Raw genomic sequence first — 72,089 nt, 5'->3', positions numbered from 1 at the left:
GCTTTAAACCAAGAGAGAATAAGTTTGTGACTAAGTTTACAACATCCTTTTGGAGGATATCCCATGAGGATTGATAGAATAAAACTGGATAACTATCAGGTCCCGGTGCTTTGAGAGCACCAATGTTGAAGACTACCTCTTTGATTTCTTCCATTGTGATTGGTCTAAGCATATCGGAGTTTTCTGGGGTGGAAATGGTGGAGGGAAAAAGAGATTGAATGTGTGTGATATTAACATGATTCGTCTCAGTGAGAAAGGATTTAAAGTGACCGACAAATTGCTCACCAATAAGTTTAGGGGACTGGGTCTAAGACCCATCACTCTGTTTGATCCACTCAATTCTGTTTATTTTTCTGTGATGGAGTGTTTTGATATGGAAGTATTTTGTATTCCTATCACCTTCTTTTATATCTTGATCTCTCAATTTTTGTTTCCAAATATTTTCCTCACTCTCAAGGAGATGGTTGAGTTTTAAGCAAGTTTCACGTTCGAGAGAGAGATTTAAGCTTGTGGGATTTAGTTTTTGGATATGAAAAAGTTAGATTTTGAGATCATGTATCTGGTTAAAAATGTAACCAAAAACTGTTTTATTCTAGAACTTGAGAGCCTTTTTGGTTGAGATAAGATTCTTGGAGATAGGAAGAGGATGGTTGGCTTGTGCCTGAGTAGAACGTGGATGGTGCTAGGTTGATTGTATGAGTGATTGGTAGTCATTGTGTTTGGTCCACATAGACTGGAAGTGGAACTGTTTGGGGGTGTGAGCCGTTAATGGAGTGGTGTCAAGTAGAATGGGGCAGTAGTCAGAAGAAATTGCAGGTTTATGTTGGAGAATCGAATCAGGGAAAAGGAGGATCCAGCCATCATTTACTAGTACTCTGTCTAGTCTCTTCTGAATATTGTCGGGGTAGGCTCTTTTGTTTGACCAGGTGAAGGGGTAACCTTTATAGCCTAAGTCAATTAGACCCAGATAATTGATAATAGTGTGAGCTAGTTCCCCATCATTGAAGTCATGATTTTCCTCCGAGATGTTCTTCCGATGAAAGAGTAACGTTTAGGTCTCCAATGATGATGATTGGGTGATTTAAATTGGATAGTTTTCTTATAGGATTCCAGCTAATATCTCTAGAAGGTTTGTACGGGCTGCCATAGAAGTAGCAGCCCACCCAAGCACCCAAGCAGTTGGATGGCCTCTATTTACAAGAGTGGTGATAGAGTTGTCGGTAGAGTCAGTGATGGATATATTTACACCGGATTTCCAAAGCAGGCAAAGCCCACCGGCTAGGTTAATACAGCAACTGTAAGAGAACAAGAATCATATATGATTATAATTCCTACATAGGGTGACTCTCCAACCTCTAATTCCATGGATTTGACACCAAACTTTATTGCAAATCGGAGTATACGACTCTGATCTTATACCACCTCATAATTGTTTTCTTAATTCAAAAAAGAGTCGAGCCTTCAAGGTCAATCCTTAACAGGAGCATCCCCTGAACACACTCCAAGAACCAATTCCCTTTCCAATTGCCACCTTATTTTTTTTACTACTTTCATGAACTTCCCTTCTCGCTCATAAACAACCTTTCTCTTTTATCTAAATTTTCTACCCAGACTTCCCAGATTTTACAATGTAGTTTCGTCTTGCTGAAGCTCCAAAATACTTAAAAGACTTTCCAAAATTTCCCCTCCAATTGCCTTCCAACGTTCAAGATCAAGGAGACTAGATTTTATCCTAACAGAAAAGACTACTAAGGTTATAATTTTTTTATAGTTATTGTTAACATTTTATGTCAGTTGAACAATTCTAAACCAACCAAAGAGAATGTATTTAGTGATTGACAACCAACTGCCCTCTCGAGGTATGCTAGTATTAAATCTTCCTTCATCTCATTTAATGTTATATCAGAATCTATTATTTTTGTTAAAACTTGTAAATGTTATCACTATCAGGAATTATTGCATACATGACTCCAGTATTTCTTCGAGCAATTCAGCAAATGAGAAGGGATAACTATAACGATTTAGCAATATGCTGCTGTCATCTAAAAAAGTAACATAAACCTAGAACATGCAGTTTATACATAGAACATCAAACTGACAAACAATATAATTGTAGTGAATATGCTTTTGCCTATATTTATCTATCGGAGCCCAACAGAACATCAAATAATCCACAGCAACTTTTCCATAAAGTCGGTCATACTGTGGGCGGAACCACAGTTACCTCTTTCTGCTGATCAATTCGATAACAAAACACAATATCAGATCATTCAATAGTTTATATAAACAATACTAATAGCAGTTCATTCTAAATAATATACCTGATTATCTGAGCTTACTGTAACATGAAACTCTTTCGGATCTCCATTTCCATTACTAGTCTCAACACTCCTGACATTCAATTGCGGCAATATTTTCTCGTCTATATCCTTCAGCTGCGAACTTGAATCCCATTTTCTCAGCTGGGTTGACTTCAACAGCTTGAATTGCGTAACTTACAACTTCTTTCACTGGATTCAAAACCACCTTTTCAGTCACCGAAACAACTTCACCAACTGGTTCAATAGCCTCCACAGTCTCAACAACAATAACCGGCGTCTCCATCCCATCCTTTGATTCGCTCAATTCCTCCATCTTTGATTCTTCAAATTCAACTTTCTTCTCAACAACTTCATTAGAAATATTCCCATTTAATCTCTCCTCTTCCTTCATAATAAAACTCGAACCCAGTATTTGTAGGAACCGTTATGGTTTAATGTAATGATCGACTACGAACCGCGAAAACCCATGTGCAGCGGAATAAAGGGTGTTCATGGTTTGGTTTAGAAACATACTTTTAGATCAGCTTCTTATCTCTGAGAATCCAAACTCTACGAATCAGCAACCTCTTGATCTTATGATGTATTCCTATCTTAGAATGGACGCTGTGTGGGCAATGATCTACCAGTCCCCTTCTTTCTCTCTTAGCCTCTCTTACTCACAACATTATAACCGAATTTGGAACTTGTCTTTATTAAGAAAAAACTTAGTCAAATCGGCCAAAAAAAAAGGGTTTCTTTTTATAGGCTACAACATGGACCAATAGGAGAAATTAGGATTAGGTATCCTTATGGGCTTGGGCTTCCCATGTTCGCCCAGAACACACGGCCAAAGTCCGTCAACAAATGACTTATTCCACTAAAGGCTATTGTTGCACTACCGCCCTAATCCCAAATTACGTATATTACGTTTATGGGCTCCATATTATATGCTCATTGATTTTCCCGTGTTTAAAATATCGAATACCCATTGATTAAGTCAAGTTATTGACAACTACATTAATCAACTTCTTATGTCCTTGAGTAGTACCACTCAACCTCATTGTCATGTCGGATTAAACCCACCTATATGGTTTACATGACAATTATAACAACCCCAATTTTTAAACAACATAAATTACATTATTTGATTTAAAATAATTATTATATTATGAAGTCTAGCTTATTATAGAATTTGTTTAGCTATTGTTGATTTTTAAAAATTTCATGTTTTTACTTGAATTGTTTGTTAGAACTTGTGTGGATATTTTATAATCATTTTGGGCTTGAAAACATTGTTAAAATGTACCCATTCATATAGGTATGGACCTTGGGTGTTTTTAGACCCATTGGAGGCCCATAGGTTAACTTAAACAGACTTAAAACATAGAATAATAAAGACACGCGAATTTTCTCTGTAAAAATATGATTATTCAAAAACAAAACCCTAGCCTCCAATAAAAAGAAGAGGAAGAGGAAAAAAAGAGAAAAAAGGAATGCAAAGTATTGGGCTCACCGCACTATTGATATTCATAGTTGTTTACATCTTGTAGACTTAATAAGGTGAGTTATATTTCTTTCTTTTATTGTTTCCATAGAAATAGGATATGTTGTTTGTTATGTGTGATCATATGGATTGTATATTGGGAGGATAAAGCCATTAATAAATTGTATAAAGTTTTGTGAAGAAGATGAACGGTTAACAGTAAACACCATTCTAGAAAAGTTGTCTGCGCAGTCTTTTAATTCTGTTCAGATGGAGATTTTTCCGTACTTGGATGTCTCTCAAATTTGATCCTTAGTTACCTAATACATTTAACTCTGATAAATATAAATTTTCGACAGATCCAACGGTTGGATTTCTATCGAGGCGCGCATAAGCGTGACAGGTCGTAGTATTTCTACACCAGAAAAACTGCAGTGTGCAGTCTTTTGTTTCTGCTTAGATGGAGTCCTTTCCATACTCGGATTTGTATGAAATTTAATCCATAGTTTCCTGACACATTATAGTCTGACATATTACAATTTTAGACAGATCCAACGGTTGGATTTCTGTCGAGGTGCGCATAAGCGTGTCAGGTCGTAGTGTTTCTACAACAGAAAAACTGCAGTGTGCAGTCTTTTGTAGATCTGTTTTGGACATTAGTGTGTGTGGACTTGAATTTGGGCTAATGAACTATTTGTTTACGATATTGTATATATGAGTGTGGTTAGATAAATTGTATTTGTCTGATTATAAGTCTGTTTGCATTCAATGATATTTAAGTGCTTGATTTGCCTTGACGCGCGAAAATGACTCTCTGCATGTGTGGTCTATTTTGACATGAGTAATACTAGTATAATTATAAGTGATAATAATGTTTTAATGTGTCGCCCACATCTTTGGAACTCTCCACGCCTCAGGATTTGGTAATAAGATATTATGACTTGTGATGTCATGTGATAGATGTGTATTGATTGAATGTGCCATAAATGACCCAATAGTTTGGACTGCCCTAGAGAGGAACTAAGGTATTCGCCTTGCGGGTTGGTCGTATTCCTTGAATGTACGGAAATGTAGGTTTGGGTATTCCTTGAATGCGGCGGGAATGACCTAAGGTATTCATTGAATGTGCCATGAATGACCTGTTAGTATTATGATGGGTATTCCTTGAATGTGGCGGGAATGACCCAAGGTATTCATTGAATGTGTCATGAATGACCTGATATTTTGTTATGCCCAAAGGAGGTTTTGTGATCATGTGTATGGAAAGCCCAGAGATGGCTGTGACTCACAAGTTACGAGTTCATAAGATGAAGGTATGTTTCCTGGAGGCGATATCCCGCTTGGGACATATGTCTTGTAGTGGTACTCGGTGTGAGTGAGGCACACGGATATGTGTGATTTAGCAAATGTGTATAGTGCAAATCGTGGAGTAGGAACTAAAGGTTGGGCTGTGTCTTTTAATAAATGAGTCAACAAGATAATTAATAAGTAAAGTAAAAATATTGATTTTTATGTGTAACTGAGTTATTGTATATGAATATTTATATATTATGATGTATATGATTTCTTATGAGAAATATATACATGGTTTGTATAAGTTGATACTCACAAGGGATGAATGCACTCTTTGGGTGTGATATTTCCCCGTTCTCATAAGTAGACGAGTGGTTTTTAAGTAAAAGTCTATGAATTGTGTGATGTTATGGATGTAAAGTGTGATTGTGAATAATATTAGTAAATGATTGTGATTTCTATGTGACTGTGAAATAACTATAACTTGATATGTTATTACGAAAATATTAATGACTTGTGATAGTCTGAGATCTATGGTTATGCACGCAGAAACTTTATGACGTAATGATGTCATATGAATGACTACCCTTGATATAGGTATTATGATAAGTGGTATTTCGAATATATCTGGGACCGAACCAGTCATATCAATTAGACTTAAATGTCTTAAATGAGGTTTGGTTATGAATGGAAATTGATCGGCCGAGATAAATCAGTTTATTGTGATGTCTAACTGTTTTTGGGGAGGGTAGGATCTATTAATCTTTTTCTGCGGGGACGTAAATATCCTACCCTAAGGCGGCGTGTTGGCTTTAAAGGTAAGGTATACCAAACTCATATTTAATTAGGTTATCATATGTGCATTTAATAAATGGAATGTAAGTGGTATTTATGTTGTGAGTTATTTTGGAAAGTGGGAATGATGAGTACTGTTATATGAGATTCTTAGAATTTGTATATTGGGGGTGAAATCTTACTTGGGAAGAAACTACACGCCGTTTTGGAAAACGGAACTATATTGTCTTCTAAGTTGAAATGGTTGGTAATGTTATATTTATTAATTTGAAAGACTATTATATATATTTTGTTGTTAGTCTACTCATCTGAAGCAAATTCAATTTTGTGACTCATGTTTGCTTTGTTTTGCAACGTGGGTGTGTTCTTGGGAACATAGATGGTGGAGTCAAGATGGATAAGGACGACGTGGTTTGGAGTTGCTCTTGGAGTCTTACGGTTTAATTTTTTTCGAAGGGTACGGTTTTGTTTTGAGACAAATGTAATAGAGTTGGTTAGTTTCTTTGTAGTTTAATAATGTGATTTAAAGATTGTTCCTTTTAGGTTTCTTTTTGATTTCAGTTTTGTATATATCGTGTTTGCTAATAGGGTTTTGGGTTTTGTTTCACCCGGGTTTCAGATAATTTATAATTGTTTTAAAATTTCGGAACAATATTTAAAACAATTATATTCAATTATTTCGAAACAATATTTAAAACAAAATTCAAAAACCCCCGAAAGTGAAACAAAACCCCAAAACCCTGTTATCAAACACGATATATATACAAAACTGAAATCAAAAGAAAACTAAAAGGGACAATCCTTAAATCACATTATTAAACTACAAAGAAACTAACCAACTCTATTACATCTATCTCAAACCAAACTGGTGCCCTTTCTAAAAATCTTAGACCGTAAGACTCCAAGAGCAACTCCAAATCACGGTCCTTATCCATTTGACTCCACCATCTATGTTCTCAAGAACACACCCACGCTTGCAAAACAAAGCAAACATGGGTCAAAAATTGAATTTCTTTGCGGTATGAGTAGACTAACAACAAAATATATATAATAGTCTTTCAAATTAATAAATATAACATTACCAACCATTTCAACTTAGAAGACAATATAGTTCCGTTTTTCAAAACGGCGTGTAGTTTCTTCCCAAGTAAGATTTCACCCCCAATATACAAATTCTAAGAATCTCATATAACAGTACTCATCATTCTTACTTTCCAAAATAACTCACAACATAAATACCACTTATATTTCATTTATTAAATGCACATATGATAACCTAATTAAATATGAGTTTGGTATACTTTACATTTAAGCCAATGCGTCGTCTTAGGGTAGGATATTTACGTCCCTACAGAAAAGATTAATAGATCACACCCTCCTGCAAAACAGAGTTAGACATCACAATAAAATGATTTATCTCAGTAAGTCAAATTTACATTCATAACCAAACCTCATTTAAGACATTTAAGTCTAATTGGTATAACCTGGTTCGTCCCGCATATTAGGGGAATACCATTTATCATAATACTTATATCAAGGGTAGTAATTCATATGACATCATTACATCATAAAGTTTCTGCGCGCATAACCATAGATCTCATACTATCACAAGTCATTAATAGTTTCGTAATAACATATCAAGTTATATATAGTCAATTCACAGTCACATAGAACTCACAATCATTTACTAATATTATTCACCGTCACACTTCATATCCATAACATCACACAATTCATATACTTTTACTTTAGTATCACTCGTCTACTTATGAGAACGAGGAAAAGTCACAACCAAGGAGTACATTCATCCCATGTGAGTATCAACTTATACAAACTATGTATATATTTCTCATAAGAAATCATATACATCACATACAATAACTCCATCACACGTAAAATCAATACTTTTTTCTTTGCTTATTAATTATCTTGTTGACTCCTTTATTCAAAGACACAACCCAACCTTTAGTTCCTACTCCACAATTTGCACTACACACTTTTGCCAAATCACACATATCCATGTGCCTCACTCACACTGAGTACCACTACAAGACATATGTCCCAAGCGGGATATCGCCTCCAGGAAACATACTTTCATCTTGTAAACTCGTAACTTGTGAGTCACAGCTATCTATGGGATTTCCATACACATAATCACAAAGCCTCCTTTGGGTATAACAAAATATCAGGTCATTCATGGCACATTCAATGAATACCTTGGGTCATTCCTGCCATATTCAAGGAATACCCATCATAACACTAACGGGCCATTGATGGCACATTCAATGAATGCCCTGAGTCATTCTCACCACATTCAAGGAATACCCAAACCTACATTCCCATACATTCAAGGAATATGACCAACCCGTAAGGCGAATACCTTAGTTCCTCTCTAGGGTAGTCCAAACTATTGGGTCATTCATGGCACATTCAATGAATACCCATCTATCACATGACTTCACAAGTCATAATATCTCATTACCAAATCCTGAGGTGTGGAGAGTTCTAAAGATGTGGGCGACACATTAAAACATTATTATCACTTATAATTATACTAGTATTACTCATATCAAAACAGACCACACATGCGGAGAGTCATTTTCGCGCGTCAAGGCAAATCAAGCACTTAAATATCATTGAATGTAAACAAACTTATAATCAAACAAATACAATTTACATAACCACACACTCATATATACAATATTGTAAACAAATAGTTTATTAGCCCAAATTCAAGTCCACAAACACTAATGTCCAAAACAGATCTACATATACTAAAGTCTATATTCATATACAACTTATATCTCACACATATATATTTATGTAGTCTCAAAACAACAGTTATTTCTAACACAATCACATAGTTATCACACAAACTAATATATATATATTATAGATATAGTGACTGCACCTGTACATAAGGCTGTCTACGTATCCAATCTTTTAATATTAGAATCAAGCCTTACGTAGCTCTTAACCAATTCTCCAAATATTTTAATAATTACGATAAAATAAAATATATAGATATATTTTCATTCCACACCAATTTTTTCTCAATAGTATGAATATATCGAAAGTATAATAACCACTGACCATCTAATGCCATCATGTAACCACCCAACTATATCCGTTTTAAATTTTAGCTAATTCTAACAACCTTGTTAATCTGTGCCTTGATAGACAACCCACCATTGGATCTGCCTAAAATTTGTGTATGTCATTTAACTGGATATCAAGAATCTATGGATTAAATTTGAGGTTAATCCGATAATAGGTTGACCTCCATCTAAGCAGAAACAAAGGACTGCGCCCATCAGTTTTCTGCTGTAGTTTCTACTACGACTAGTCCCACTAATGGAAGCCTCGACAAATATCAAGCAATTGGATAAATCTAAAAATCTAATATGGAAGACTAAAATGTGTAAGGAAACTATACATTAAATTTCATACAAATCCGAGTATGGAAAGGTCACCATCTAAGAAGAAACAAAAGACTGCACACTGCAGTTTTTCTTGTGTAGAAACACTATGACCTGTCACGGTTATGCGTACCTCGACAAAACTCCAACCGTTGGATCTGTCTAAAATTTTAATATGTCAGACTACGATGTGTCAGGAAACTATGGATTAAACTTTATACAAATCCAAGTATGGAAAGATCACCATATAAGCAGAAACAAAAGACTGCACACTGCAATTTGTCTGGTGTAGAAACACTACGATCTGTCACGCTTATGCGCGCCTCGACAGAAATCCAACCGTTGGATCTGTCTAAAATTTTAATATATCAGATTTAAATGTATCAGGTAACTAAGGATCAAATTTTAGAGATATCCGAGTACGAAAAGATTTCCATCTGAACAGAATTAAAAGACTGCGTAGACAACTTTTCTGGAATGGTGTTTACTGTTAACTGTTCATCTTCTTCACAAAACTCTATATAGCTTATTAATGGCTTTATCCTCCCAATATACAATCCATATGACCACACATAACAAACAACATATCCTATTTCTATGGAAACAATAAAAGAAAGAAATATAACTCACCTTATTAAGTCTACAAGATGTAAACAACTATGAATATCAATAGTGCGGTGAGCCCAATACTTTGCATTCCTTTTTTTCTTTTCTTCCTCTTCCCCTCCTTTTTATTGGAGGCTAGAGTTTTGTTTTTGAATAATCATATTTTTACAGAGAAAATTTGCAGGTCTTCTTTATTCCATGTTTTAAGTCTGTTTAAGTTAACCTTTTTTTTTTTTTTTTTTTTGCACGCATGTTTAAGTTAACCTATGGGCCTCCAATGGGTCTAAAAACACCCAAGGTCCATACCTATATGAATGAGTACATTTTAACAATGTTTTCAAACCCAAAATAATTATAAAATACCCACACAAGTTCTAACAAACAATTCAAGTAAAAACATGAAAATTTTAAAAATCAACAATAGCAGAATAAGCTAGACTTCATAATATAATAGTTATTTTCAATCAAATAATGTAATTTATGTTGTTTAAAAATTGGGGTTGTTATAATATACACACTTTAAAGGAATCTTGTCCTGAGATTCTAGAAAAGAATGTAGATTAACCAAACAAACATATGCCAAGCAATAATTCTTCTAAGTTAACTGATCATATCTCAATGACTGAATTTTATGTGATAATCTAAAACATGTCAGCAAGGTTAATTACACTTCATTTACAGCTTGCACCAAAGGGTCATGATAAACAAATATTAGAAATTAGATATAAGTGTATACCCAAGTATACACACCTTAAAAAGAATACACATATACAATAATGTATAACCTTACATGTGGACATACGTAAATTAAAACCACGTATTGAGAAACACTCCTTTATACGAAAATGCGGAAGACCAAAATCCAAAACGGGAACAAACAAACTTGAAAACAACAAGAAAACTTAACACCACAAAAACACTCCTACTATCCATTACCACAATCCGAGGATCATCTAGACCTTCTCATTCTAGGCTAACCTAGGCTCTGATACCAAAATATCACAGCCCGAATTTATAAACAATTACCAGGTGAATATTTGAAATATAAATATCTCAAACATCACTCGGTTCAATTGTCTAAAAACTCAGGCTATGATGGGGTGGATACAACACATGTCAAAACCTAAAACCCACATCATACAAGAATCAACTTAAATTAAAATAATCCCAACACTTTTCCACCATCACTTTATTAAGCTATCTCCCGTCCAAACAAAACATCAAATAGACTCTCTGAATAATAATCCTCACTACCATGTTCTCATGTCATGCTAAAAAATATAAACTACGTTATTACATCCTTTCAATAAGAAACAGACCTAAAAAAGAACTAACGGACTGCTCCAGGCAAGAATCCAAATCACATGCCGCGGTTCCACTGCCTTCCACCTATGTTCCCAAGAACACACCCACGTTGCCAAAACAAAACAAACATGGGTCAGCAAAATGGAATTTGCTGGTATGAGTAGACTAACCACATATAAACATTTCCAGTCTTTACTTATCAAACTATCACTTTATATATATCCTAACTTAATCATTCTCCGCTTGGAAGATAGGTAGTTCCGTCATTATAATAACTTGTTTTAATAACTAAGTCATTGAATTCAAACTTACCGATATCCACTGCTGTATAAGGGTAGGACCGCGTTCTTGCACAAAATGTTATTAAGTCCTACCCTCCTGCAAAATAAAGTTAGAACTTCTATATAACATATGTAGATATCCTATATGTATTCAAAAGTAAACCCAAGCACACTCGCATAATCAAATTAATTTCTCTTATCAATTAATCAATTACTTTTCTTATACACATATTTCACAACCTATGTGCCTTAGGTCATTCCCGTCACATTCAAGGAATACCTAACTCTACATTCCCGTACACTCAAGGAATACAACTAACCCGCAAGGCAAATACCTTAGTTCCTCTCTAGGGCAGTCCAAACAATCTGGTCATTCATGCACATTCAATGAATACCCGGGTCATTCATGGCACAATCAATGAATACCCAATATAACGCTAACAGGTCATTTATAGCACATTCAATAAATGCCCACCTAACATATGACATCATCAATCATAAAACTCAAATCTAAAACTTGAGGCATGGAGAGTTCTAAAAGGGTGCGGTAAATTTGTTTACGCATTATTGAACTTTATTGCCTATATTATTTCAGAGAACGGAGGAGTATCTTGTTTCATGTATTTTTGGTTTACGTGTTATTAATTATATGAATGTCTAAGTGTCATAGCGCCGTATATAAAACTGAAATATCACATAGTAGTTAACACACGTATATATAAAAAGGTCTTAGCTTAAAGCCAAGCATGCAAACAGCCCTAGACTTATCCTAATAGACCGAATCTTAGTCAAGTCAAAGGTTAAAAGTCAAATTTGGGTCAACTGGTCAAAGTCAACCCTGGTCAACAGTCAAAGTCAACCTGCCAATGGTTAACAGCAGTCAACCAGACCTAAACTCCTCTAACCCAAAAGCCCAGAGACAAGGCCCAAAGTCTAAACTTAAGCCCAAAAAAGAAATTGGGGTTGTTTTCAATCAAATAATGTAATTTATGTTGTTTAAAAATTGGGGTTGTTATAACAATCCTTATGAGCTCCTCAAGGGGATATCATCAACCCGACTTAGCTTCTTGCGGGTCACGGATTCCTTCTATAATCAATACCACACCTTACATACAATGTCATTACTCAATCCATCGAGTTTGTTGATTCACAAATGAATCTCACTCATTGATGATTTAAAACAATGTATAATGCACGTAAGTGCCCGTTATTATATCCAGATTAAGAGGACAAACATCCATAATAACAGAGGTGTTTGTTCTCTTATATAGTCAGTATAAAGAGAAACAACCTCACTTGGTCCTATTCAATACACACAAAGTGTACTAGTGTAATCATGTAGTAAAGATAGACTAATACCAGATTATACTAAAACTATATATACCAATGGTTTGTCCAAATCCATCTAGGTTGTAAACGTTTACTTATACTTTATAAGTTACTAATTATATGATCTTCTGTGTGTCACCACACACCATATCATCTACAACATAAAGTATTAGACACATGCATATAACTAATAACATATATAATATGCATAACATTTGCCCGTATGATTCTCATTCAAAATATAAATAATTATAGTTAATACAAAAGTAATGTTTTTTGTATATAACCCTATCAGTATCAATAATTTTTGTTTGGCCAAAGTGTTGCTCCTTTACTTCCAAACAAGTAGAATGAAGTTTTTTTTATACCTTAAAAACTTTTATTCTCAAGTGCATTTATAAGAATTTTTAGTTGGACTTCATATCGAAATGTCTACTTGCATTGCATTCCAGTATTCAACCTTTTCTTTGCTATTCTCTACTCAAATTGGCATTGTTTAATGGTTATATTGAAGCAAAAGTTCAAACAGGGACAAGAAGCTATATACCACTAATTGTCTACATACTAAAGACTAGAGGTAAACACCTCCATAAACATGGCAAACACAATGTTAAACATATTCCACAAAACTAACAAATTCATTTCAGATCATCTATTACTACACAATAGATCATAAATAACAAATACATCACAAGAAATATATTTGATTATTCTTTATGGTAAAAATAACAAATGATTACACAATCTCTTTCCTATGACCACTATTACAAGATTCAATACTAATCTCAAAATACCAAACAAAGAATTAAGAAAGACAAAAGAAAACATACACCAGATTAGATCAATGTACTACATACTCTCCCAGCAGCAAGCATCAGAGAATACTCTTCCAAAACCAAAATCGACATAAAAAACAAAAGAACACCGGATTAGAACTTCAATTTCCCCATCAAGAAAGAGCTACTCAATTTCCCCCTTGGCAACATCTTGTAGTTATCCAATAAAAATTCTCAATTTACCAACAAAAAGCCTCAAACCACTTTATACACGCTGCACCATTTGGGTAACAGAAAGAAACGAAAAGAATGATGAAAGTGAAAACCAAAAAATGAGTAGGAAAGCCACCTATGACCATGTAGAAGAAGAGGTTGCCCTGCTAGTTTCCTTCAACATTCCAAAGCCTTGAAAGACATGATTCCAATATTGCCCATGGGTGGAACTAGATCAACATTGAAATGCATACTCGTGAGACCATAAATGGATATAGAGGAGTGCGTGTGGGGTGGTAGCATCCCCTGAGATTAGAAAAGCTCAACTACCACATAACTAATTGCTTAGAAAAATCTTGCACTCCCTAATTTTTTTTTAGCAAACTTAGCTTCCACTACGTCAACCCCAAAATTTTCACAACCATAGTAAGAATATAATCAACAAAACAAATAGTATAAAAAAAAAACCTAATAAAAAATATTCTAATAAACCAACTTTTTTTTACTTTTCTTTTTGCCCTTACAAAATTATCATTTATTATTTATTTTGAGTCCAAAATCATTAAAGATGGACAAATGTGTTTTGAATGTTTGATGGGTTGATAAGACTAAAACAAATAGCCAAAGGCCCAAAGCTCAATCGGTCAGTTTGTATAATTCTAATCACCCATAACAAACTCGTATGTTCTCCCTCCTTTCTTCCACTCTCAATTCTTAAATAAACGGTCAAACCTCAACAAAAAAAAAACAAAAAACACAAATTCATAAATGACTTGCGGCAGCTTGTTGCATGTTTGTCCTAATTATTTGTAATACTCATTATTATTATCAATAAAATTTCCACTTAAAAAAACAAAAACAAAAACAAAAACAAAACAAGGTAATTTTTTATTTTCAATGTTAATATTTTCAATGTTAATCTTTTGTAAGTCTATATAACATTATAACAACATAATGTTAACATTATAACATTATAATGTTATATCATTATATAAGTCTATATAATATTATATAAACTTATAACATGATAAGAAGTTAACAATTTATTAAATTGTTGTAGACTTGTGAACTAGATTATGTAGATATATATAGACATAGTAGTATCAATTAATAGCTTAAATGCTAAGTAGTTAACTTCATCAGTTCATATTAAATTCTTAATAGTCAACGCACTATAGTTTTGTGAATTGAAATAAATGTATAATTTTGTTGATCTTTATTGTTTACACATTCTGACAATTTTTTTTTGGTGGGGTGGGGTGTGCACATAATCTCGCACCCTTTGGCTTAGAATCCTGGCTCTGATCCCTGCGTGAGACTAAAGTAAAGAGAATCAAGATTCGCAAATTGTCTTGCCTATCTACTATTTCCATTTCCTTTTAATTCTTGAGGACCATCAAGATTGATCTCCATTTCTTCCAACAGACCAATCAACTTACTTATCCACATTGTAACCCACAAATTGATTACCACGTTCTTCAATAAACCGATTGAATTCTGCTCCAACTCCTTGTTGAAAGTTCGGAAGTTTATCAAGATCACCCATTGCAACCACCAAAATCCTATTATCACCACAAAAAACTAAAAAGTTTATCTTCCATGGTGTCTTTCCTTTAGCTGGTCCCGTGTCTGCCCAAACACCAATTATATTCATGTTTTCAGAGATCACAAATTCTTGAATCGGAACAATCGAAAGAGAGAGTGAAGTAGCCAGTTTCCCTCACCAAATTTGAGAGTTTGGCTATTTTCGACAGCTTTTACAATTGTAACTTTTTTGGATGGTGAAGAAACGGATGACATTATGACACGTGTCGTTTTTAAGAGAAGAGAGAGTGAGTGGGATTTCTCGAGATGTGTTAAGAGATGGAGAGAGAAAGATAGAGATGTGAGGTTGAGATAAGAAGAATGTGGGGTGAGAAATGATCGACTGGACCCTCCTTTTATGCACGTTTGTGGACTGTTCCATCTTTGAGCCGTTTTTGGGCTGTTCGATTGTTGAGGTGTAACAGGGAGGTGAGAGAATGGTGAGGTGATCCCATGCAACTCCTCGAGGGAGTGTTTAGTTTCGGGTTGCGTGTCATGTACGCAGTGTTTTCGACCGTCCGATTTTATTTTAAACTGTGAGATTGAATGGAATGGGGGTGTGTGTAATTGATACAATGCACCCGGTAGCAACGGCAGAGGAAGTGTCGCGTCATCCATCCGCGTCTATACAGGTGGACCAATCAAGCCATACCATTCGATTATTGCAACTCTTTATCTACCAAAATTGCCATCCGCGTCTATTCAGCTGGACCAATCAAACGACACCATTTGACTATTGCAACTCTTGTTTACCAAAATTGCCATTATTCTGCATATAAAAAATTGTGACAGATGCGTGTATCCTAGCCGTCGATCAGATTGAAGATCAAATCTATATGAAATTCGTTTTGTATGTGCTGAAATAAAAAAACGAGCTCACTTTTTGTCTCTAACCTTTTTCTCCTTCATCTCATTTCCCTTCGTTTACAATAATTTCATTCGTTAGCTATGCTCTATTCGTAATTGTTGTCGATTTGGCAGTGATAATTTAAATGTGGTTTCTAGGCTGGAAATGATGCTTTGTGGTACACAATCAGTATGCCAATAAATTAGACATAGCTAGTCTACACTCTACACTAGCCTTATAAAAACTGAAAAGCTGTATAACAAAGTTTCCTTTATTATGATGTTCTTACTGGTCCCAGAACCTCACAAACTGATTTGTATTTTGTAAAACAATATATGATGATAGTTACAACTTACAATACCTGAAAAATGGATATGGGACGTCATTACTTGCAAAAGTAGTGACATGGTAGTGTCAATGCTAGTGAATCTTTTAATCATTGATGAATTCCATATTTTGAAGGATAATAAGGCCCTGTAATAGAGGCATTAGTTGCAGGGACCCTCCCTTAGGTAATTTTTTTAGTGATTCTCTATTTTTTGTCTGTCATCATTAATATATTCCTGTTTACTTGAAATATATAAGTGTTTGTGTTTACGATAGTTTGTAGATGCCCTATTCTCTACATAAGATTAACTATCATAGGAAAACAATGTAGACTAGCTGTGATTAGTTTTACATGAATTGTGTGAGAATTTTTAAAGTGGCAAAGGCTTCAAACGCTTTGTGATTTGCTCTCTCTTGATTTTTCAATTATTTCATTTATGTCTTTAGTTACTTCACTACATAATATATGGTGATAACCAATGTCCTAAACCACAATCACGTTGGATATCCTTAACTCCTAATGTCTTACTTTTCTAATTATTTGTATATTCCATTTTACACTTCTTCTCCACGAGGATGTCGTGTAGTAAACCTCGGGTGATATTTTTTTAAGAAGGCTTTGATTGTCACAAAAATGCAATTATCTAGTTTTCCTACTCGATCAGTTCATGAAAAATCTGTGTGGAGGCCTTCATTTGTCTCAACTTTGATGCCATTATTTTGGAATTGGAGTGATAGTGTATTGGCCAGTATGCGAGTAAGTTTTCTACTAAGCACCTTGAGAGTTGAGATTCCTTAGGTATTGTTCTTAGATTTTTGTTTGGGATGTTAATGGAATGTAACTAGCATCCTTTGAGTCCAAACAGAGTATGATACGCGTTTTGGGTCTTTCAGCCACTTTACCCAATTGTAAGGACGTTCGTGTGGTTTTTTGATTTTACTTGTACTTACCAATCTGTGTTTTTTTATGTTTCCACTATACCACTAACTCCTACTTTTACTTAGCCTTGTGGATATCAATTCTACCTTTGTAGTCATTCTTACTGGTGTTGGTTATTGTGTTGGTGAATGACACTTCGTGAAACGCTTATAGCTGGTTGTTGGCTCATTAAAACAGGGATATCATGCCCTGTTTTTTGTTCATTCACGCATGGATACAAGAAAAACTGCAAAACCACTGGTAAGTTTCATTCTCGAGAGGAGCCAAGCCTCCATCAACACTGTTGCATCCTTTTTTGCAATGTTTAAATATATCTTTCTGCATGCTTGTGCACTTTCTCAACGCTTGAATGACATATATTGGACCGGTTAAATTGTTAATTATATTTCTAACTCACATTAACATGGGTATCCCACACGGGACCGATATGAGTAAGACAAGGGGATACAGCCAAATAATTTAAAAAAAAAATGCAACTACTTCTTAGTTACACAACTAATTATTGGTCTCAAGACCTTACAAAGCGTCCCCTAACAAATAAATAATTATGAAAGTGGCATATCCTAGTTCTAACTATGTTAGTAGGTATAGAAAACTTATTCCAAAAAATAAACTTATTGTTAAATAAATAAGAAAATCAAATTGACATAATAAATATATCATGAACAAACTTTTAGTTTAACGAATGAACTTAATTTACCAAAAAAGAATCTGTCTTAAGTTGTTAAGAACAGAGAGAGTATGTCTCAAATTGTTAAGAATCTGTCTTAAGTTGTTAGGAACATACAACTTAATTGTACTTACTCTTTACCAATTACCAAACCATACAAACCTTTTGTCTCAGATTTTAGTTAAACGAGCCAAGATAGATACACTATGTCCTTAAGACAGATTTTTCCCCTCACTTGCTTCAAGGTTGATAGGAAACCGCCTCTCAAAATAGAACTAATTTTTTCTACATAGAAAGCTTCAAGACTTCAATCCCATAGAGTCAAATAATACAACATAATATTTGACTAATAACAGAGGGAGAAGAAAAATATCATAAAATGTGTGATATGGTGTATCTTTCTCTCCAAATTTATCCACGATTTATAGGTGAGAAGTGTCTTTTCGAAATAGCACATTGACTCTTTGAAAAAGTTAGGCATCTCTTTGAAAAGTCACATGTTTCGAAATGACGCACCATTTTGGCATAAAACACTATTTCGAACCAGTGCCTATTTCGAAAGTTCTCACCTTTTTGACATAAAACATTGTTTCGAACCAATGCCTATTTCGAAAAGTCGCACCTTTTCGGTATAATGCACTGTTTCGAACCAGTGCACTCTTTTGAAAAGATTTTTCTCTTTTTACAAACTGTTTCAAGTTAAACCAATTTCATCTCAAGTGGGGTAACTTGGGCGACAAATTACTCATTCATATCTCAATGAATTTGTGCAAATCCATTTTTCTAATAGTAGGTATAGAAGAAACCCTAGTTTTAAATCGAATGTTCAATACTTTAATGTGTCAGTGTGTTCAAAATGTGTGTCTTTGTGTCTATTTCCGACACGGATTTATTTTTCAAATATGAAGTGTCCATGTTATTTAGTTATATTTCCATTATTGTAATAAGTTAAGGTGTGGATTCAAAATTGCTTGGTCCATAAATAGTATATGAGATGGAATAGTCCATGATGAATCCGATTTAAACACCTATAGATTTGCATAGATATGTTCATCATCTGACTAAGGTTACATTAGTGAAGGGCCTTAGTATCAGTGTATGATCATTATTAGTGTGCATTATGGTAGGAAAAAATAAAAATCACTCACGGGACGGTTGTTCTATAATTCAATATTTATTTGGCATTAAGATGGTCAATCAAAAGTGTTGGGTCCCTCACCTCATGAAGTATTGGAAACTGGTTTCGTTTTGGAAACCAATTGGAGTTGCCTATTGGACTTGGGTTTCTAATTATTTTAGGAAACCAAATTGAAACTTGGGAGTCTATAAATACTCTCATATGTTAGTATAACATAGAAGTGAGAGAAAACCAATTTTTAAAGCAACCAAAATTGATAGAAAACCTTTGCAAAGAGATAAAGCTTGTAAGGAAAGAGATTTGTATAAGAGAGATCTAGTAAGTGTTGGAGAGACTTGTGAGGAGTGATTGTAATCTTCTTTCCCAATCTTATTTGCTCTAGTGGATTAGGCATGCATCATTGGCCGAACCATATTACATCTTGCGTTTCATTGTGGTGTGTTTTACTTTACATTGCTATTGCTTATCCGTGATAGTTAATTTCATAGCTTAAGTTTGTGGTTGTTGGTTATAGTGAAAGCTTAGATTTTTCGATTAGAGTTAGAGTGTCCATATTCAAGCTATCTTAGTGGGGATCGATTAGTATCATTTTCCCAACAAGTGGTATCGTGAGCCAGGTTGGATCAATCACAAAGGTAGTTCTTTGAATCTTTTCGAAAGGTGTTTGATAAAATTCCTAAGAGGAGGTTTGAGTAAAAATAGTTTGTTGAGATGGATCATTCTATAAATACTCACATGACCAGTCTAAATAGAAGTAACTACACTATTTGGGAAAGCCAAGATGGAAGACTTGTTTTATTGCAAGAACTTGACACAATCCATCGAGAATGGAGGAGTAAAATCGGATGCGATTCAGAGCCGATTCGAGCAAGCTTGATAAAAAGTGATTGGGTACATTCGATGGTGGATTGATGATAGTGTCTTTCACCATGTATCCCAAAGAGACTACCGCTTTTAGCTTGTGGAGGAAATTGGAAGACCTCTATGAGAGGAAGTCTCATGGGCAACAAAGTGTTACTCATTAAGAAGTTTGCTAACTTGAAGTACAAAGAAACTTCTTCAATGTCCGAGCATCTTAATAAAGTATTTAATACTATCAATCGGGTTACATTTTATGAAGATTGATATGGGTGACGGTTGAGGCTTTGTTACTATTGAACTCTACCCGATAGTTAGGGAGACTTTGGCGTTTCTCTTGGCGGGAGCCGCTAAGGATGGAATCGTTTCAATAGAGATGGTTACCAGTGCATTGTTAAATGAGGAGACAAGAAGGGGTTCGCAGAGTAGCTCCTCTCACTCAGAGATCTTTGTCACTGAAAAGCGGGGGAGAGGCAGGGGTAGAAAACCACCTAATTCTAGAGGTGATGACATAAGCAAATCTAGGGGTGAATCTAGAACTTCTAAGTTAGAGAGACAATGTTACGTACTATTGTGCCATCAAAGGTCACTTCAAATATGAGTGTAGAACACTGAATAGAGAACACTGAAGAGAGATAATAAGAACAACTGTGTACATGAAGACATGGTGAAGAGGAATAGAAGCACAAGCAGAGATAATACTGCATTAGTAGATGATCTAGTGGGAATTATGTCAGATTGTAGTTAGTGTTGTGTTAGTACCTCATGCCAGGATACAGAGTGGGTGATAGATACCCGAGCGTCCTATCACGTCACACTGCACAGGAGTTTCTTCACTACTTACACTATTATGAGTTTGGTGAGGTGAAGATGGGTAACAATGGAGTCTCAAGATTATAGGAATTGGTGTTGTTCATGTAGAAACCAATGTTGGCTACACCTTGACACTCAAGGATGTAAGACATGTCCCCGACATCAAATTTAAGCCTAATTTCCTCTAGGAAGTTAGATGATGATGGCTTCTAGAGCTCGCTTTGGTAATGGGGTATGGAAACTAAGCAAATGTTCTTTTGTGGTAGCCAAAGGAAGAAGCTAGAGTTGTTTGCTTTACAAAGCATAGGCCGGTTGTGTTGAAAGCAGAAGTTAAATGCGGTACAAGAATAAGCTTCCACCGAACTATGACATAAAAAGATTGTATCATATGGGAGAGAAAGGCATGGAAGTTCTTGCCAAGCAAAAGGTGTTGTCAAACATCAAAAGTACGCATTTAAATAGATGTACTCATTATTTAGTTGGAAAACAACATATAGTATCTTTCCAAAGATCTCTTCTCACCGAAAAGGAGAATAGGGTCCTTGAGCTAGTACACTCAGATTTATGTGGTCCCATGAAAGTGAAGTCCCTGGTGGAGCTTTTGTACTTCTTGACTTTCATTGATGATCGTCAAGAAAGATATAAGCATATAGTTTGAAGACCAAAGATGAGGTTTTGAAGTGTTCAAGATTTTCCATAGCATGGTGGAAAGAGAGACCGAAAACCATTGAAGTGTATCCGCACGCACAATGGGAGAGAGTATATTGGGCCATTTGAAGAGTATTGTAAGGGTAATGGATTCGCCATGAGCAGATAGCACCCAAGACATCGCAACACAATAGTATAGCCGAAATGATGAACCGTAATTATTATAGAGGATGAGATACATGTTGTCTCATTCCAAGTTACCGAGAAGTTCTTGGATAGAAGCAATGCGCATTAAATCGTACATGTGATCAACCTATCGCCAAGTCTCTCAATAGTGATTATCCGAGAGAGAGTGTGGTCGTAGATGTTGATTATGGATACTTGAGGGTATTTAGGTGCATAACATTTGTTCATATTCCCAAGGATGAGAGATCCAAGCTTGATAACAAAGCCAAGGTGCATTTTTGGGTTATGAGGATGAGAAGTTTGGTTACAAACTTTATGATCCGATCAATAAGAAGGTAATTCAAGTCTCAGATGTCATGTTCTTGGAAGATCAGAAAATAGAGGATTTTGATAATGGTGAGAAGCTAGAAGCTTTCGTTGATGATCTTATTGATTTAGAACCGAAGTTCCTACTATGGAACGAGTTGCAGAAGGCATTGAGAATGGAGAGAATTATGGGTTTGAGGCTCATGATGATGATTCTATTACTTATGATGGGATTGACCCTATTGAGATAGAAGATGCAGATAAACTGCATGAGCCACCACCGAAAGAAGAAGAAGCATCATCCCGAGCCACAAGAAGATGAGGTGAGGAGATCCGAGAAAGAAAAACAAGCTTCAACCAGGTACCCACCACATACGTATGTTTTACTATCTGATGGTGAAGAACATATGTATTATCAAGAGGCTCTTGAAGGTACAGACAAAGAGAAGTGGTTGAAGGCCATGCAAGATGAGATGTGTTCTTTGCATAAGAATCACACTTATGACTTAGTTGAGAAACCGAAAGGAATGAAAGTTCTCAAGAACAAGTGAGTGTTCAAAGTCAAGCATGAGGAGACTAACCCCACATCCTGTAGGAACCGTTATTTCAGAATGCAAATTTCTACAAACCGCAAAACACCCACGCGCAGCGGAATAAGAGGTGTCACGGTTTTTGGATAGAAAGTTCATACTTTTTAGAATCGGCTAAGATGTAATCTCTGAGAATCCAAGCTATGAATCCGAATCAACAATCAACCCCTTGATCTTCTGTTGTATTCCTTTCGAATAGATTGGACGTTGTGTGGGCAACGATCTACCAACCCCCTTCTTTCTCTCAAAGCTAGATCCAATTTTGGATCTATCTTTCCTTGCCTCTTTTTCTAATCCAGTGGATAGTGATTTTCGGCCAGGAGAGAGAAGGGTTCTATTTATAGGCTACAAGGGGACCATGAGGAGAAATTAGGGTTGGGCCTCCTCCGGGCTTGGGCTTCCCATGTTCGCCGAAGAACATACTCCATCCAAGTCCGCCAACAAATGGCTTTATTCCACTAAAGACCATTGTTGCACTACCCACTAATCCCAAATTACGTGTCAACGTTTATGGGCACCATATTATATGCTCGTTGATCTCCCATGTTTAAGATATCGAATGCCCATTAATTAAGTCAAGTTCTCGACAACTACATTAATCAACTTCTTATGTCCTTGAGTAGTACCACTCAATCTCATTGTCATGTCGAATAAATCCACCCATGTGGTTTTTACATGACAATATTTTGAGCTCCTCAAGGGGACATCATCAACCCGACTTCCTGCGAGTCACAAATTCCTTCTATAATCAACAGCACACCTTACATACAATGTCATTACCCAATTCATCGAGTTTGTTGATTCACAAATGAATCTCACTCATTGATGATCTAAAGCAATATACAATGCACGTAGGTGCCCGTTATTATATCCGGATTAAGAGGACAAACATCCATAATAACAGAGGTATTTGTTCTCTTATTATACAGTCATTATAAGGAGAAACAACCTCATTTGGTCATGTTCAATGCACACAAAGTGTACTAGTGTAATCATATAGTCAAGATAGACTAATACCAGATTATACTACAACCGTACCAATGGTTTGTCCAAATCCATTTAGGTTGTGAACGATTACTTATACTTTATAAGGTACTGATGATATGATCTTCAATTCTGTGTGTTCACACTATATCATCTACAACATAAAGTATTAGACACATGCATATAACTAATAACATATATAATATGCATAACATTTGCCCATATAATTCTCATTCAAAATATAAAGAATTAGAGTTAATACAAAAGTAATGCTTTTTAGTATATAACCCTATCACATCCAAGGCACAAGGATCGCCTTGTTGTGAAGGGATTCAGTCAAAGAAAATGTATTGACTTTGATGAAATTTTCTCTCCGGTTGTTAAGATGATTTCTATCAAGGTGGTATTGGGTTTGGCCGCAAGTATGAACCTAGAGGTTGAGCAACTAGATGTCAAGACATCGTTTCTTCATGGTGATCTTGAGAAAGATGCCTACATGGACCAGTCATAAGGTTTTAAGGTCAAACGTAAGGAGCACCTGGTATGCAAGCTGAGAAAGAGTTTGTATGGGTTGAAATAGGCACCGAGACAGTAGTACATAAAGTTTGAGTCCTTTATGGTTAAGCATGGTTACAAGAAGTCTGCTTCCGATCATTGTGTATTTGTTCAAAAGTTTCCAGATAAGGATTTCATAGTGCTCTCATTGTATGTGGATGATATGTTGATAGTTGGCCAAAACATTAACAAGATATCAAAGCTAAAGAAATACTTAAGTGAGTCCTTTGAGTTGAAAGATTTGGGTCAAGCAAAGCAGATACTTGGTATGCGGATCACTCGTGACAGAAAGAGTGAGAAATTATGGCTTTCTCAAGAAAGTTATATTAAGAAGGTGCTGAAGAGATTCAACATAAATCAAGTGAAGCCAGTGAGTTGTCCGCATGGTGGTCAATTCTGCATGACCAAAGGTAAGTGTTCGAAGAGTGAGCATGAGAAGAAAGAAATGCAAAAGATTCTTTATGCATCCGGAAAGATGCGTTTGATGTATGCAATGGTGTGTACAAGACCGGATATATATTATTTTCGCAGTGGGTGTTGTAAACCGATTTTTCAAATCCGTAAAGAGCATTGGGAAGGTGTTAAGTGGATATTGAGATATCTCAAGGGCACTTCCAAAGCATGTTTGTATTTTGGTGGAAGTAAAAGCTTACTTGAATGCTACACAGATGCAGACATGGCAGGTGATGTTGACTCGATGAAGTCTACTTCCGGTTATCTGTTTACATTTGCAAGGCGAGCAGTTTCTTGGCAATCGAAGTTGCAAAACTGTGTTGCCCTCTCCACTACATAAGATGAGTATATTGCAATCACTGATCGAGTGTTGCAAATAGATGTTATGGATGAAGATGTTCTTCAATGAACTAGGACTAAAGTAGAAACAGTTTGTAGTTCTGTGTGACAGTCAGAGCGCCATCCATTTGAGCAAGAATCCGAGTTTTGATTCTAGATCCAAGCACATGTATGTGCGTTATCATTGAATTAGAGAAGTTCTCGAAGAGAAGTAATTGTGCATAGAAAAGATTCATACCGATAAGAATGGGTCGGTTATGATGACCAAGGTTTTGCCCAAAGGCAAGTTTGATGCTTGTCAGGTTACCGCCGAATGGCACACTCCTCCCAATCGATTTGGGAATGCGTGGAAGTATCCCCCTCATGGTTCGGGAGGAGGAGATTGTTAGGTCCCTCATCTCGTGAAATATTGAAAACTGGTAAACGGGCTTTTGGAAAGTAATTGAGTTGTCTATTGGACTTGCGTTTCTAATTCTTTTAGGAAAGCAAATTTGAACTGGGAGTCTATAAATACTCTCATATGCTAGTATAACACAAAAGTGAGAGAAAACCAATTTTGAGAGCAACCAAAATTGAGGAAAACTCTTGCAAAGAGATGTTTGTAAGAAGAGAGATTTGTAGAAGAGAGATCTAGTAAGTGTTAGAGAGACTTGTGAAGAGTGATTCTAATCTTCCTTCTCAATCTTATAAAGGATTTGTTGTTGTGGGTTAGGTATCATTGGCCGAACCACGCTACATCTTGCGTTTCATTGTGGTATGTTTTATTTTACATTGTTATTACCTATATGTGATAGTTAATTCCATAGCTTAGGTTTGTGTTTGTTGGTTGTAGTGAAAGCTTAGATTTTTCGATTGGAGTTAGAGTGTCCATATTCAAGCTATCTTAGTGGAACCGGGATTGGTATTGGTATAAACCCCAACAGCTTTGTGGTACACAATCAAGATGCCAATAAATTAGACATAGCTAGTCTACACTCTACACTAGCCTTATAAAAACTGAAAAAGTCAGATAACAAAGTTTCCTTTATTATGATGTTCTTACTGGTCCCAGAACCTCACAAACTGATTTGTATTTTGTAAAACAATATATGATGATAGTTACAACTTACAATACCTGAAAAATGGATATGGGACGTCATTACTTGCAAAAGTAGTGACATGGTAGTGTCAATGCTAGTGAATCTTTTAATCATTGATGAATTCCATATTTTGAAGGATAATAAGGCCCTGTAATAGAGGCATTAGTTGCAGGGACCCTCCCTTAGGTAATTTTTTTTAGTGATTCTCTATTTTTTGTCTGTCATCATTAATATATTCCTGTTTACTTGAAATATATAAGGGGCCATTTGTTTTTGCTTCTTATAAGACTTTGAGGTCTTATAACCTCTTATAAGATGTGGCCCAGTGATTTTGGACATTTTTTTTGTTTGTTTTTTGCCTCTTATAAGAGGCATTCTACTAGAAATGTCTTATAAGAGGCTCCAATTCTTTAAGTACCAAAATTAGATCTACTTCAATTCTATAAGTCTTACAGCTTGAAAAATGACTCAAACACCCTCGTCCATATACCCCTAGCCTCATTTCTCTCTTCTTCCTTTTTCATTATCTTATTTTTCAAATAACTCTATTACCCTAGCCACCACCGGTTACCACCACCACCACCACCAAACTATTAAAACCACCACCACCACTGCCGCCACTACCACCACCACCATCACCACAACCACTACCACCATCATTACCTCCACCACCACCACCACCACTGTGCTATTAAAACCACCACCACCACCACTACCACCGTACTATTAAGACCAATATCATCACCTCCACTACCACCACCACCACCACCACCACCGTGCTATTAAGACATCCACCACTTTTACTACCACTACCATTACCGTGCTATTAAAACCAATATCATCACCTCCACTACCACCGCTGCCGCCAATTAAGGTAGTTTTCTAAAATCGATATTCTAATTATCAAAATTGATTTGAAACTGAAAATCAAACTATACGTTTGTTTCAAATTAATATATTCAAGTTAAATGTGATGTAAAGTAGGGTTATATTTGTCAAATAACCATTTATAAGATGTCATGTATTTGTTTTTTCTATTTTTACAAGTGCTTATAAGAGGAACTTAAAATAAAAACAAACCACTTTATAAGACCATCTTATAAGACCCTCTTATAACACATGGTCTTATAAGACCCTCTTATAACTTAACCCAAAAAAACAAATAGCCCCTAAGTGTTTGTGTTTACGATAGTTTGTAGATGCCCTATTCTCTAGATAAGATTAACTATCATAGGAAAACAATGTAGACTAGCTGTGATTAGTTTTACATGAATTGTGTGAGAATTTTTAAAGTGGCAAAGGCTTCAAACGCTTTGTGATTTGCTCTCTCTTGATTTTTCAATTATTTCATTTATGTCTTTAGTTACTTCACTACATAATATATGGTGATAACCAATGTCCTAAACCACAATCACGTTGGATATCCTTAACTCCTAATGTCTTACTTTTCTAATTATTTGTATATTCCATTTTACACTTCTTCTCCACGAGGATGTCGTGTAGTAAACCTCGGGTGATATTTTTTTAAGAAGGCTTTGATTGTCACAAAAATGCAATTATCTAGTTTTCCTACTCGATCAGTTCATGAAAAAATCTGTGTGGAGGCCTTCATTTGTCTCAACTTTGATGCCATTATTTTGGAATTGGAGTGATAGTGTATTGGCCAGTATGCGAGTAAGTTTTCTACTAAGCACCTTGAGAGTTGAGATTCCTTAGGTATTGTTCTTAGATTTTTGTTTGGGATGTTAATGGAATGTAACTAGCATCCTTTGAGTCCAAACAGAGTATGATACGCGTTTTGGGTCTTTCAGCCACTTTACCCAATTGTAAGGACGTTCGTGTGGTTTTTTGATTTTACTTGTACTTACCAATCTGTGTTTTTTTATGTTTCCACTATACCACTAACTCCTACTTTTACTTAGCCTTGTGGATATCAATTCTACCTTTGTAGTCATTCTTACTGGTGTTGGTTATTGTGTTGGTGAATGACACTTCGTGAAACGCTTATAGCTGGTTGTTGGCTCATTAAAACAGGGATATCATGCCCTGTTTTTTGTTCATTCACGCATGGATACAAGAAAAACTGCAAAACCACTGGTAAGTTTCATTCTCGAGAGGAGCCAAGCCTCCATCAACACTGTTGCATCCTTTTTTGCAATGTTTAAATATATCTTTCTGCATGCTTGTGCACTTTCTCAACGCTTGAATGACATATATTGGACCGGTTAAATTGTTAATTATATTTCTAACTCACATTAACATGGGTATCCCACACGGGACCGATATGAGTAAGACAAGGGGATACAGCCAAATAATTAAAAAAAAAAAATGCAACTACTTCTTAGTTACACAACTAATTATTGGTCTCAAGACCTTACAAAGCGTCCCCTAACAAATAAATAATTATGAAAGTGGCATATCCTGGTTCTAACTATGTTAGTAGGTATAGAAAACTTATTCCAAAAAATAAACTTATTGTTAAATAAATAAGAAAATCAAATTGATATAATAAATATATCATGAACAAACTTTTAGTTTAACGAATGAACTTAATTTACCAAAAAAGAATCTGTCTTAAGTTGTTAAGAACAGAGAGAGTATGTCTCAAATTGTTAAGAATCTGCCTTAAGTTGTTAGGAACATACAACTTAATTGTACTTACTCTTTACCAATTACCAAACCATACAAACCTTTTGTCTTGTACTTCTTAGTTAAATCCGAGCCTAGTATAGATACACTATGTCCTTAAGACAGATTTTTCCCCTCACGGTGCTTGAAGGTTGATGGAAACCTGCTCTCAAAATAGAACGAATTTTCTTCTATAGAAAGCTAGCACTTCAATTCTATAGAGTCAGCGAATACAACATAATATTTGACTAATAACAGAGGGAGAAGAAAAATATCATAAAATGTGTGATATGGTGTATCTTTCTCTCCAAATTTATCCACGATTTATAGGTGAGAAGTGTCTTTTCGAAATAGCACATTGACTCTTTGAAAAAGTTAGGCATCTCTTTGAAAAGTCACATGTTTCGAAATGACGCACCATTTTGGCATAAAACACTATTTCGAACCAGTGCCTATTTCGAAAGTTCTCACCTTTTCGACATAAAACACTGTTTCGAACCAATGCCTATTTCGAAAGGTCGCACCTTTTCGGTATAATGCACTGTTTCGAACCAGTGCACACTTTCGAAAAGATTTTTCTCTTTTTACAAACTGTTTCAAGTTAAATCAATTTCATCTCAAGTGGGGTAACTTGGGCCACAAATTACTCATTCATATCTCAATGAATTTGTGCAAATCCATTTTTCTAATAGTAGGTATAGAAGAAACCCTAGTTTTAAATCGAATGTTCAATACTTTAATGTGTCAGTGTGTTCAAAATGTGTGTCTTTGTGTCTATTTCCGACACGGATTTATTTTTCAAATATGAAGTGTCCATGTTATTTAGTTATATTTCCATTATTGTAATAAGTTAAGGTGTGGATTCAAAATTGCTTGGTCCATAAATAGTATATGAGATGGAATAGTCCATGATGAATCCGATTTAAACACCTATAGATTTGCATAGATATGTTCATCATCTGACTAAGGTTACATTAGTGAAGGGCCTTAGTATCAGTGTATGATCATTATTAGTGTGCATTATGGTAGGAAAAATAAAAATCACTCACAGACGGTTGTCTATAATTCAATATTTATTTGGCATTAAGATGGTCAATCAAAAGTGTTGGGTCCCTCACCTCATGAAGTATTGGAAACTGGTTTCGTTTTGGAAACCAATTGGAGTTGCCTATTGGACTTGGGTTTCTAATTATTTTAGGAAACCAAATTGAAACTTGGGAGTCTATAAATACTCTCATATGTTAGTATAACATAGAAGTGAGAGAAAACCAATTTTTAAAGCAACCAAAATTGATAGAAAACCTTTGCAAAGAGATAAAGCTTGTAAGGAAAGAGATTTGTATAAGAGAGATCTAGTAAGTGTTGGAGAGACTTGTGAGGAGTGATTGTAATCTTCTTTCCCAATCTTATTTGCTCTAGTGGATTAGGCATGCATCATTGGCCGAACCATATTACATCTTGCGTTTCATTGTGGTATGTTTTACTTTACATTGCTATTGCTTATCCGTGATAGTTAATTTCATAGCTTAGGTTTGTGGTTGTTGGTTATAGTGAAAGCTTAGATTTTTCGATTAGAGTTAGAGTGTCCATATTCAAGCTATCTTAGTGGGGATCGATTAGTATCATTTTCCCAACAAGTGGTATCAGAGCCAGGTTGGATCAATCACAAAGGTAGTTGCTTCGAATCTTGCTCGAAAGGTGTTTGATAAAATTCCTAAGAGGAGGTTTGAGTAAAAATAGTTTGTTGAGATGGATCATTCTATAAATACTCACATGACTAGTCTAAATAGAAGTAACTACACTATTTGGGAAAGCCAAGATGGAAGACTTGTTTTATTGCAAGAACTTGACACAATCCATTGAGAATGGAGGAGTAAAATCGGATGCAGTATCTGTAGCCGATTGGAGCAAGCTTGATAAAAAAGTGATTGGGTACATTCGACAGTGGATTGATGATAGTGTCTTTCACCATGTATCCCAAGAGACTACCGCTTTTAGCTTGTGGAGGAAATTGGAAGACCTCTATGAGAGGAAGTCTGCGGGCAACAAAGTGTTACTCATTAAGAAGTTTGCTAACTTGAAGTACAAAGAAACTTCTTCAATGTCCGAGCATCTTAATAAAGTACAGAATACTATCAATCAGTTACATTTTATGAAGATTGATATGGGTGACGAAGTTGAGGCTTTGTTACTATTGAACTCTCTACCCGATAGTTGGGAGACTTTGGCAGTTTCTCTTGGCGGAGCCGCTAAGGATGGAATCGTTTCAATAGAGATGGTTACCAGTGCATTGTTAAATGAGGAGACAAGAAGGGGTTCGCAGAGTAGCTCCTCTCACTCAGAGATCTTTGTCACTGAAAAGCGGGGGAGAGGCAGGGGTAGAAAACCACCTAATTCTAGAGGTGATGACATAAGCAAATCTAGGGGTGAATCTAGAACTTCTAAGTTAGAGAGACAATGTTACGTACTATTGTGCCATCAAAGGTCACTTCAAATATGAGTGTAGAACACTGAAGAGAGATAATAAGAACAACTGTGTACATGAAGACATGGTGAAGAGGAATAGAAGCACAAGCAGAGATAATACTGCATTAGTAGATGATCTAGTGGGAATTATGTCAGATTGTAGTTAGTGTTGTGTTAGTACCTCATGTCAGGATACAGAGTGGGTGATAGATACCCGAGCGTCCTATCACGTCACACTGCACAGGAGTTTCTTCACTACTTACACTATTATGAGTTTGGTGAGGTGAAGATGGGTAACAATGGAGTCTCGAAGATTATAGGAATTGGTGTTGTTCATGTAGAAACCAATGTTGGCTACACCTTGACACTCAAGGATGTAAGACATGTCCCTGACATTCAGCTAAGCCTAATTTCCTCTAGGAAGTTAGATGATGATGGCTTCTAGAGCTCGTTTGGTAATGGGGTATGGAAACTAAGCAAATGTTCTTTTGTGGTAGCCAAAGGGAAGAAGCTAGAGTTGTTTGCTTTACAAAGCATAGGCCAGTTTGTGTTGAGCAGAGTTAAATGCGGTACAAGAATAAGCTTCCACTGAACTATGACATAAAAGATTGTATCATATGGGAGAGAAAGGCATGGAAGTTTTTGCCAAGCAAAAGGTGTTGTCAAACATCAAAAGTACGCATTTAAATAGATGTACTCATTATTTAGTTGGAAAACAACATATAGTATCTTTCCAAAGATTCTCTTCTCACTGAAAGGAGAATAGGGTCCTTGAGCTAGTACACTCAGATTTATGTGGTCCCATGAAAGTGAAGTCCCTAAGGGGAGCTTTGTACTTCTTGACTTTCATTGATGATGCGTCAAGAAAGATATAAGCATATAGTTTGAAGACCAAAGATGAGGTTTTTGAAGTGTTCAAGATTTTCCATAGCATGGTGGAAAGAGAGACCGGAAAACCATTGAAGTGTATCCGTACAGACAATGGGAGAGAGTATATTGGGCCATTTGAAGAGTATTGTAAGGGTAATGGGATTCGTCATGAGCAGACAGTACCCAAGACACTGCAACACAATAGTATAGCCGAAATGATGAACTGTACCATTATAGAGAGGATGAGATACATGTTGTCTCATTCCAAGTTACCGAGAAGTTGCTGGATAGAAGCAATGCGCACAACCGTACATGTGATCAACCTATCGCCTTCGAAGTCTCTGAATAGTGATTATCCAGAGAGAGTGTGGTCAGGCAGAGATGTTGATTATGGATACTTGAGGGTATTTAGGTGCATAACATTTGTTCATATTCCCAAGGATGAGAGATCCAAGCTTGATAACAAAGCCAAGCAGTGCATTTTTTGGGTTATGAGGATGAGAAGTTTGGTTACAAACTTTATGATCTGATCAATAAGAAGGTAATTCGAAGTCGAGATGTCATGTTCTTGGAAGATCAGAAAATAGAGGATTTTGATAATGGTGAGAAGCTAGAAGCTTTCGTTGATGATCTTATTGATTTAGAACCAGAAGTTCCTACTATGGAACGAGTTGCAGAAGGCATTGAGAATGGAGAGAATTATGGGTTTGAGGCTCACGATGATGATTCTATTACTTATGATGGGATTGACCCTATTGAGATAGAAGATGCAGATAAACTGCATGAGCCACCACCTGAGCAAGAAGAAGTGCATCATCCTGAGCCACAAGAAGATGAGGTGAGGAGATCCGAGAAAGAAAAACAAGCTTTAACCAGGTACCCACCACATACGTATGTTTTACTATCTGATGGTGAAGAACATATGTATTATCAAGAGGCTCTTGAAGGTACAGACAAAGAGAAGTGGTTGAAGGCCATGCAAGATGAGATGTGTTCTTTGCATAAGAATCACACTTATGACTTAGTTGAGAAACCAAAAGGAATGAAAGTTCTCAAGAACAAGTGAGTGTTCAAAGTCAAGCATGAGGAGACTAACCCCACATCCTGTAGGAACCGTTATTTCAGAATGCAAATTTCTACAAACCGCAAAACACCCACGCGCAGCGGAATAAGAGGTGTCACGGTTTTTGGATAGAAAGTTCATACTTTTTAGAATCGGCTAAGATGTAATCTCTGAGAATCCAAGCTATGAATCCGAATCAACAATCAACCCCTTGATCTTCTGTTGTATTCCTTTCGAATAGATTGGACGTTGTGTGGGCAACGATCTACCAACCCCCTTCTTTCTCTCAAAGCTAGATCCAATTTTGGATCTATCTTTCCTTGCCTCTTTTTCTAATCCAGTGGATAGTGATTTTCGGCCAGGAGAGAGAAGGGTTCTATTTATAGGCTACAACAGGGACCATGAGGAGAAATTAGGGTTGGGCCTCCTGACGGGCTTGGGCTTCCCATGTTCGCCCAGAACACACGACCCAAGTCCGTCAACAAATGGCTTATTCCACTAAAGACCATTGTTGCACTACCGCCCTAATCCCAAATTACGTGTCAACGTTTATGGGCACCATATTATATGCTCGTTGATCTCCCCGTGTTTAAGATATCGAATGCCCATTAATTAAGTCAAGTTACTGACAACTACATTAATCAACTTCTTATGTCCTTGAGTAGTACCACTCAATCTCATTGTCATGTCGGAATAAATCCACCTACAGGGTTTACATGACAATATTTTTGAGCTCCTCAAGGGGACATCATCAACCCGACTTCCTGCGAATCACAAATTCCTTCTATAATCAACAGCACACCTTACATACAATGTCATTACCCAATTCATCGAGTTTGTTGATTCACAAATGAATCTCACTCATTGATGATCTAAAGCAATATACAATGCACGTAAGTGCCCGTTATTATATCCGGATTAAGAGGACAAACATCCATAATAACAGAAGTGTTTGTTCTCTTATTATACAGTCATTATAAGGAGAAACAACCTCATTTGGTCATGTTCAATGCACACAAAGTGTACTAGTGTAATCATATAGTCAAGATAGACTAATACTAGATTATACTACAACCGTACCAATGGTTTGTCCAAATCCATTTAGGTTGTGAACGATTACTTATACTTTATAAGGTACTGATGATATGATCTTCAATTCTGTGTGTTCACACTATATCATCTACAACATAAAGTATTAGACACATGCATATAACTAATAACATATATAATATGCATAACATTTGCCCATATAATTCTCATTCAAAATATAAAGAATTAGAGTTAATACAAAAGTAATGCTTTTAGTATATAACCCTATCACATCCAAGGCACAAGGATCGCCTTGTTGTGAAGGGATTCAGTCAAAGAAAATGTATTGACTTTGATGAAATTTTCTCTCCGGTTGTTAAGATGATTTCTATCAAGATGGTATTGGGTTTGGCCGCAAGTATGAACCTAGAGGTTGAGCAACTAGATGTCAAGACATCGTTTCTTCATGGTGATCTTGAGGAAGATGTCTACATGGACCAGTCATAAGGTTTTAAGGTCAAACGTAAGGAGCACCTGGTATGCAAGCTGAGAAAGAGTTTGTATGGGTTGAAATAGGCACCGAGACAGTAGTACATAAAGTTTGAGTCCTTTATGGTTAAGCATGGTTACAAGAAGTCTGCTTCCGATCATTGTGTATTTGTTCAAAAGTTTCCAGATAAGGATTTCATAGTGCTCTCATTGTATGTGGATGATATGTTGATAGTTGGCCAAAACATTAACAAGATATCAAAGCTAAAGAAATACTTAAGTGAGTCCTTTGAGTTGAAAGATTTGGGTCAAGCAAAGCAGATACTTGGTATGCGGATCACTCGTGACAGAAAGAGTGAGAAATTATGGCTTTCTCAAGAAAGTTATATTAAGAAGGTGCTGAAGAGATTCAACATAAATCAAGTGAAGCCAGTGAGTTGTCCGCATGGTGGTCAATTCTGCATGACCAAAGGTAAGTGTTCGAAGAGTGAGCATGAGAAGAAAGAAATGCAAAAGATTCTTTATGCATCCACAGTATGCAGTTTGATGTATGCAATGGTGTGTACAAGACCGGATATATATTATTTTCGCCGTGGGTGTTGTAAACCGATTTCTGTCAAATCCGGGTAAAGAGCATTGGGAAGGTGTTAAGTGGATATTGAGATATCTCAAGGGCACTTCCAAAGCATGTTTGTATTTTGGTGGAAGTAAAAGCTTACTTGAATGCTACACAGATGCAGACATGGCAGGTGATGTTGACTCGATGAAGTCTACTTCCGGTTATCTGTTTACATTTGCAAGGGGAGCAGTTTCTTGGCAATCGAAGTTGCAAAACTGTGTTGCCCTCTCCACTACATAAGATGAGTATATTGCAATCACTGATCGAGTGTTGCAAATAGATGTTATGGATGAAGATGTTCTTCAATGAACTAGGACTAAAGTAGAAACAGTTTGTAGTTCTGTGTGACAGTCAGAGCGCCATCCATTTGAGCAATAATCCGAGTTTTGATTCTAGATCCAAGCACATGTATGTGCGTTATCATTGAATTAGAGAAGTTCTCGAAGAGAAGTAATTGTGCATAGAAAAGATTCATACCGATAAGAATGGGTCGGTTATGATGACCAAGGTTTTGCCCAAAGGCAAGTTTGATGCTTGTTGTGTTACCGCCAGATTGGTGGCACACTCCTCCCACTGATTTGGGAATACGTGGAAGTATCCCCCCTCATGGTTCGGGAGGAGGAGATTGTTGGGTCCCTCATCTCGTGAAATATTGAAAACTGGTTTCGTTTTGGAAAGTAATTGGAGTTGTCTATTGGACTTGCGTTTCTAATTCTTTTAGGAAAGCAAATTTGAACTTGGGAGTCTATAAATACTCTCATATGCTAGTATAACACAAAAGTGAGAGAAAACCAATTTTGAGAGCAACCAAAATTGAGAGAAAACTCTTGCAAAGAGATGTTTGTAAGAAGAGAGATTTGTAGAAGAGAGATCTAGTAAGTGTTAGAGAGACTTGTGAAGAGTGATTCTAATCTTCCTTCTCAATCTTATAAAGGATTTGCTGTTGTAGGTTAGGTATCATTGGCCGAACCACGCTACATCTTGCGTTTCATTGTGGTATGTTTTATTTTACATTGTTATTACCTATATGTGATAGTTAATTCCATAGCTTAGGTTTGTGTTTGTTGGTTGTAGTGAAAGCTTAGATTTTTCGATTGGACTTAGAGTGTCCATATTCAAGCTATCTTAGTGGAAATCGATTGGTATCATTTTTCCAACAAAAAGTACTAAAGGCGGATTGGATTTCTTTGGAGAAACAAAAAGATTCAATCTAGAAAGAGATTCTCTTAAACTGGTGGAAAGTTAAGAAGTTCTGTTTGGAAGAGATAGGGTCATGATTTAGCAGGAATGTTGCTATTAGGTTGGTGACTCTCAAGAGAAAAACCAATATGATCTCCAGATTTGAGTGGGAGAGATTCTGTAGAAAAGCAATACAGTTGTGGTGCATCTGGTCAAACGGTCTTCAGGGTTCAGAATATGGCATTCTTCTCAAAGTGCTTTTAGAAAATGTTAATAACATACTGGTCAAAATTTGGCAGAAGAAGAGAAAACCGCACAGGATATATGTAATCGTCTTTCTATTGCTCAACAGCTCAACACGATGCACGATGCAGTGAAAGCCTTTGAGCTCCTTAAAGAGCTTAAAGAAGCAGATTACCATGTAACTAGGACAGTTCACTTTCTACTTTCTAGGAAGTTGCTTTGTCAGACTATTTTTGCTCTACGTTTTAGACAGACAGCAAATTTTGAGATGAATGTATCAGGTTTTCCGGGTAGTTTTGACCGACAACACAACTGATTAACCACTTCAAATTTCTTCACGATTCGTGAATTGCATACCAAGTGTTGCAGAAGGATGTGCACAAATCTAGAAACAGAGAAGTTGTCTATTTGTTTGAATCTGGACCACAATGGGATGTTACGTTGAATGTTGCCTTGCCTTGAAGGATTGCCTGTTTGTTACTGTCATTTCAAACACTACATGTACATAATTTGATATGTCTAGAATGAAATGTTGTCTTGTTGAGGATTGCATAGAAAACACTATGTATTTGAAAATTGGGTTAGTTAGTGTTACCCCCATTAGATTAGCCAATTAGGATTCCTTCCCACTAAATGGGCAATTAGGATTACCCCAAGTACACACAAAATAAAAGTCTAATGGGGTAATACTAGTTAACCCTTGAAAATTATGAACACTGAACACAATGGCATTAGCGGAACAGGTACATTATCAAGAAAAGCGGTTGCGTTTTAAGATCATATACTGTAAGAGTTAAAAAAGTTTTCATTCACATTGTTTAGTGTGAAGCAGTTGATGCTGATTCGTTCTTAAAGCTTATCTTGAATGACCATTTAGGTTGAACTGTCCGTAGTGGTCGCTGAGTTTATTATGTTGATCAGCTGGAGAAGAGACGACATCACAAAAAAAATTCTAACTTCTAGTGCATTTGATTACCTTAATCGTGCAATGTTAGACCAAACATCCTTAGTTTGTCAAAATTTTATTGGATCAAGTTTGTCTTGAAAAGTTGGCATGGTTTTATACTTATAAGAAAATGTACACCTTTGTGCCATGTATTCTGTTGCTGGTCAAAGATTCAAATGCGTATCTGTTGGAAGTTGATGCACAAAGACTTAGTGTTATCACTAATTTTGTTGCTGAATGTACAGCAGTGATCTTAGCAGCAGAAATAGCAGGGAATAATAGTTGGACAAATTTATGGATGGAATGGGACTCCATGGCAGTGGTTCTAGCAGTCAAAGAGGGGAAGCTTCCTTGGCCACTTGTTTAGAATGCCCATACAAGGTCTACTATAGCTTTGATTCGGATTTGTTGGTATTCTGTTTTAAATTCCAATGAATGTAGTACTCATATGTTGGCTGTAACATTTTTTATTCTCAATACAAAATCCTTACTTGGGTATGCAAATGGAAAAGCTATCTATGACTAGTTGTTTGTCATAATTGTCCAAATTCTTCATATTAAATGCAGACAAATCAATTTTTTAAATGTTTCTAAACAAAATGTGGAGTGGACATAGATACTAATCTTCAAGGGGTCCCCACCCCGTCCCCGGCAACAGTTATCAACTACCCCTAAAACCCGTAAATCTACCTTTCCCTGCTGAAGGTGGGTTTTGATAGCAAGACCTCAGGAAACCATCAAGTAATCTATCTAATAAGTTAGGGTTTTTTTCCCCACTACAAGACAAAATAACACATAAAGAATGGTCCAGATCATTTTGAGTAAGATCTAATGGCGGCTGAGTGCGGATCAATTACTTTTATTTGTTTTCGAAATTCTCACTAGCGAAGCCGCCAAATCAGCTCGCTTCACTTTCACTCTATTTCACAACACAAAACAGGTCGAAAGAGGAGAGAGCAAAAAAGATAAAAGACGAGAGTGCAAAAAGAAAAGAAGCCCAATTTCTGATTTCGAGTCTCTTCTCCCTTTTTCAAATGATACACTCACTTTGAATGAGGTACGTTTTAGTTTGGGTTTTGTAAAACTAAATTGATTAGCGTTATTAAATGTTTGTTTCGTTTCAATTTAAAGTTTAAAATTTGTGTTGTTGTAATTAATAACATAAATGATGAAGAGGGAAATGAGGAAATGTGTGAGTGTTGTTGTAATTAATAATATAAATGATGAAGAGGGAAATGAGGAAATGTGAGTGTTGCTGTAATTAATAGTGTAAATGATGAAGAGGGAAATAAGGAAATGTGTGAGCATATTTTCTACATTCAATCGATCCTTTTACAATATTCTTCAGTGATTAAAATGCATGTTTCCAATGATTAAACTCATGCAACTGTAGCGAGATTACAGACACATCTTCACTATCACGGCAAGATTACAAACACATCTTCTTTGCCATCAGTAATACAAAGTCGTTTCACTTAAAACACGTCGAGGGGATAGAATGGAATATTAAAAACCCTATATGAAGAATTGAAACGCAAAGATTTGGACTTTTATTAATCGACTTTGAATGACAAGAATTTGTGAATCCAGTCAACTTGATGAGCAAAATAGAATAAAAAACGCAGAGATAACGTATTTTTCTCCATCTTCGCAGCCTACATTTGTTACAATTATGGGTAATTATGCTGTTTTTATTTGTAATAATACTATTATTAGTCTTATGTTAAATTAAATAAGTATGATAATGCTATTAAGTTTTAGAAGTAATTATTGTTATGTATAAATATGAAGTTATATATTTTGGTATGGTTGATCTATGAGAATTGTTTTGTGTGATTTTCGTGTTATGACAGATTTAGGTTTTGAAATATTGAAAATATAAAGGAGATCATCTTTGGATTTTTTATTTAAAAAAAAAATGATGATGCTCTTAATTGAAGACTCTCTCCCCTTATTTTCCTCATTCTCATTCTGATATGTGTTGAATTAATGAATGTGTAAGGGTATGTGTAATGAGTTGGTTTGTGATAAATGAAATGCATAGAATTGCAATCATTAAGCTCACTTGAGTATGCGTATGAAATGATTATGAAGTATAAAACTGTTGGAAATAGTTATATCATCGATCCAATACTACCATAGAAATGGTCTTTTGGGGTGTTGTTCAAAAACAATGTGTCTAGAGTGCCGACTGGCACGGGCATTCACTAATCTATCTAATAAGCTAGGTTTTTTTTTCGCACTACAGGACAAAATAACACATAAAATAACGCACTACAAGAGAGTAAGGAGAGTTGGGAGCAAGATCAAACGGCGGTTGAGTGCGGATTAATTATTTTGTTCAAAACTCATCGTAGAGCACTCAAACTCCCAACTCTCCTTACTCAATTCTTCATCTTCACTTTTCTTCTCATCCTTCACTGAAACGCTAACCCCACTTTTCAATTTCCAAAAACGCGCTTCCTCATCTACGCATATTATTCGTTTCATCTCCATCTTCCCTGCCCACCGTGACGATGACAAATTTCTAGAAGATTTCTTACGATATTTAATAACTGCCTCGACCAAGATTTCGGTCTTGCCAGATTCTTTAAGAGGTAATAATTTTATTTTAAGGTTTTGGATTGTTGAAATTTTGGTGATGGGTTTGTTTGTTTGTTTGTAGATTATATTGAGGTTGCCATATTCATGTTAAACACCTTATATAATTAATTATGTTGTTATTTTTTTAGGTATATTACAAGTTTATAACTGTTACCCCAAATCAGTTTATAATATAATATAGGCCCCTGATTCGACTAAATATGACTCGACTGCGTGCTGAATAAGATGCTATTTAGTCATGTTTTTATGTTAACTTGAAAGTCCATTTTCACAAGATTTGGTAAGTAGTCTAGCCTACAATATACCACCATTATGCGTTTAACCGCCATCGAGTTTTCGATTAATCTGTCAGAAAATTTTAAGCTATGTTCCGTGTATTCATGTCTTCCGAGTTGCATTAGTGTGCAGAAACCACAAATTTTCATATACACTTCGTCCAAATCCTTCTTTATAATTGCTCAGCATAGGAACATATACTTTCCCATTACTTTTATACTAACTCTAATCACCTCCTTCATTCGATGAGCCAGTGACTTTCAAAAATATGTGAGCATATTTTCTACATTCAATCGACCCTTTTACAATATTCTTCAGTGATTAAAATGCATGTTTTTAATATTTATTCTCTTCTTTTTTCCAATAATTAAATTCTTGTAACTGTGGTGAGATTATAGACACATTTTCATAGTCACTGTAACACAAAGTCGTTTCACTTAAAACACAGTAAGGGATAGAATGGAATATTAAAAACCATATCTGAAGAATCGAAACGCAAAAATTGGACTTTTATCAATCCACTTAGAAAAAAAAAAAAAAAAAAGATAATGTGTTTTTTCCATCTTCGCAGCCTACATTTGTTACAATTATGGGTAATTATGCTGTTTTTATTTGTATTGATACTATTATTAGTCTTATGTTAAGTTAAATGAGTATGATAATGTTATTAACTTTTATTATGAACGTATGGTTAGGAAAGGGGTTGGGCATAATCATTATACATTTTCCTTTTTTAGTTAAGGTTTGTGCGGAATTTGGGTTGGTTTACGAAGGGAGAAACGCCCTGCTAGGATTGTGAAGAGAGGGTTTGCAGTAGATTTGTTTGGGCGGAATTCTCTAATTTATATGTATTCTTCGATTAGGAGAATTTAGGATGCGAGGAAGGTGTTTGATGAGAGGTGTGAGTTGGATTTGGTGTCGTGAAATTCGATATATGATTGTTGGGTATGTGAAGAATGGGGAAGTTGGTATTGCAAGGGAGTGTTTTAATGTGATGCCTAAAAGAGATATTTGGAGCTGAAATTCAATGATTGTGTGGTATGTTGGAGTCGGCGATATGGAGCCATGGAGGCTGCTCGAGAGCTTTAATTTTTGAGGGGTTGGTGGTTAGAAATGTTGTCAATGTGCTAATGCTTTGTGTTTACCTATCGTTTGTGACATATTACAAGTTTGTTAGAGCATTTGTCATTATGCGTCAATGTGTTGATATTATGTGTATGTTGAAGACTCTCTCCCTTTTTCCTCATTCTCATTCTGATATGTGTTGAATTAATGAATGTATAAAGGTATAGTATGTCTTCCAAAACAGTATGGTGGACTTGGTTTTAGACGTATTCGAGATGTGAATGCCTCTTTGCTTTCTAAGTGGATTTGGCGTTTTGGTAGTGAAGAAGAGGGTTTGTGGAAAGATGTGATCAGGGATAAATATGGAGTTGTCGGAACAGGATGGTTCACGAAAAAAGTTAGCCAATCACATGGATGCTGTCTTTGGAAAGGAATCATGAATCACAAAGATCGATATGGTAGAGAAAGAGTTAAGTTTCAAGCTTGGAAACGAAGAAAGAATTATGTTCTGGGATGATAAGTGGTGCTCGCAAATGCCTCTAAAAGAACGTTTCAAAGATTTGTATGTCATTTCTAGTAACAAGTCTGGGACTGTTCAGCAACACGTTATATGGGATAATGGTGTACAGTCGTGGGATCTGAAATTTAGAAGGAATTTGTTCGATAGGGAGCTACTACAAATCTGTGAGTTTCTGGATTTGCTTGCTACTCAAAGGGTTAATGAAGATCATGATAAATGGAAGTGGTCGGGGAAGGTTCAACCATTTTACTCGAAGTCAATGTATGAAGTTTGATCGAGAAAAGAGGATACAAGCTTTGCACTTGGGAGCCCTTAATTTTCCAGTTAGCAAAGTTTGGAATAATAGAGTTCCAACCAAAGTCTCATTCTTTGTTTGGGTTTTATCTTTGGGGACCTTGACGCGATAATCTTGAAAGAGAGGCAAAAATCCTAGTTAACAGTGTGTGTCATGTGTACTAAAGAGGAGGAAACTATTCAAAGCACTTATTCATGGATTGTGAAATTACACAAATTATATGGGATTATTTCATGCATTCTCTTAAGTGTCGGGGTGACGCATCACAAGGTCTGATGGGACAGTTCAACTGTAAGCTAGATGGTAGAATCTCCACTACCGGTCGGATTTTGGCAAAGGTTATAGCTCACGCAGTTATATGGTCCATATGGTTGGAACGCAATCGTCGAACTTTCGACGATGAGTCTAGGGATGTCCAACAGCTTATAGTCAAATGTAAAACTCTTATGTGGGCATGGGTGTCTTTCTTACCTAGTGTTAGAGGTTTGAAATTGGACGACCTCATTTTTAGATGGGAGTCTGTGATTGAGGGGTAGCATTTATATGTATTTCTAGTAGTGTGAATCTCTCACATTGCATCTTCATTACTATTAATACAAAATCTTGTTTTGCTGATCAAAAAAAAAAAAAAAAAAAAGGTATGTGTAATGAGTTGGTTTGTGAGAAATGAAATGCATAGAATTGCAATCATTAAGCTCACTTGAGTATGCGTATGAAATGATTATGAAGTATAAAACTGTTGGAAATGGTTATATCATCGATCCAATGCTACCATAGAGATGGTCTTTTAGGGTGTTGTTCAAAAACAATGTGTCTAGAGTGCCGACTAGCACGGGCATTCACTAGTTCAAAATAGGTTAAGCAAATGTTGTTTGTTGACATGTAGGATGGCTAGTTATTTCATCATTTCTATGGGCAAGTGAAGATCTTAATAATTTGCAATTGTCGTAGTATCTTCATTAGTAATTGCACAGAAAGAATGTAAGGATTCCTCATTCCTCGAAGGAGTAAGGAGATCATGAGTGGTCGTATGGTTCTCACTAGTATGTCCCTGTTTGAGTGTTTGCAACTAGGTCCCCATACAACTCGGATTATAAGCGTAGAGTTATCGTTTACAAAAATTGTCCACTTTGCTAACATTTATAGTGCATAAAGTATAAGAGCTGGGATCTGATGGATTTCTGTTGATCTTCATCATCAGTTGTCATTTTGCCCATTAGTTTGAGGGCACTTCGTCAAAATGTGGAAAAGGTGAAGGAGCTTGTACATGTGGTATATATGGTTAACATACGCTATTATTTCTAATATGGACAATAAACCATATGATCATGCTGTGGCGAACCACAGACATCACCTCAGACATCTGATATCATCACCCAAAGGTTTTACCAACTAAGCTAGAAGGCACTTACATGTTTATAGGTTCAGATACTAACATATATGTTTTTTGTGAAATATGCAATTCCATGACTATTATACGTGCAAGCTGAATTTCAAAAACTATTCATCTGTTTGAACGTACTCTGATTTCATTATTTTCTTTGCATGAAGTTTTGCGACATGATATCTAATTCAATTTTCACTTTTTCTTGCCCATACACAGGGAACATTGAAAAACAATGATCATTCATGCGAAACCTATGGAGAGAGCTTCGAGTCAAAGTACTCCTTTTTTTTTCCCTATAAACAACTTTAACAATATTGAATATTCCTATGCTTTGAAGTATAAATCCAACATTGTACCTCTTCTGTTGCAGGAATAAGCTGCATAGGCATTTGGGTGACACAGGACACGCTTCACTTAAATGTAGATAGTGTCTTGCTTCAGTGAAATCAAAATAGCAGTTTATCACATGAGACTATGAGACTGAAGGCTTCATTTAAGAATATAATTTATGGGGACAGAACGATTACAACCAGCAAGAGCAAAAGCATGACGGAGAGGATTGTGTTTGATGCGGACATAATAGCTGAAAACAGAGAAAACTAGTCAGAGAAGAAGAGAATGAGGCAAACAATTTTTGGTTGGTGAGCCGTGGTTGTAACGGGTAAGTGGGGGATTTACACAATGATCTAAAAGTTGTGTTAGTCTTTAACATTTTTTGTGTGTTGAAGATTTGAAGTCCCTTATTATTCATCAGGTGATGGAAAAAGGAAAAAAAATAACAATACACGGTTTGTTGTCTGTAAAAGAAACTGTAATGAAAAGATATTCCATGAATTTGGAAGGAAGATGTATTATGCTTCACAAATAATTTTCCGCAGTGTGTTGATGTTGAAGTTTAAGATGGGCATACTGCAGATATTCCATAAATCTTTAGTGAAAATGCTACCCTCATTATGCAGTAGATGTATACTTTCACCAAATTCTTTAATAAAAGGATAAGTACTGTAGTAATAAGTAATAAGGATAAGTAGATGGTGGTGGAAGATGGAAGTCTTGATTGTAAACATAAGGTGATTGGCCATGGTGTTAAATGTTAACGACTTCTCTTTGTAAACATATGCTGTCGCATGGCTTAGCCAAGTATATTTGCAGCAATCATAATTTGCCCTCGCGTCCATAACAGAAAAGCGATGGGCAATTGGGCACAGCAGAAGTTAATATTTGATAGAAGAGCATGATTTTTTTTTTTGAATCAGTTAGAAGTTAGCCACATCTCAACCTGTATTGACTTAAAATCTTATCTTGTGTATACAACACCTCTCACTTCCTCATCTAATATTTGACTCAGTTGCTTAGGATAGGGTCATATGCTATAGTTTAGAGAGTTATCACTCATGTTACAAGATTTGGCTAGGAAATCTGCTGCCGGATTAGTTTCCCTGAAAATATGGCTAACCTCTACTTTTGGAATTTCCTTATCTGCTGTCTGATGGCTTCAGTCACATTGAAACAGAACCACGGTGTGAGTTCTTTTAAGAATTGTTTAAGGGAAAAAAACTTACTGGTGTGGTCCACCGGTCAAGAGGCCAAAAAACAGAATTTTATATTTTTTTCAAAGTTCAAATCCCTGACGTGTGACCACACCGATAAGTTTTTTTCTAAATCCAAATCTCAAAAGATCTAAATCAAAATCCCAAACATTTTCGTTTTGGACTCACCCAGACCGTTGTGTGACCAACCGTTGTTTTGACAACTAATCCACTCCAAAGAAGTTGTTTAAGCCTAGGGTGTTCGAATTTTTGTTAGCAATATGTGAAATTCACATTGGTTTGGGAAGTGCCCAACACAAAACAACTTTTTTAGATCAACGACACATTTGTAATAATTATTTTTGTTTTTGGGTCACCAACACAATATGGGTCCGGACCCTCTTTTCGGTTGGGTTGAGACTTGAGAACAAACCAAATTACCAAAACCCAAACCGTTTTTTATCGGTTCTCAAAAAACCCATTGACAGGCCTCGTACTCGAAAAAAGAAAAAAGCAGTGAAGATGACGAGGATGATAATGGAAGAATGGAATGGATCGTCGTCAACAAAGCTTTCCAAAACAGCTGTCATAACTTCAACTCCATCTTCTCTCTCTCTCCAAAGGTCTCATTTCTCTAATTCTTTCTCCTTTTAACTTTACAACTATTTCATTTCTTTATTCTTTCTCTCTGTTTGTGATTTTAGATATGGTACTCGGTTCAATCAAGTTTCTAGCCGCATTCTCCAAGCTTTTGTACCCGAGGCAAGTTTGACTTTCTAAATTTGGTTGACATGTGTTGGGAATTCATTGGTTGTAATTTTGCAGGGATTTCCAACCAGTGTAACTCCAGATTATGTTACTTTTCAACTATGGGACTCCTTACAGGTAGTTAAATTGTTTACTCTTGTTACTGGTATATATATATTGTTTTTTTACTCACTGTTACAAGTTTTTTGAGATTAGGGGCTGTCAACTTATATACGTACAATGCTCTCTACTCAAGTAAGTCTTCCTACATTTCAATTACACGTACACTGTTTCAGCTTATTCATTGTGCGTTGGTGATATTTTTATTAGGCTCTGTTAAGCGCGATTGGTGTGGGTGAGAAATCAGCTACTGTTATCGGTGCTACATTTCAGGTGATGGAAACATTTGTGAAGTCTCTGCCATTTTTGTTTTATTTTTGGTTCTTGAATATCTTGAATGACGAGTGAGCTGGAAATGAGTTTTGTTGCAGTGGTTTTTGAGGGATTTTACTGGGATGCTTGGTGGTATCTTATTCACATTTTACCAGGTATTTTGCTACTTTCTTATATGATTGTACAAATCTAAATACATGCTCACTCTTTGGACGAAGTGGACCTTTTTAGTTTGCTCCATTGTCTGAACTGTAGTAGCTGATTGGTGAAATATATTTTAATGCTTTCTCCTCAGGGTTCTAGTCTGGATAGCAACGCTAAAATGTGGCGTTTAGTTGCCGACTTGATGAATGATCTCGGTATGTTACACATTGTTTTCAGTGAGGTGAAGAGTAGGAAACTGTGAATACAAGAATCATTCTTCATATGTTTGTATGTGTGTCAATAAGTTTAGTTTTAGCTTATTCCTAATATACTACTATCTCAAGTGTTTTTTGGTATATATTCTGCGACTGTTAACTTACTGAAAACCTTGTGAGGGACAAAGGATTGGTCTTCCTTAGTTGTCATATCGTGAATGACACTAAAAACTTATGTTTTTCTACTGCCATGACTTGCTTTAAATGGGAGAGCAACATGAATCGATTCTCTCTAGAGTCTATTGCAAAGCCTAGTAGCATCTATTTGACCTCTTTATAAAATGTGATAGCTGGAGTTTGGTGGTGAGGAATCGATCAGAATAAGAGTTGTATAAAGTTAGTATGATCATGTGAGTGATATATTAGCACTTAAATTTAGGATATGATTTTTGGAACATGAGGTTGTGGTAAATTGACATATGAGGAGTTCACGCTAAGAAACATACTAGGCGATAGATGATTGGTCAAGATTGTGGCTACGAGTCCTAAGACCATATGCATGCACTCCATCTCGACGATCAACCAAACGAGATCGCATGCTTTTGCTGTTCCACTCTTCATTTGTCAAAATGACATTTCTCCGTGTATATTCATAGAACTTCTTTCTATTTACTAAAAGTGATGCCGCTTTGTTACTGTGGGTGCAGGAATGTTAATGGACCTTGTTTCTCCTCTCTTCCCTTCAGCATTCATTTTTATAGTTTGCCTAGGAAGCATTTCAAGATCATTCAGTAAGCTTTGAAACTTTTGGTTTATACTTGCAAATGTTACTTTTCACTTTTGCTTATGTTGATTGGTAACTGTCAATGAAGTAATCACCAGTGCTTATGATTGATCTATTATACATTTTGTTCTTATTTAGCTGGCGTTGCAAGTGGGGCCACTAGAGCAGCTTTGACACAACATTTCTCACTTCAAAATAATGCGGCCGATATATCTGCCAAGGTTTGATTATGATAATGTGATATATTCTCTGATAATACTCTTGGAAGTTTCACTTGATTCTAATAGAGACAATAATCCCAGAAACTCGTTCTTGCATGTTTTGATAGGAAGGAAGTCAGGAGACTCTGGCAACAATGACTGGAATGGTATTGGGAATGCTTCTTGCTCACATAACCATGGGACATCCGCTCAGTATTTGGGTCTCTTTTTTGTCTCTCACTGTTTTTCATATGTATGGTAAGTTTTGCTTCATCTTCTACCCAGATGAGCTTATGGTTCTTAGTTGTGCATACATTTCCTTTTTCCTTGTAGTAATGATGAAGATTTCCAGACGTTCAATAATTAAGTACCAGAAAAGGGTTTTTTATTATTTTATTATTTTTATTTTTTTAAGTAAATAAATACATGTAGGGTGTTTCGTTCAGCAAAAAATTCCATTTTCACTAGTATCTCTCTTGTCCTCTGTGTTACCATTCTTGAGTATTTCGTTGGGTACAAGCAAGCATTTAAGTGAAGTGTCTGACTTTCGTGATCTTCTTGTGAGGTCTAGACACTTGACACATAAGACGATTGGTATTTTTTAACTATATCTGATCAAGGATAAAATATGTACTCTGCTTCTTAGTAAACACACGTGTTGTCTAAATCTGGCTTGTTTCCTTATGCAGCAAACTATAGAGCTGTTTGTTGCCTTTCCCTGACAACATTGAATGCTGAAAGGTGCTTGATTCTTCTGCAGCATTTTATGCAATCTGGTCAAGGTGACCCTTTAAGGCCCATTTACTCTTTTTTCTTCTTATATTATCCGTTTCACAGATATTTTGATGATAACTTTTTAAGTTTCAGCAAACAAGTTAGTCTAAGGCAGTATACGTATGTTTGACCAATTACTTAAAAAATAGAGATCTCAAGTTAATATGCCTAAAAGAGTACGAAACTTTCATGGGTTTTACCAGCCAACTGAAAAGCTCATCAAGGCCGATGACTATTAAATAAAATGACCACAGTAGCTCTTCTAAACTTGGATCACGCTTAGGAGAGACTGGCATTCCTATCTCTCTGGCCAACACAGCCACACACTGACCGAGTTATATCATTTCTCATATGACTGAAACATTTTATCTCTCTAGTATAAAATGCACTAGACTTAACTGGAGCTTAAAATAACTTGCTCTTAAACATTTTTCTCAGACGTTTCTTCTCTGGTCTGGATCAAAGCTTCATAGATTTATCGCCTATTTGTATCACTAATAGTTAGAAATAGAAATATAGTGTAAACCTATACCTTTTTTATTATATTCATATATCTGGACCGCTTGTCAGTCCTTTCTCCACAGCAGGTTTCAGAAGTGGAGCATATTTTACCTTTGTGGGCAAGCTCTTGGTGCTCTAAGACTTCTAAATGGATCCACAGAAAGATACGCATGGGTGTGAGGGTTTCCTCACTTGGCCACTCGGAAATGTGAGTTATAAACTTAGTGCTGCTTATGACTCCTCCACAGGACTGATGATTCATGTACTTGGCTCACAGGAAAGACCTCTTTGATGCGGCATGTTCTCATTACAAGAAAGGTTGGCATTATTTGTTTATATAGTAGTTTGATTCTAAAGTCAAAAGTTTAATCTTATTTAGTTCTTAATTTGTGCAGTGAAGTACTTGCTGATGGAGAGGGAAGGTGTTATCAGCGTTGTAGTGCATAAGGAATCAACAGCTGCAGATGTCTTGCAATCGTATGTGCATGCACTTGTGTTGGGAAGTTTTATAAGCAAACCCAGTTCCTCACACGCTGAGAGCCGCGTTTGGATGGATAAAAACTATGAAGTTTTCATCACAAAGGTAAACGATATTCGTAGTGCAAATTGCTATAGAAACTATGATACTGCACTCGACTTTCATTCGCTATTACCTGTAAACAATATTTCTTCTGTATTTGCTTGTTATGCAGCTGCAATCGTCTGGATGGAAAACAGAGCGCCTTCTAGCTTCTTCAATTACTTGGAAAGCAAATTGGACTTTTGGCCCTTCGGATGACAAGAACAAGTAGGAATACTGATATATTGCTGAACAAGTGCCAAAGAAAAGGATCATCACTCTATATATAGAACTAGAGAGTTGTATTGCATGCTGAACTTCTATGATGCTGTAGTAATGGAAATCTCGCAGAAACAATGGATCTTTCTGTGCTATAAAGTGTGGTAGTCAACAAGGTGAGGATCTGCATAAGCATTGTAAAGGAAATCACATCCGAAGGAATGCATTTGCTTCTGGCGGTAATCATCATCTATGTAATAGGCATTCTGGACTCAAAGGAAACAAGCAAACAAATGGAGACTGCAGAGTTGATGATTATATGACTTTAAATCTTCAATACTATGCAGAGTTGTTTTCTCCTCAAGACAACTTATTCCTGTGTACGCCGCATAGATATGAGTTCTCATAATTTTCATATCTTTGCCACTAAATATTTTTGAAAACTTAATACTTCCCAATGAAACTATCGTTCAGAAAGATGACAGCAACACCGAGTCAAATAGTTTAGGACTTTAGAGCATCTTTAATGGTGAGATTTGAAAAACACAAATTTTTTTTTAGCAAACCAATACCAAACCAAATAAACACTAGACAATTTCAGTGGAAACATCAAAGAGTGAGCACCAAATGTACGCGGTGTTTTCAAAACCGTGCCAAATAAAGCTATTTTTTTGTTTAGAAATGAGAAAGTTTTTTTCCCCACGCGGTGTTGGGAGGCGCGCGATGTTTCAAACACCCAGTTCATTTGGTTCAGTACCAAAGCAAACACTAATCAGATGATTTGGTGTTTGGCTTAGTATTCAAGAGGTCTCACCATTAAAGATGAAAAACACCAAATTTTAAAAAAATTAGTGTTTGGTGTTTAAGAGTTCTCACCATTAAAAATTAGTACAGACCCAAACTGTTAAATTGATGGAATTGTTGTCGAATACTGAATACTAAACACACACGCAGTCTTTATCAAAAAAACACACACACGCGCATGACTCTATTTTGGCACATAAAAACTGTTACTTTACCGCAAACTGTTTATAAAACGTTTTCTTCTCAAAAGAAAAGAAAAGAAAACCCTACCAACGTCAAAATTGAACCTGATCGAAAAAACAATGGCATCAGAAAAAAGATGCCACTACGAAATACTAAACATAAGCCGAGACTCAACCCAAGAAGAAATCCGGTCGGCTTATAAAAAACTAGCCCTCCAACGCCACCCAGACAAATTAATCCAAACCGGAATACCCCCGGACCAAGCCACCTCAGCATTTCAAGAATTAGTCAACGCCTACGAAGTCCTCTCCGACCCACGTGAACGTGCTTGGTACGATTCACACCGTTCTCAAATCCTATTTGCCGATACGAAATCTTCGAAATCTTCTGGCCCGGTGCCTGATTTGTTTTCCTATTTCTCAAATTCTGTTTTTTCAGGGTTTGGGAATAGTGGTAAAGGCTTTTATAAAGTGTATAGTGATGTATTTAATAAAATTTATAATCAAGAAGTTATGTTTGTTAGGAAATTAGGATTAGGGGAGGAGAGTGTTAGGGTGGCACCTTTGATGGGGGACTTGAAAAGTGATTATGAGCAGGTGACCGCGTTTTATAGTTATTGGCTTGGGTTTGTTAGTGTGATGGATTTTTGTTGGGTGGATGAGTATGATGTAATGGCGGGACCGAATAGGAAATCTAGGAGAGTAATGGAAGAGGAGAATAAGAAGGTCAGGAAGAAGGCTAGGAAAGAGTATAATGAGACGGTACGTGGGTTAGCGGAGTTTGTTAAGAAGAGGGATAAGAGGGTAATTGATATGCAAATAAAACGGACGTTGGAGATGGAGAAAAGGAAGGAGGAGGAGAAGAAGAGGAAGAAGGAAGCGCAAAGAGTGAAGTTGGAGAAAGCAAGGTTGTATGAAGAGCCGGAGTGGGCCAAAGTGGAGGAAAGTGAGATTGTGTTTGAGGAAGAAGAGGAGGATGAGAAGAAAGGTGATGGAAAAGAGTTGTATTGTGTTGTTTGTAGTAAGAAGTTTAAGTCTGATAAGCAGTGGAAGAATCATGAGCAGTCGAAGAAGCATAGGGAGAAGGTTGCAGAGTATAGAGATACATTTGAGAGTGAAGAAGAGGAAGAGGAAGAAGATGGAGAAGTGGAAGAGTTGGGTGGTTATGTAGACGACGATGATACTGATTTTGGTCCTTCCGCACCCTTGGACAATGCCATGGATGATTTGCGTGAGAAATTTGAAAATGATATTGGTTTTCAGGAAGACAAAAATGGGTATGGAAATCCTTCAAGTGATGGAGAAGGAACTGTAGTGTCTGATACTGTAAATGGGGATGAGGCCACTGATGAGGAATTACGTCTCAAAACAATGGCTTCAGGGCGCAAGAACAGAAAGAAGGCAGTCACAAAGCGCCAACCTGAGCCATATCTTGACGAAATTCATGCAAGCACTGAAAATGAAGAAATGGATTTGATGGGAAATAACAGTCGGAGAAATGCTCGTAAAAGCCGAGCTGCCAAGAAAGAGGGTGTCAGGAAATCCAAAGAGGAACCAATGAGGGCTGAAATGGGTAGAGGTACTGAAAAAGCAAGCCCTAATTCTAATGGTGATGATGTTCAAAGCAGGGAAGATAGTTCACATGCACCCGATTCGATGTCTGAGGAGGCTGATCTTGACAAAAGAAGGGATCCCCTATTAGACCAAAATCAAAAGGTTACAAAGCAAAGAGTTAACAAGAAAGATACTGGAAAAGGAGGTGCGCATACGAGAGCGAAAGATAGTGGAAAAGAAGATTCAAGCACCAAAGCGAAAAACACATCCAAAGGAAAGAAACAAAAGGTAAGAACATTTTATTAGTATTACCATATGTTGTAGGTATTACAATTTAAGTAGTAGGACTCTTTGTTGAGCTCTTTCTGTGTTCCTTTAAAGTGTATTTTGTTGTGATAGTTTTTTATTTCTGTTTTCTTGTAAACAACTTCATCCGCCTTGCTCTCTCCCAAGACATTACACCGGCTACTAAAAAGAAGCATACACAGATACACACATGCACATGGTCTTACGAGTAAACATTGTATGTCTTAAAGACAGACTCGTTTCAACTTTGGAACACTTTAAGTTCAAGGTGCCAGACTACCTGTTCTTTGTGGCAATATTGCATTGAATGTTAAGAATTCCTTCTACTGATTCCTATGTAGATGTTACTAGTTACTACTCAAGGCGTCTATGCAATGGAACACTTATCTATTTAACGCAGACAAATCATTGTTTACATGTTTCTAAACAAAATGTGGTGTGGACATTGATGCTAATCTTCAGGGCACTCCCAAAAAAGAAAAAAAACCCATCCCATCCCTGCGATAGTTACAACCATATTCCCCTAAAACCCTTAAATCCCTGCTGAAGGTGGGTTTTGATTGCAAGACCTCGGGGCCCAAGGCTTGACCAGTGGGCCACTGGACACCATCAAGTAATTCAGAATAGGCTAATCAATGCCATCTTTTGACACGTAGGATGGCTAGTTATTTCATCATTTCTATGGGCAAGTGAAGATCTTCATAATTTGCAATTGTCATAGTATCTTCATTAGTAATTGCACAGAAAGAATGTAAGGATTTCTTATTCCTCCAAGGACGTCATGAGTGGTCATATGGTCCTCACTAGTATGTCCCAGTTTGAGTGTTTGCAACTAGATACTCATCCAACTTGGATTATAGGTGTAGGGTTATCGTTTAGAGAAGTTGTCCACTTCACTAACATTTATAGTGCATAGAGTATATGAGCTAGGATCTGATGGATTTCGGTTGATCTTCATCATCAGTTGTCATTTTGCCATTATTTTGAGGGCGCTTCGTCAAAATGTGGATAAGGTGAAGGAGCTTGTATATGTGCTGTTATTTCTAGTATGGTTAACATACGCTGTTATCTCTAGTATGGACAGTAAACTTTATGATCATGTTGTGGCTTCATTGCTGATCTGATAATAATGTTTAATTGCTGTTATATTTTCTTTTTATTACGTCACGATAACAATAATGAAATCGTCCTTTACTTCATATGTGTTGTTATTGTTTTGTCTCATTCTCCAATACTGTACTTAATAGTTATCCTTTTCTTGATCCCATATAGTGGTTGTGTAGATGTTGTGGTATCCATTTCTTGTTAAAACCAGAATTAGGTACATGTTGTTTAATAGGTTCAGATACGAATATATGAAAGATCTGGAATTTCTACAGGACTAATAACCTGCAAGCTGAATTTCAAAAACTATTAATCTGTTTGAACGTACTATGATTTCATTATTTTCTCTGCATGAAGTTTTGCGATATGATGTCTAATTCAATTTTCACTTTTTCTTGCCCCCTACACAGGCAACTTTGAAAAACAATGATCATTCATGTGAAACCTGTGGAGAGAGCTTTGAATCAAAGTACTCCTTTTTTCCTATAAACAACTTTAACAATTTATAAATTCCTTTGCTTTGAAGTATAAATCCAACATTGTACCACTCCTGTTGCAGGAATAGGCTGCATAGGCATTTGGGTGACACAGGACATGCTTCACTTAAATCTAGATAGTGTCTTACTCTCATTGTATCACATGAGAGTGAAGGCTTCATTTAAGAATATAATTTATGGGGACAGAATGGATACAGCCAGCAAGAGTAGAAGCATGACGGATAGGATTGTGTTTGATGCGGACATAATAGCAGAAAACAGAGAAAAGCAGTCAGAGAAGAAGAAGAGTTGGGCAAACAATTTTTGGTTGGTGAGCCATAGTTGTAATGGGTTTTCAAGTGAGGGGAATTTACACAATGATCTCATAGTTGTGTTAGTCTTTAAACATTTTTTGCGTATTGCAGTCCCTTGTTGTTACAGATGATCGAATAAGGAAAAAAGAATAACAACACACGGTTTGTTGTCTACAACTGTAATGAAAAGATATTACAAGAATTTTAAAGCTAGATGTATTGCTTCACCAATACTTTTCCGCAGTGTGTTGAAGTAGCAGTTTAAGCTGCGCAAACTGCAGATATTCCATAAAGCTTTTGTGCAAACATGAAACATTACCCTCATTCTGCAGTAGATGTGTACTTTCACGGTTTCACCAATTCTTTAATAAAGGAAACGTACTGTAGTAGTGAATAAACTACGATCAAGTCTAGCTCAAATTATTTATCTCGACTCATGTATCCAAGGTATTATTGGTACATTTTATAGTATGCACAATCTTTTTACATGACTCGAGATAATCTTTTTGTGTATCTCAAATTGTACATGTATCCATGACCACAAAAAGTCCACCCACTTCAGAAGCATCTCAAATTGTGTTGGTTATTTGGTGTGGGACTCTGGGTATATTTGTGCACAAATAAGGCAGTAAATGGTCTTTGTGAATTGTGAAGAACTATAATATTTGATCTCGTCCCCTCAAGCAACAGACGGTGTGAAGATGGAAGTCTTTGATTGTAAACATAAGGTGATTGGCCATGGTGACATGGCTTTGTTTTAATGCTGACACATTGCTTAGCCAAATATATTTGCAGCTGGCACACTAGAAGTTTAAACTTTAAAGAGCATGAATTTGATATGCCCATTAACATGAAAAAATAAGAGAATTCCCCTCTCATTATTAGTTAATAAAAGCCCGGACGCCACTTAAAATGTTTAACTTAAAAGGTAAGGCTCGTTTAAAAGTGCATTCGAAGCCTAGGTGGAGGTGTAATTTTACACCCCATTGGAAAAAAAATGAAGATTTTCCATCGAAAAGACCTTGTGGAGTCTATGACCTGAAAATTCAGAGTCAATCATTTCTACAGAGTAGAATATATCACGAAGAAAATAAATGGAAAAAGGAGAAAAGGTATATCAGCAAGTGTCACAGAAATTACAATAACCCAAAAATGTCACAGAAATTTCAAAGATGCAGGTATCATTCACCAGGAAACCCCTCGACTGGTCATTCAGCTCCTCAATTGGCAAAACATCGTTTGCTGTTAATCGGGAGGTGTTTAAGCCGAACCGGCCAGTACCTTGCCGTCCATTGAACAAAAAAGTCAGTGATGCATTAAGAAGCTCAACTGATGCGTAGCAATAAATTAACTAATCATACGTACAAACTATTAAAGACTTGTGATTTCCATGAACTTGGTCTCTGATAGTGGTGGTCCACTGTACATACACTTCTTTGTCAAGAGGAAGTCCAGATTTGAGCGCACCCATAGCCAAACACAGGCTTTTATTCTTAAATATCCCCTCACCTTTTGGATAAACCAGCAGATTCCTGAAGAAAGGAACTCGCTGTATCAATGATCAATCACACTTATTTGAAACTGTATCAAGTTTTATAATGCAACTCCTAAAAGATTACATATGATGGCAGTCATGTAACGTACTTACCATTTGTAATTTCCAGTGTCTAACCAGTTGCATGAAATAAACGGCACGTTTATCTTGGACCATCCGTGGATTTCCCATGTACATGTCAAAGAAATCGGTTCTTGAATTTCAGTTCACACCTTATAAACTGATGAAAGAAGAATCTTTTTACACACTAGCAAAGAATGCTAAATAAATGTAATTTGATGAGATTTAAATAATTTGATACCTTTATTAGATGGTATTGGAGTAGCCGATGAGACCCTCAATTTTTTCGTTCCGCTTTGGCTTGTCATCCCGAAGTAGAGGTCAACAATACCCTCAATTTCAGTACTGCAAAACCTTTGGCGGCTCTGGCTTAAACCCATCTATATCTCCAAATTCCCATGAGGTCAACATTCAAGTGACTCAACAAAACCCTTTACGATTCTGTCTCACCATATCCTATGGTAACTACGTACCCCTCCTTGAATATAAAAAAGTTTCTAGACTCTACAATTTTGAAACTCTAAAACCGTGGTAGACTCCAGCAGTCCCAACTAATACACATTAACATGGCATCATATTACATGGTCGTTTGAAAAAACTTGGGATTGACGGCCGAAAATTGGAGCCAATTTTTTTGGAAAATAAGAAATTTCAGTACGATATTTTGGTAATGACATTCTCCGTGGCATCCCAGATCATCCTTGTAACAACTCAGGACTTAAATGCATGCCGTTTGATTCATATAAACTTTTGAAATTGTTGACTAAAATGAAATCTAAATTGAACCTCATTCTTTAAACAAGAGGATCGCACTTTTCTTTTTTCTGCTTTAAGCATGCATCTAGAACAAGAAACGGGACAACATTTGCTCAGGAGTATATGCGCACACTTTGGCATGACAATCTCGGTCAATAAAAATAGGGAGCCAAAGAATTGATTGGCTAATTTCAGATATGATTTAGTTTGTTCTGGACTTCTGGCCATGTTGATTATCAACATGCATGTTCAATACAGAGCAGTCCAGCGCTGTCCAGGGTTCTAAAAGGTTGCAGAAGGGTAAAGGAGTTGGAAGAAATATTATGCTTCTGTGACACAACACAACTATGAAGTACTTACCATTGGTAATCCCCGTTGGTAATCCCCGGTGTTGAAACATTTGGAGACAATAGGCTGGTCATTTGTCTTGGACCAATTCTGGATTGTCAACGTATATGTTACCGAGATGGGTTCTTGCAATTGCGGACACTCCCTGTAAACTGAAATAAAACAATCATGCATAATGCCTCACAAGTTATTATTAAAGTGCATGTATGGCAAAATTTTGACAGAACAATCTAAAATAATTACATGTGGTTTGTTAGCAAACAATTTATAACAATTAAAACTTTATACTACTGAATCTACCCGGGTCTTCTATTAAAAAAGAAAATTTTAACATTTTCTTCTAATTAAAATGGAAATCTTTATTTTATTAAAACGAGAATCACACTTCTAAATTAAATCAATTTTTATAATAGGATCCTTTCTCCAACTAAAAACGATTTGTACTAGAAAATTTCTATATATGTTAGAAAATTTCTATATATGTAGTAATGATTATTGAACAAATTTTCCAAAAGCCCATGCATGTGCCTATTTTCTAGTATCTTAATATTAATTAAAGCTCAAATGTATTTTTAAAGCTCTATTAAAATTTCACATCATCTCCTATTAAAATAGATATTCTTTTCCTGTTGAAAAGGAAAATTTTAGCACTTCTAAATTAAAACGACAGTCATTCTCCTACTAAAACGAGAATCACACTTCTAAAATAAAGTCATCTATTTAAATGGAAATTTCTCACCTGCTAAAACGTAAATCACACTTCTAGATTAAATCAACATGATCCCTACATACCCTTATTAAGGGGTTATTAAAGCTTCCAATTAATGGGCTTTAATTAAGATAAATTCCAAAATAACGATGCATATATGCATGGCCATACAAACTAGTATTCAATTATAATGTAGCGTCTAAATTTAAATTTAGGTTAAATTTTAATTAAATTAGAAACATAAAATTCATACGAAAAAATAACCTAGAAATAAATACAGCTTAGCTTCCGAAAAATCGTCTAAGAATGCCAATTTAAAGTTATATTTAAGGGATTTAAAACCCTTGATCGGATTACTATTATTAACACGGCAATTCCATTAATTAGTCCCTTGGTGAAATATTTTCATAGCACCAAGCATTTGACATAAGCATGAAGAAACAAGAAAAATATATTTTTGATGCATTATTATATACTGAAGACAAATCTAATAATGGAGTGAGAGACATGATAGTACCTTGTGGGTTTTTTTCAGATGCAGATGCATCTTCATCTCTCATGTCCGCTATGTTGTAAGTAAACATCACAGCTTTAGTGTTGTTAAAGACATCTTCTTTGACGTTACCAATTTTTTCCACGTCTTGAACATCTTCATGACTGATGAGAACAAACGTGTTATTCATATTCAATCCCGATTGTGATTCACAATTCCCTTGGTCTTCCATGATAAACAATGAGTCCAAACTCCAAACTCCAAACTCCAAACACAGTTTAGAGGAGAAAAAGTTTCTTTATATGTATGAGAAAAAGTTTCTTGGAAAGGAAGTCAAGGAGTCCAAGAAATACATCTCAACTTCGAATGAACGCATTGATTCCCAGCCCATGGATCAATTTAGCCGTCTTAGGGGATTCGATTAAATTAGAAAGAGGAGTCTCATCTAAATTAGTGAATAGCATGGAATCTCCAGTGTGTGGAACAACATATAGGAGTCGTTAACCAAAATAGTGTTTCTTCATATTGTGAACAAACGGCAAGAAACTGAGGTTATTCTGTACATCAAAATATCTAGTCATTTATATAGTGCTTCATCTTCACCTTCCCTTTGTTAAACTTTCTTTTTTCCTTTACTTTTCAAGTTAATAATTTGTACCAATTATTGTTTCGTCATTGTTTGTCGGAGAATTCAAAATACAATTTCGATATCTGGTAGACGTCACAGAACAGTGAATACACACCATGAAGATAATTCCGATGGCCAGAGTAATTTGTTGATATTGTTTAAACTTCCTACCAATTCGTTAGTGTGTTTTATGTGTGCATCGAAGACTTGTTATGACTTAAACGAAATCCTAGCTTCATTGACTTGCATCTGCTTAGTGCTTTGTCTAAGCCCAATATCTTCATCCTTCATGAGAAGGAAAAAACAGACGACGCCTTAATGAGTTTAACTTTGTTAGAACAGGAAAAAACAGATGTGGAAAGCCACAAAGATTCAAGTGGGGGTGTAGAGGCCGGATAGCGAAAAAGGAATTTGGATTCATCATTCAATGCAAGAAATGTTCTTGTCCTTAAGAAATTATACAATGTTATATGATATCATCTATGAGGTTGTAGGAACGGTTGGTGATGAGAGTTTATTGTTAGTGTTGTTCGACAATTACCAAGAATATGATGATGGTAATAACTATTTCTCTACTGGTAGTGCTCATCTGGTTGTCTATACTCCACGAACGAGAAGCTTCTGCATTGATTTCGTACGTGATCAAATTCCAAGATTTTTCCAGCATGTGTTTTCTTTTGTGCCAAGCCTTGTATCTCTTAAATTTTAAAGTCTCTCTCTGTAAAAAGGAAGGCATGCATGGAATTCTATTTCTATTATGATGATGATAGTATCCAACTTGGATTGATGGTCTTTTTTGGGAATAGAAAGTATAAATACAGAAGGACTTGTTAACCAAATTGTTTTTTCTTGATTTATACATTGAGCGGCATCAAGAAACTGAGGTTTGTTTAATTCCCTAGCTTATTCTGTTTTGTTGTTATTGTTCTTTAGTTGTGGTACTGGTAGTACTTATTGTGTATCTCTGGTTAATACGATTTCAATATCAGGCTGTCAACGAGAAGCATCCATCTACACTACAACGGCACAAGCAATGGAATTTTATCATACCAATAAGCACCAAAGGAGAAGTAGAAAATACAGGTGCCATCCTAGTGGTGTGAATTCCTGAATCTTCCCTGGGAAATAATCTGCAACATATTATGTAAACTTCCTATGCGTTAATTAGTGTCTTTTATGTGTGCATCCAAGAGGTATCATGACTTAACACGAGATCCTCACTTCATGCATTGACCTGCATCTGAATAGTGCATTGTCTCAAACTCATGCACTTATCCTTCATGTGAAACGAAAAAGAGATGCTGGCACTTTTACGGGTGTCAGTGGGAAGCCACAAAGATTCCTGTAAAGCATGAAGTCCAACGAGAACAGATGCAAGTCGTTGCAACTTGTAATGGATTGCTTTGTTTATCATACAATTGGATTGAACTGGATGGCACTGAGTCTAATTATAGACACTCCCAAAAAGCTTTCAACTGGGTGGACTAATTATATATAATCCAGTTACACAGGAGAGCATCGAATTGCTGAAATTGGATTGTAAATGCGAGTTTGGAAAGGGTATTTATTTTAGTTTTGACTCCACGACTCAGAAGTATAAAGTATTTGTACTCAGTACCACAGATACAGATTCTGTTATTACGCTTGGTGAGAATTGGAACTTCCTAAGATATCTCAATGTGGAGATTCTTATTGGATGCTCAGAGAAAGTAAAAGATCAGTCTTCTTCAATGGGGCCATTTATTATTATTGGCCGGCGATGAAAAGTTATGGGTTATTGAGATCAATGATCCTTATATTCAAGAAACTATGACGAATGACGGTCAAGGAAGTTAATGGTTTCCTGGACATTACTATCTAGTAAACTTAGAGAAATCTCTTGCATTACTTGTACGCGATTGTGGGATTCACGAGACACAAATGCAAATTTGGCTCTATTAGAGGATAGCCAAAAAGGAAATTGGATTCACATAACGTATGATGACTTAATCAACTACCAGGTTATAGGAGGAAATGCTGGTGATGGGAATTTATTGTTAGTGTTGTTTGACAACAACGGATGTGATGATAACTATTTAATTATCTATCCGTAATGATCATCTGGTTCTTTTTACTCTACGAACGAGAAGCTTCTGCTTTGATTTTGCACGCGGTTGTATTCCTGTAACTTTTGATCGATGTGTTGTTTTTGTCCCAAGCCTTGTGTCTCTTAAGTTTTAAGACTCTCCTTGTACAAGGGTAAGTATATAACTGTATTGTCGTGTTATTTACTAACAAATGACGATTTTCTCTACACTCCATCTTGCAGACTACACATCTGTTCATCATCTTGTAGTCCCTAATTTACGATTCTTTTATTGTTCTGTTTTGGTTTGGTTTTCGGAGTACTTATACTATCGAACGCTGAAAGGTTTACCTAAATTTGTTTGTTTGAATGAAGATTGTGAGTGTAAGTACCCTCCGTTCTACACTACAAAGCACGTGTCCACAAGGCAGGACGTCTTACTTCAGCTCGTCCCACAACATCAATTGTACCAACGACCCAACACCCAAGTCGTTCCCAGCATCAATTACAACCATTCGTGGAAAGATATCAACTAGCGCAATCCTGAAGTTCAGTCAACGCAACAATCAAGGAGACATTTACTTTGTAACATCAGAGTAATGGCAAATCATCAAGATAGCATACAAGGTGGATTTGCAATCCATAACAGTTCAAACACACATCTACAAATAGAGAGAGATGAACTACGTAAGACTTGATTCAAGTTTACCCCGAGAAACTTGATACGTAGGCAACTCTTATCCCAAGAAGAGTGCAGTCATTCCCTATCCAACAAATCATCAGGTCGTAGTCCCAAAATAACCAACATCTACATTGGCGCGGTTGCCGGTTCGTTTCTTTAAGAAAAGAACAACCACTATTTTCTCAAGCCCAAGAAGCTGGTTAGAAAAACCACAATGGAGCCCAACCTACAAGCATTGGCAGACCAGATAAAAATACTCCAAGAAGCCTTCATCATGTTGCAACAAGAAACCAGACAATGCAAGAGAATGCCAACTCCAACACCAACAATGGCACCACAGAAGCCGGAGAGCACAACACTGTTGCAGCCACCAATCAACGTTTAGAGGACTCCCCACAAAAACTAGAGAAGTCAAGCGAAAGAGCCAGCATGATCCAGATCACTCAGAAGATGCTAGAGACGTACAAAGCATCACCATTCATTCAAGATATCAGAGACAAACAACCTCCTTCAGAGTTCATTCAACCAAAGTTCCCATTGTACGATGGTACCTCCTGCCTAGGCAAGCACGTTGCCTGCTTCAGCCAAATCCTAGCACTCTACAGCCATTTTGACTATGACTACCTGAAGTGCAAACTTTTTCCAGCCAGTTTAAAGGACGGAGCAATAGACTGGTTTTACACACTCCCTCCAGATTCGATCAACAACTTCAACAGCCTTGCTGAGACGTTTGTAGCAGAGTTCGTCCATAACAGAAAGAAGCGCGCCGACCTGGACTCCTTGTTTCAGCTCAAGCAAGCTCATGGCGAAACGATCCGAGCCTTCCTATTACAGATGCCATCGGAGACGTAATCCTACCAGTCTCCATTGGCGAAAAAGAGGACATGGTCAAAACTTCAACACGTTTCAGTGTTATCGATGTCAGGTCATCCTACACTGGCATTCTAGGGCGACGTTGGATTCACAAAATCCAAGCAATTACAGCAACCCTACACCAGGTCCTACGATATCCTGGTCCCATAGGCATCATGGAGCTCAGAATTAACCAACTAGAAGCTCACCGGTGCAATCAGGTCAGCACTACGACCTCACCCAAGCCTCAGGTCGTCGAAGCCAAGGACGTCCCAAAGAGGCAGGATCCTCAAACATCCAGCCCTCCAACAACGGCATCAGAAAAGCTCAAAGGAAAACAAACTCAGATAGAACCAGGAGAAAAAGTCAATTTGGGCACAACTGATGACCCAAAATTTGTTTATGTAAGGGCTGACTTAGACCCCAAGTTCAAGGAGCAGCTTGTCAAATTTCTATCTCTCAATAAAGATGTTTTTGCTTGGTCGTATATCAATATGCCAGGAATCGGCCTTCAGGTCGCTTGCCACAAGTTAAATGTAGATCCAACCATCAAGCCTATCAAACAATGACCTAGGAAGCTAGCACTCAAGTCTCAAAAAGTCATCAACGAAGAGATAGAAAAGCTCAAAAATATGGGATTCATCAGAGAAGTTGAGTACCCGACCTGGCTGGCTAACATAGTAGCCGTTCCAAAGAAGAACGATCAGGTACGACTCTGTATAGATTTCACCAATGTCAACAAGCACTGCCCAAAAGACAGCTTCCCCCTACCAAGAATCGACATACTGGTAGACCAAACTTGCGGCTATGAGCTTTTGTCATTCATGGACGCATACAATGGGTACAACCAAATACCACTTGCAGAAGAAGATCAGGAAAAAACGTCCTTCATAACCGAGCAAGGTACGTTCTGCTACAACGTCCTACCTTTCGGCTTGAAGAACGCGGGAGCGACTGACCAAAGACTTGTCACCAAAATGTTCAAAGACTTAAAAGGAGACACTATGGAGGTCTACATAGACGACATGGTGGTCAAAAGCGAAAAGGCAGGTGATCACATCTCCCACCTACAAGAGGCCTTTGAACAACTCCGCCAAAATAAGATGAAGCTTAACCCAACCAAATGTGTATTTGGAGTAGCCTCAGAAAAATTCTGAGGTTACCTCGTCTCACAAAGACACATTGAAGCAAACCCATAACAGATACGAGTTTTCCTTGAAATGCCAGAACCAACCACAAAGCAACAAATCTACAAGTTATCTGGCATGGTTTCAGCCCTCAACAGGTTCATCTCAAGAGCATCTGACAAATGCAGACCATTCCTGCAAATACTCAAAAAGGGAGCAACTTTTGCTTGAACAGACGAGTGCCATAAAGCCTTCAACGACCTGAAAGCCTATTTATCAACTCCACCCGTCCTGTCCAAACCAAAAGAAGGAGAAACACTAGGGTTATACCTTGCAACGACCAACTTCGCAATTAGCTCAGTTCTTTTTCGCGAGCATGATGGAGTTGAGAAGCCGGTCTACTTCACAAGCAAGACGTTGGCAGATGCAGAAAAGCACTATTCTCCAATGGAGAAAGCAATGCTTTCTTTACTCTACTCAGCTCGGAAGTTCTGACCTTACTTCCAATCTCACAGCATCAAGGTCATCACTGACGTACCCATTAAACAGGTATTGAGTTCTAACAACAAAATAGCCCGCATGGCCAAATGGGCTAAAGAACTAGGAGAATATCACATCGAGTTCTTTCCCAAAACATCTCGCAAAGGCCAGGTCATTCCTGATTTCTTGGCAGATTTCCATGTCGAAGACGTCAACTGGGAACCCGAGCCAATCACTTCCTTCCATCAACAAGCCACCCCAGACACATGGCACCTCCACGTAGATGGCGCATGCAATAACAGTGGTAGTGGACTGGGGGCTGCATTAACTTCACCGAGGGGAGTTTCTGAAATCTACGTAAATCAAAAATCGATTTATGGCGTCCAACAAGCGAGAATCTGAAACATTGATCATAAGCCTCCGAATGGCACAACAACTACAAGTCTCAAAGCTTAAAGCTTACAGAGATTCCCAGCTAATCGTCAAGCAGATCACTAAAGAATATGTCACGAACGGAGCAAACTTGGAAAAGTATGCTCAAGTCGTTTATGACATAATCAGCTCGTTCAAAATATTCTCCTTATATCATATTCCTTGATAGGACAACAGACATGCAGACAGCTTGGCTTTCCTAGCCTCCAAAACACAAGAAGCATGTCCAAGCCACAGTCTACATTGACATTCTGGAACGACCTGCTTACCATAAAGAAAATATCAACAGCCTCACAGATTTCCAGCCCTCATCTGAAGAAAAAATCAGTCAATCTTGGATGGGCCCATTCCTCAAGTTCATCTTACATGGTGAGATCCCACCAGAAGCAAAGCATGCTCGTGCAATCCAACTCCAAGCACCAAGATACACAGTGATCAATGGAAGACTGTTCCACAAATCAGCAGGAGGACCCCTCCTAAGATGCATAACTCCAAGGAAGGGACAACTCATTTTCGACGAAATCCACAAAGGTGAATGTGGCAACCACGCAAGAGCAAGATCACTGGCACACAAAGCAATCGCCCAAGGATATTATTGGTCAGGCATGCATATCGAGGCAAAAAGGTACGTTCTTAAATGCCTCCAATGTCAAACTTTTGGTCACAATCACCTAAGTCCAGTAAGAGAATTGATCAACATAGCCAGCCCATGGCCGTTCCACATGTTAGGGCTATACATCATGGGACCATTCATCCCACAAAAGAAATCAGGGATCAAATACGTTCTAGCATCCATAGATTACTTCACCAAGTGGGTTGAAGCAATCCCACTAGTCCAAGTCAAGGAAGTCAATGTAATCAACTTCATCTGGACTAATATCATCACTAGATTTGGTCTACCACACACCCTAGTCATGGACAACGAAACACAATTTGCTGGCACACAAGTCAAGGATTTTCTACAAAAATGGCGCATCACTCAAGCATTTTCTACACCTAGATATGCACAAAGCAATGGCCAAGTCGAGGCCACCAACAAAGTCATCAAAGAAAATCTCCAAAAGAAGCTGGAGAGCAAGAAAAGCCAATGGCTAGAGCAGCTCGAAAACATTCTATGGGCGTACAGAACAACAGCTAGATCCAATACAAATGAGTCTCCTTTCACACTTTGCTTCGGAACGGAAGCAGTGATACCATCAAAGCTCACAATCACAACTACACGCGTTCTGACATTGTTGAATCAGGAGTCAATGACAACATCTTGGCAAAAGAAGTGGATCTCTTAGAAGAACGTCGAGAAACTACCGCAATATCCCTAGCTTGGTACCACCAAACAATCCAACGTTCTTACAACAAGAAGGTCGTCCCAAGATCTTTCCAAGCTGGCGACCTAGTCCTCAAAAAGACTTTAGCACCAGCCAAGCTCGACCCAACATGGGAGGGCCCCTATATTGTTGACAAAGTCGTTGGAAATGGTGCATATTGGATCAAAACCCAGCTCGGTGATAGACTTCCCCGACCTTGGAATACAGCTCTCCTCAAGCTCTTTTATCAATAAGTTTTTCTCCAAGTACATAAGTCAATATAAATGAAATCTCATCGACATTTTGAGTGCAGCTATCATTTTTGCATTACATGAGCAACTTGCATGTCACACTATGCAGCTCGACCTAAGACATCACAATGTCAGGTCGGATATCAAAGACGGAGTTCAGAACGACTCAACAACAACAGCCACGCAATGGTTACTTTTCAATCAATTCAAATCACGGTCCCCCAAAAGGACCCTAAACCAACCTAACACCAACTCCAGGGTTAGGTATGGTTCAACTGTAATTGCCACTCAAAGGCCAATTATCAGACAAATTCAATCTAGGGGACCCCCAAAAGGACCCCAAGTCAACTTACGACCTCACAAATGGTTTAAGTCAGACTCAAATATAATAGTCACTCAAAGGCTAATTATATCAATCAGAAGTTTCCCCAAAAGGAACGAATCAGGGCGTACACCTAGGTGCCAACTACGCAAATGCATCAGGTTGTACTTAAACGCTTTACGACCTATGACAAAAGACGACCTATCAAAGTCAAGCAGTCCATCAGGACTAGTACTACGCAGCACAGGTCGTCAAACAACAAGTCAGTCAAAACAGAAGCAATCACATGGATACTCCAAGCCAACTTCAACAAGTAAGTAATTTAAATATTTCTACTTACAAAATTGGTTAGATACCGAGACCCCAGGTTATCCCGGGAAAACGACCTCAGTATCCCCATCAAAAATAATATTGTATCAGTATCAAGAACAAAGAGCTGTTTAAATATTGTTCAATACCTCCCAACCAAAGACAGGCACAAGTCGTTCAGAATCAGTTCACACAAAGAGAGGGTCCACATTCAAAGGGTCCAGATCACCGCCCTCTACAACACCAGAACTGGCAGCCTGATCAATAACAACCAACTTTATAAACATCCAAATCATAAACAGCAGAAGGAACAGCTGGAGCAACCGGTGGCATAACGACTTGGTCAGATGGCAGATCAGATGCCATCTACACCAAAGCATCTGCAATAGACACTGTTGCAGCCACTTTCAATAGACATCTTAAGGCGATCATACTTATCCAACGCCTCAACATAATTGTGTGATGATTTTTCCTAATCAAGAAACACAAATATTTTGTTGATGATCAAAGAACAACTAGAAGTATTGAATCAATAAGAAGAAGAGATTTAGAAGATGATGAGTTGAACCACGTTCTTTAATGGTTGCCTACGTATCCTGTGTATAGGAATCAAACTCAAAGCGTAGTTCAACTATTCTATTTATAAGAATAGATGAGGTTTCCCAATTAGTGTTTAACTAGGAGACCGTCTCTTGTTAAGTATCATCTTGATGAATAGATGAGGTTTCCCAATTAGTGTTTAACTAGGAGACCGAGATCTCTTGTTAAGTCTCATCTTGACTCTTCTAGAAGCCCCATATTTCCCAAGTCAAATAGGTCTCCTTTATTGACTTAAACAATGAAAAACATGTTTTAGGTTGGATTGGGAGTTGGAGTTTCAAACTTAGTAGTTCGATTTGGTGTTCCTAGTCGGGAGTTGGTTCTCGAGCCTACAACTCGAATTAGATCGAACCTCCGGTTCTCGAGCCTACTACTCCAACCGGTTCGAACCTTTAGTTCTCGAGAGCCTATTCCAACCAATTCGAACCTCCTCTTCTTATTTCACTTCGAACCTAGGAAGTAAGAGGATTGGACTTGAAGTGTGTTACGTACTTTCTACCCACACCAAGACCATATCAGGAGCCTTAAGAAGATGCTACCACGTCTTTACATATCTATTTGCTAAAATATGCACATTACGGATGCCCCTTTTTTTATTCATGGGTTGTGAATCAAACCCTTAAGGAAAAAGGCGGGTAAAATGTATCGACAAAATTTAGCATTACTTTAGTGCAAGGAAGTAAATCAGGGACTGCCATGACCATGCCCCGAACCTTGTATATTAGGCCGAACCTGGTGAAAACCGGTCCTACCATGCCTTGTGATGATCCGGATTTGAACATTAGGAACTTGGTGAAATCCAGACATACAATGCCTTGTGATGACCCGGACTTGAACTCCTGCAAGTGCAACCTGGAACCGAGCCTTGCGAAACTTGAATTGTTGAACATGAAACTCTTTTAGGTTCGGGCACGTTCATATTATATAACCCGTAAGTGTAACTCTTTTTAGGTCCGGACATGTGACCCGGAGCTGTAACCTCTTTTTTTTTTTTTTTTTCTTTAGGTCCGGACATGGACCCCTGAACTTGGGCTCACATCCCATAAGCCCATAACCGGAACTGTAACTTGTCAACCCGGAACTGGAAGTGAAACCCGAGGCGGGCCTTTGAAACTTGAGTGGGCCTTGCGAAATTGATTTGTTTAACAAATATAACAAAAGGATACCCTCCGTTAACTTCTTCCTTCATCCTTTAAGTTTTGCCCAACGAATTCTCGCCAATTTTCTTCTTCTGCAGTACAGTTTTCAGCGAAGTCGGGTGGTCTATGCTTAAAAGGGGCCTTACGGTTGATTCTCAGTCCTGCTGAACTTTACTTTGAGAGCAACAACACTTTCGTGTGGAGATATGGGCAGATAATGTCTCGTTACAGCCGTTCACCAAGGAGCAATGGAGATCACACCAAGATCAAAGTATCGAGAAGGCGTAAGGGAAAGGTTAAAATCCAAGTTGTCGACTCTCAAGGTAAAATTCTTCTTTGGAGCAAAGGTCTCAATCAGACAAAACTTCAGCAAGTTTCCCCTTTGGATCGGCCATAACTAAGGATATCTTGACCAACCAAGCATATCGAGGCTGGTTTACCTCCGATTCACCGCGGACCGTCTTTGAAAATGAGATGAAATGGTACAAGATCTTGAAAATACCCGTGGCAAGGATGACTATTCTGTTTACGATGCAATGGTTAAGTTTGCCCAACAACATGACATTGTCGTTCGAGGCCATAACATCTTACGGGGTGATGAGCGGTATCAGCCCTGGTGGGTCAAATCTCTTTACAACGAAGGATCAACTTAGACAAGCAGTGAAGAATTGCTTTAAAGCGAGAGTTGGGTCTCATCGCGACTTGCGTCTCATCTCATTTTGCAATAACTTAAAGAACCACACTCATTCATCCGGAGTTGGGAATACTTGAGCAGGAGATGTGAAGCCCACCAATCATCCGAGGAAGTCATCCCGAAAGAGAATAAAGGAGAATCTTTATACTTGTGGAAGGAGTCGTTTCCTTCTTTGAACTTCTTTTCTCTTTCAACTAGAATTCGTTTCCTCGCTGAACTCCTTTTCTCTTTCTATTTGTATAGCTCTTTTATAGTTCTCGAACATTATATAAACCTCTGTGAGCCTCCATTACCACCTCAAATTTATAGTTAAACTTTTATGTGATAATTTCTCCATTAGCGGACTGCCGGACACAAGGTGTTGAACTGTACTTTCTTTGATTGATTGAGAGATTGAGTCCAAAGTGTGCTAAGGTTTGTGTAGAAGAACTTGAAGTTTTGGGTGCCAAGGTGTCAATGATACGTTTTTGTCTAAAGTTTTACTTTCAATGTCTCACCCATCGGCCGGGTCCTTTAAATAGCAAAAGGCGGTTTCGGATTGATCTTGGGCAATGCGTTTCAGTTCAATTGCTATAGCAGTTCGAGGTTATAAAGCAATTACGCTGTTTCTCTTCGACCGCGCCGAAAACTAAAATCCCACTTTTTGATTGGAATATTATCCCATTCGGTGATATTTGGATTTGGAAAAGATCCGTAACACATTTGCAATTCAAAAGAAATCAACATTGAATATCCATGGATTGCCGACCTTGGAACCGATGAAAATCCCTTGATATTCCTTGGACTGCTGAAAATTCGGACTCAAACTCCCCTTGCCTTCGTTTATGGCGGATGCCCTTGAGTACTTCAAGTCTTGATCAACGAGTAATGCCTTGGTTTGTTCGCAATGTCACATACATGCACATATTGGGATGAAAGCACAATATATTGGTGACTTGTGGAGTGATATCATACTTCTATAAGCGATGATCCTAAATAATGGAGAGCGCACTCTTTTACGCTAAACCGGGGAGTTGAGCGTCATATTATCACGAAGGTAAAACAACGATGACTCTTCGGGCGTAAATATGTTATCCGTGTAGCGGTGGTGAATGGGGTGATGTCACCTTTGATAATGTCGAAAGAGGATCCGGTCCGGCTTTTCTTTGTCAAAGGAGAGAGTGGGCGTGGGACCCCCTCTCTAACTCTTGTGGAGCGAGATCTTTGTGATAGCCCTTATTGCACTCCCAAACTCGAAAGCGCCCTGCGTCCATAGTTCCAGACCCATTATTAATCTCGAGTATCGACTATGTCACCAATGGAGTTGCAAGCTTTGGAGCCCGGAGTTGGGTATATGGGTGGGAACCCGAAAGCTGCTACAACTTTACCCAAAGGGAGGCCTTTATGGCAAGAAGGTCCTTGGTCTTATTTCCAAGTCAAATTCTATCATAAAAAGGGAGCTCGAGCAAATCAAATAAACCTCCTCGAGGTTGTCGGTTTCTTGAGGTGAGTAAGCGAAGGTGAGTAAGGCTATAAAAAACATACCGAACGAGGAATTGGGCAAGCTTCCAACGCTTATCATTCTCGATGAAGATGAAAATCCCATTAGAACCGAAAGTCTAGAGTCTTTGTCAATCCTCGGGAATCAAAGAGTACAGTGGAAACACCGAACCTTCAACTTTATGTTTATGATACAAATAAGTCAAATGTTGAAGTGGGTGGTGACACTATGGGGGTAGATAGTAATGTTTTGACTGATATTGAAAATGTGGACTTCATGCAATCCGATCCGGAATTGATAATGAACCTCGAAAATGTGGAACAAACCTACTCTACCAGTATTGTATCTGACAATAACCATGTTCCATCCATTGAGTCGAATAAAAGGAAATCTCCTTCTCCAATTTCCCAAGATGAGGACATTCGCTTAAGGAAAAAGACTAAATCGACATCTTTGAACTCTAAACTTACTCCAAACCCATTTGTTCGGTTCGAGAGTGCTTGGATTACGAGAGAATCCCTTGATTTCTTGACCAAGATACGGCTTAAGGACCACGGAGTTGCTTTGGGATTGGTTGAATCTATGAGGCTTCCCAAAGAGAAAGCAAAACATAAAAGAGTGCCCACTTAGCGGGGGCTGGAGCGAAATGTGTCGACATATGTTGAAGGTAACCATTTTTACTTCAATTCCTTACATCGTTTTCGGTTGTCTTTTTGTTTATATACACTAGCTCGATACATAAATTGTAATTCTTCCGCACTGCGGGCTAGCATGGATGCGTCCACAACTTATGCTCTGTTGCGTAAGAATCAGGATGCGGTGGATAAATTCACAAGAGAGAAAAGTGACTTGACGAAGCAACTCCTCATATCCAACCAAAAGATTAAAAGATTAGAAGGTGATTATGATATAAGCAAGAGGAAGAATGAAAGACTAGCCGATGAGATTTGAAAGGCGGTCGAGAGCCGTTCGAGAGATCTTAGAAAGACCGAGAGAAGAACAAGAATCTTGAAAGAGACCTTGAATTCACCAAACTTGAGCATCAAGAAGTTCTTAAAGTAAAAACAACTTAGCGAGCGAGCTTCCCACTTTGGCCGGCCGTCGTGAGGCATGGCAAGCTGATCGAAACCGTTTGAATGGCGAGTTTGCAAGCGTTGAAGAACCAGAAGATGTATTATGAGGATAAAGCCACGGCTTTACAA

At 37.1% G+C, this 72,089-nt stretch overlaps 2 protein-coding genes and 3 long non-coding RNA genes across 5 annotated transcripts; 3 read left to right on the top strand and 2 right to left on the bottom strand.

The window, feature by feature from the left end:
- Nucleotides 1–1,976: 1,976 nt before the first annotated feature.
- On the bottom strand, nucleotides 1,977–3,082 carry LOC147521996 (uncharacterized). Its single transcript, XR_015194830.1, has 2 exons — nucleotides 2,322–3,082; nucleotides 1,977–2,233 (listed from the first exon to the last, which is right to left on the bottom strand). It is a non-coding gene; the product is annotated as an uncharacterized LOC147521996 (long non-coding RNA).
- A 36,468-nt stretch (nucleotides 3,083–39,550) lies between these two features.
- LOC147521995 (uncharacterized) lies at nucleotides 39,551–44,814 on the top strand. The gene is made up of 3 exons (XR_015194829.1): nucleotides 39,551–40,246; nucleotides 44,013–44,071; nucleotides 44,167–44,814. It is a non-coding gene; the product is annotated as an uncharacterized LOC147521995 (long non-coding RNA).
- A 976-nt stretch (nucleotides 44,815–45,790) lies between these two features.
- Nucleotides 45,791–50,225, top strand: RUS3 (root UVB sensitive protein (Protein of unknown function, DUF647)). Its single transcript, XM_086589926.1, has 15 exons — nucleotides 45,791–45,948; nucleotides 46,030–46,087; nucleotides 46,151–46,210; nucleotides 46,289–46,327; nucleotides 46,403–46,465; nucleotides 46,564–46,620; nucleotides 46,761–46,824; nucleotides 47,532–47,615; nucleotides 47,747–47,829; nucleotides 47,937–48,066; nucleotides 48,498–48,590; nucleotides 49,153–49,291; nucleotides 49,361–49,401; nucleotides 49,479–49,666; nucleotides 49,776–50,225. Exons 1-15 carry the CDS (start codon nucleotides 45,848–45,850, stop codon nucleotides 49,872–49,874), a joined length of 1,299 nt encoding a protein of 432 aa, XP_086446052.1. The 5' UTR covers nucleotides 45,791–45,847; the 3' UTR covers nucleotides 49,875–50,225.
- A 635-nt stretch (nucleotides 50,226–50,860) lies between these two features.
- Nucleotides 50,861–54,832, top strand: LOC147521993 (DNAJ heat shock N-terminal domain-containing protein). The gene is made up of 3 exons (XM_086589923.1): nucleotides 50,861–52,689; nucleotides 54,222–54,280; nucleotides 54,371–54,832. Exons 1-3 carry the CDS (start codon nucleotides 50,968–50,970, stop codon nucleotides 54,426–54,428), a joined length of 1,839 nt encoding a protein of 612 aa, XP_086446049.1. The 5' UTR covers nucleotides 50,861–50,967; the 3' UTR covers nucleotides 54,429–54,832.
- Nucleotides 54,833–55,605: 773 nt separating this feature from the next.
- Nucleotides 55,606–56,765, bottom strand: LOC147521992 (uncharacterized). The gene is made up of 4 exons (XR_015194824.1): nucleotides 56,458–56,765; nucleotides 56,250–56,376; nucleotides 55,967–56,133; nucleotides 55,606–55,882 (listed from the first exon to the last, which is right to left on the bottom strand). It is a non-coding gene; the product is annotated as an uncharacterized LOC147521992 (long non-coding RNA).
- Nucleotides 56,766–72,089: the final 15,324 nt, after the last annotated feature.

Source organism: Coptis chinensis, chromosome 1 (genome assembly GCF_015680905.1).
Source record: "Coptis chinensis isolate HL-2020 chromosome 1, ASM1568090v1, whole genome shotgun sequence".
In the NCBI taxonomy this organism is placed as follows: Eukaryota; Viridiplantae; Streptophyta; class Magnoliopsida; order Ranunculales; family Ranunculaceae; genus Coptis; species Coptis chinensis.
This window is presented reverse-complemented; position numbering and strand designations above follow the sequence as displayed.

What these genes read in the sequence shown, in the direction of transcription:
- RUS3 (XM_086589926.1), top strand. Translation starts at nt 45,848, where the DNA reads ATGACGAGGATGATAATGGAAGAATGGAATGGATCGTCGTCAACAAAG. An exon ending in CGGCCGATATATCTGCCAAG is followed by an intron (nt 47,830 to 47,936) that starts GTTTGATTATGA and finishes ATGTTTTGATAG; the next exon opens with GAAGGAAGTCAGGAGACTCT. An exon ending in TTTTATGCAATCTGGTCAAG is followed by an intron (nt 48,591 to 49,152) that starts GTGACCCTTTAA and finishes ACCGCTTGTCAG; the next exon opens with TCCTTTCTCCACAGCAGGTT.
- LOC147521993 (XM_086589923.1), top strand. Translation starts at nt 50,968, where the DNA reads ATGGCATCAGAAAAAAGATGCCACTACGAAATACTAAACATAAGCCGA. An exon ending in CCAAAGGAAAGAAACAAAAG is followed by an intron (nt 52,690 to 54,221) that starts GTAAGAACATTT and finishes CCCCCTACACAG; the next exon opens with GCAACTTTGAAAAACAATGA. An exon ending in GGAGAGAGCTTTGAATCAAA is followed by an intron (nt 54,281 to 54,370) that starts GTACTCCTTTTT and finishes CTCCTGTTGCAG; the next exon opens with GAATAGGCTGCATAGGCATT.